Here is a 70803-nt window from a genome sequence, read left to right on the forward strand (position 1 = left end):
AGAGGGAATAACTGGGAACTCCAGTTCCTCTGTCAGTTTAGAATTGCTCTAAGAAATAGTCTAGGAATTTAAATATTTAACCCCCCCCCCACGTCCGCCCCCAACGTGCCCTGGAGTGATGTGCCTCAGTTCCCTGTGTTATTTGACACGGTTTACCTGGGTGGAAGGCTGAGAACCACTGCGTCCGGCTTGAACCGTGAGGCAGGGAGTCAGAACAACACCAGCACCCTGCGGGGAACAGAGTAGAGAAATAAAACACGATCCTATCTCTGAAGACACGGAAGGGTACAATGAACCAACCCCGAAACCGCCCCATCTCCAGATTTCTTGCTGAAAAAAAATACATCTCTTGTCGTTACTTTTCATTGGCCTTCGTTTGCAAGCACAGTTAGAGGCGTCCTGAATGGTGTCTGAGGATAACCGGTCCATTTCACACATATGTGAACTCGATGAGGAGAGATCCAGCTATTTGCCCGAGGTCACCCAGCCAGAAGGTGGCACGGCTGGGACTCAGCTGGCTTTCCTAACTCTTAGGGCTCCAGAGTCTTTCCACTGAATGCCCCTAGAGTGTGGGTACAGGTGTGCGTTGTTTGCAGCCAGCAGAATGTGGCAGAGTGCTAGGGAGACCCTCCTTGCTGGCTTGAGGACATACGTGGCCCCGTGGGAGAAGCAGGGAACGGCAGGGGGTCTCTGAGACCCCAATGTGGTCTCCAGCAGATAGCAGGCAAAAACCGAGGGGCTTCAGGCATAGAGATCAAGAAAACGAACTCTGCCAACAGCCCAATGAACTTGGAAACAGATCCCTCTCTGAGAATGCAGCCCAGTTACCATGCCGATGACAGCCTTGTGACCTTAGGACCTCAGGCAGGGGACCCACTTAGCTGGGCCTGACTCCCGACTCCTCTATCCTCAGAGAGACTCAGAGGATAGAGGGATGCTTTTGAAGCGATTAAGTTTGTAGTAATTTGTTAAATGGAAAACTAATACCCTAGGCCCCGGCATGAGCCAGGGTTTGATTCTCCACTATTATCTAAAGTGTGTTTTCTAAATCTTGACATTGCTACAAATGTGGACGTAAATTTCAGATGGGTAAACACCGATTCTGGAATGAAACAAGCTGCTAGCGAGAGTCCTTATCTTTTTGTTTTGATTTGCGGGAAAACACAACACAAGTGCGTGTGGTTGGAAACAGAGCGTAATTAAATTGTCTTTCTGGAGCCCGCGTGTCAATCTGATTAGCAAGCAAAGTACTTTGTCTCGGGCTCCCTGGGTTGTAAATATTCTCATGCTTCTGAGTCCTTTTTCCAGAAGGGATTTATGACATCAACTAACCGGGTGCTTTCGGGCCCGAATGATTTGCTTCCTAGTCTCTCTTTCAATGAAAAGCTTATCCCATTTTAAAAAGGCCCACACATCTGATTTTATATTTCTCTTTCGAAAACAGGGACTCAGGGACTCTGACCACATAGCTCTCATGTAAGTGATGTCTGTGACTGGCCCTCCACCAGACGAAGGAGGAAGTCCCTTTGTTTGTGAACATGTGTGAGCTGCAGGCTCGTAGGGAGAGTCATTTCCCAGCCTGGTCACCCCGCTTACAGGTTTGACTTACAAAGTGGGGTGCCGTGAGACTATGGGGCAGCAGGTGGTCAGAGCTCCGAGGCCAAGGCCAGGCCTTGGGAGGGAGCCCATCTCTCAGCAACCCTGGCCTTGGAGGTGGAGGAACCAACAAGTTAGGCCTTGACTTGCTCGTGGGCTGTCGTGTTAATCAGTTTCCCAGCCCTGGCCCAGACCCGGGCACAGAGTCGTCCTGGCTCCGTGTTTGCACACTGAGGGACGGACTGAAGCAATGCTTATTGTCCCGGTTTTGCAGGTCAGGTCACCGAAGCACAGGAGGATGAGAGGATGGGTGACGGGAACGTTTCAGACCAATGCCTGCTGAATCGCCCTGGTCTCTTGGCCTCCGGATGTTCTCATGTCTTACTGTCCGTGTAGGCTGGACAATGAGGCCCTGGATCAAACCCAAACCACAGCAGCCACAGAACACAACCTTATACACCAGCCCCTTCTCCTTCTTCTCCTCCTTCTTCCTCTTCCTCTTCTTCTCCTTTTCCCTTTCCCCTTCCCTTTCCCCTCTTCCTGCTCCTCCTCCTCCCCCTTCCTCTCTGTCCCCCCAGTCAGCTCCTGCTCATTTAATTCCCTCCCTGATTCTCATGGCGGTTTGGCTCTGCAGCCGGGTCTGCACATCGAGGTGTTGGGGGAGGAGTGGGTGTTTCTGGCCGGGCTGCGCAGGAAAGAGCCGACACCCGCCTGCTGGGCGATGATGGGCAGGCTTCCCCTGTGGGGCCTCCTGCCCGGGCAGGAAAGGGTCCTCCCCATCTCTCTCATGCACCCCCTCCCGGGTTTCCCCTTGCTGGGGTGTCTGCTCGTGTCCAGATAAGTGCCTGCTCTTGCCCTCCAGCAGGGCGGGCTGTGGGCAATGGGAGCTGGCAGGTGTGAGCTGTTAGGGACACGCATTAGAACAAATAGTTCCTGAGGGTAAATAGACAAAAACGCGACTGAGCACCATTCTAGCCCATAGGAAAACAAGCCCCAGGAGCTGGTGCCAGAGGAGGAGAGTGGAGAACATGATGTCACGGTTCAGGCAGGAGCCTCTCCCTCGCCCCTTCCTCGCCCCCCTCTTCTCCGTGTCTCTTCTCTCTGTCACCTGCTCTTGCCCTCCCCCCCCCCTCACTCCCTTAATCTCAAAGCAAGCTTCCCCCTCACTCCCTCTCTCCATCACTTGGGGACATCTTATATCCTATCCATCTTATATCCTTTCCCATCTTATATCCTATCCTTTTATGAGATAAGGCCCAGCAGGCTATCCCCCTCCCTAAGACACCAGTGAGGTGCCAGCGATGGATAGGCATGAAAGCTGCTGGTTTGCAAGGATTCTAGGTTGGCCTTTTGACAGGTGACAAGCATCTCCAAACGCTGTCCCCAAGGAGGAAGGGGTCTCTAATAGAGGAACTTCCTCCCCTACCCGTGGGTGCCTTTTGTGTTTGGGCCAACTTGGGAGTCCTTGAAACCACATCACAGACCCACAAGGCTAGCAGATTCTGAGTTGGGCTCAGTAGAAGCCCCGGGAGGGGGAAAGGGAAGGGACAAGGTTAGCTGGGTCCGGAGCCAGTCTGGCTGGTGCTGGGGGCCTGCTCACTGTCCCCTTCTGGCCGGGAGCAGGTGGCCAGCACAACCCAGACAGGCTGTTCCCCTGCCGGTTTCTTTGTCTGCACGCAGGAGCGTCAGGTCTCATTCTCCTCTCCTCCAGCCCCTGCAGCTGCCTCGGGCGGGCTGCGTGCTGCATGCTCCTCAACTCTCCCCTTCCCTTCTGCTGCCTGCGTCTCTCCCCCTCCCAGCGCCCCCACGACTCGATGCTCCTGGCACTTCCTGGTAATTCCATCACCAGCATTTGATCCAATTTGGGTCCACAGCTTCCTGGCAGTGGCAGATGGACCGTATGAGTCCCCAAGTGAAAAGTCAGCCTGGGACTTCGCCTGAGTCAGATGGGAGATGCTAGAAGCATGGACACAGCCATAAATCTCTGCCTGCCCTCGCCTGGCAGTGAGGCCCTTCCCGGCAGGAGTGGGTCGGTTTTGTTCATGCTGCCTCCCCAGCCCTCAGCACCTGGTGTTGTGCTGACCATGTTGGGTCACAACACGCTGGGCTGTGGCCATGGGGTCTTGCCCAAAGGACTGCTCTTGTGGGAGCTGGAGCCATCCGTCCAGGTGCGTGTGTGTGCCTGAACTCCTCCTTGTAAGTCATCCTTCAGCCTACAGTCTGTGTGTGCAGGACTTCCAGCGCCATCATCCATCTCCTCGATCGTCTGCATTGTGTGATGTAGACGGGGCAGGGTCCACACTCCCCAAGATGCAGGTGGTCAGACCCTGGCCCGGAGGTCTAACCCCTCCTCCCTCCCCACCCCCCGCCACTCCCCTCCCTGGTTAGGAGCAGCTAAGGTGGAGGTTTGTGGTTCCTTTAACTGTGGTCATTGTTTCCTCCACATTCCTCCCCTCCAACCACAGCAGAAGGGAACTGGGAGTCTTGTGGGGGGAGGGAGGAGGTTACAGGCAGGTCCAGGTTACAGTGGGTGCACAGTGGGACAAGTGGGTGCACAGTGGGGCGAGGTGCTCCTGGTAGAAACCTGGAGTGACCGCTCTGGGGCGCCTTCTCCTGGGACTGTTTGCTGAAAACTGGCCTCTCTCATTTGCCAAGCAGACACGAATATGACATCCTGAAACACTCCACTTTGGCATACAGATTAATTGGAGCTGAAGGCAATTGAGAATCAAATGATGCAGAAAGAAACCTGCTTGGGGTTTTCCTTATCTGACTAAAAGCAGAAAATTCTGGGAAATGAGGCTGCCATAAATTCCTTCTTCAGGGAAGACTCAGCCCAGAAGGGTGAATGTGAATAAAAGCTAACCTCATTCCCTTCTCCAGGGCCCAAAGGAGATGGAAAGTTGGCTCATACTTGCATTGACAAACATTGTCACAAGATTTATTTATTGATTGCTTGAAAAAAACCCACTTATTTTTGCTAAAGCTCATAAAAGCATTTTATTTTCCCTCCCTTCACCCTACTAAGTTAGGAATACAATCTAACTGCAATTATTGAATAAGCCAGTGACTTCTTTTGTTGGCTCCTGTGTGTCTACAAATAAACCTTTTCTCCCATTAATCTGTCATCTGTCAGTTTAATTCACAGGCCCAGGTACAGAACCTAAGAGAGGAGAGGAAAGCTTTTCCTCCTCAGCAGTTGCATGCCATCCTGTGGAGAGGGACAGCCATGGCCTGGGCTCTGGTACCAGCTGTTATATCTTTGGTACTGGGAGTCCTTTTCCAACCCCCCACCTTCCTTTAGAGACTTCCCCCAGCCCCCACCTGCCCCTCACATTTTCTGGACTACTGTGATGGTTTTAACAGAAGAGCACCCTCTTCCTCTGCCCATTATCTCAGCTCTCAAAGTGAATGTACTTCTCTTCCATCTTCAGTGGTTTACAGAGGTGGACTCATATATAATACAGAAAGTCTTTCTGCTTTATAATCTCCTCACACACCAATCCATGCTCACAATCATTATTTTCCCCCGCATCCCTGACCTGGAAGTACAGCTATTAAACTGGAGGCCTCTGACAGGTGTGGGTTTGTCATCAAATCCCACCCTGATTGTTTTTAACCCATCACTTGATCGGTTCTCATTAAATGTCTGTAGTGTTGCGACTCTTGTGAACACACAGATGAAAAGAAGCATCACACTTCTTGCAGAAGGTCAAGGGCTGGCCTCTGCCCCGTGGAGTGGGTGTGGCCCGGGGAGGGTGAGAGGCTGGGGCAGTGAGCAGTCTCTGGCTTCCCAGTCTCTCCTCTGTCACCATCATTCCTGCCTTTGGTTTAAGAAAGACCGTTCATGGTGCAGGAAGAGGAACTGTGTGGTGGGATTACTCCAGGACCTGGTCATGAATCCTCCCAGATGGACATCCCTTCAGGGGCCTGGATCCTGATCTCACCGCTTGCACTCATCCCTACGAGAGTCTTCCTCGGTCCTTTATCTGGTTGGTACCTGGTACGAAGCCAGCACTGGCAGCCTGGGCAATCTGGGGCAAGTCGGTCACATTTGGGCAGCAGCCAGGACTGGGCAGCGGCAGGTGAGACCCGTTTGAGAGAAGATAGGTCTGACTCAGCACTTCTGGGCATGATTCTCACCTGTGAGCCCAGCCCACCCAGGAATCGTCCCCTAGAACTAAAAGAGTCAATTCCTGAGCTTTCAGACCAAGAATATCGATGGCAGAGTTACCATCCCTGCTGGTTTGTACAAACAAAACGTCTCCCCCAGGCTGGGCTGCAGCAGGTGAGAAAATAAGTGATGGGAAGGAACGTAGGTGGCTGTCTGGGCCAGTGGCCCCTTTGGTCTTTTTTAAACCGAAGGCAGAAATGATGGCGACCGAGGAGAGACTGGGAAGCCAGAGATTGCCACATGAAAAGGGAAGGGAAAGCAAAAACCCACACAGAGCAACCGGGAGGTGTTACCTGGGAGAGTTCTCGCTGGGACCACGGCTCTGGGCATGGAGGCTGGACTCCAGCTGGTCTTTCCAAGGCTAAGTGGCCTGGGGGAGGCTGGAGCTGGCGGGGGAACAGCAGGTGGGCTGTGGGTAATGGGCCTCACAGCCAGGCCATGCTCATAAAACTTTAACGGTGGCTGCACAGAGCCTACGACTTAGTAGGCGTCCCCCCGCCCTACAAGTCAATAGACTTTCTTTGCAGAGGAGAGGACCCTGGAGTGACCTGTTGGGCCTGCACAGCAGACTCTGGCGAGAGCCCGAGAGAGGTCTGCGCCTGCTCAGAGGAGGGTGGGCAGGCCTTGCTAGGAGCCGTTGCTTCAGGGGACTAAGTTCTCCCCAGTTCTCCTTCCTCCCTCTAAGGCAGGGGTCCTCAAACTTTTTAAAGTGGGGGCCAGATCACGGTCCCTCACAGAGCTGGAGGGCCGGACTATATGAACTACTAATTCCTACTGTAACACCTCGGCTGCGCTCACTGCCCAAAAAACCTGGCGGGCAGGATCAGACTCCTCTGTGGGCCGCATGTGGCCCGCGGGCCGTAGTTTAAAGACCCCTGCCTAAGGCATGGGTGGGGAACCTTTTTTTTTTTTTTTTTTTGCCAAGGGCCATTTGGATATTTATGACATCATTCGAGGGTTATATAAAATGATCGACTTAAACATTAGCCTGCTATATTTGGTAAAGCATTTAATTAATTCACCCCTAATGTCTTGGTTTTGAGGGCCTTATATGCCTGTGGGCTGGATGAACCCCCTCTCCCCCACTCTTGCTCTAAAGGAAGGGAGTCTTGGAGTCATAGGAAGAGGAAGGAAAGAGTAAAATGGCTGTATTTATGGGATTTCCAAGCCCCGACCCCTCCCCCCTTGATGCCACAGGAAGGAGCTTTGAGTAGGGGGCTTCACCATAACTTCCCCGGAACTTCTGCTGCCCTGGAAGCTGCCCGTGGCCATTAGGTCCCTTTGGTCTTGACAGTGAACTTGCCCTTTCAGAGCCTGAGCTGAGGAGGGGACATGGGAGGTGTCACAGTGGCCAAGGTGATGTGGTGGGTGGAGAAGAAATTGGTTAAGGCTGGAAGTGCCGCACCATCAGGCCAGAGAAGAGACAAGAAATGCCGTCCCTGTTGTTCTTGCTACCACAAGGCTGGCTTAGCTCTCAGGCCTGGGAAATGTGGAGCTATAGTGCTTAGGAGAAACGATCAACTCAGGCTTCACTACCAAGCAAAGATCCAGGACAGGGCTTCCGATTAGTAACCAGGCCAGCCTCCCTAGGTTAGTAACTTCAGATTAGTAACCCCAGGCAAGCCAATGTGGGTGCCAGCAGGGGCCCTCCTAATTGCCCCACCGGTCACCTTGCAGAGGGAGGCAACCAGTGGTGGTGGTGGTGGTGGTGGTGGGGGGGGCAGGGCCAGCTGGCAAGTGGGGCTGGTAGGTGAGTGGGCTGACACAGCTTCCCTCCCCCCTCATTGCCCTGCCAGTCACCCCACAGATCAGCCCTCATCATCACCAGCCAGGCCTAGGGACCCTATCCATGCACAAATTTCATGCACCAGGCCTCTAGTCTCATATAAACTACTAAGACTTCTGTCCCTTTCTCTTGGGCCTTGCTCTCAATCTAGCTAAGCTGATGAGGGCTCTTGTGCTTGTGTTCAGGGTATTGTTTCTTCCAGGTCGCATGCAGTAATGGAATGAATGGCTGTGGTGTGAGAGACATTGGCACTCTGGGACAGACTGGAGTAGGACAGACTGGAGAGTGGGAGAGGGGATCTTCTCTGTGGAGCTCTGTTCATTCCATTTGGGAACACCTGCCACTGTCATGAGAGGTCTGCCGTGGCTGCATTTTTATCTGACCAGGTTCGGCTGGTTTTTTAAGGGGTGAAGTTTTATTTCCACAATCCTCCATAGATGTAGATCTTCACAATTATGAGTTATCTTTTTTTTTTAACCCCATTTTGCAAGCAGAAAGCTGAGCTCCCTGAGTGTGAGGAGGCTCGCCTCCCACTAAATCAGTGGCCATCCTTGGAAGCAGCTCCTTCCACATTCAGGTTCAGGCGAAATTTCCTCTGCATGCACAAGGCAGACTCATCTCATTGTCAAGCCTAATAAATAAATCACAGCTCGGAGCCACGGGACCCAAATGAAAATGCACCGCCTGGCAGCAGGGGAGATAAAATAAATTACCTGTAATCTGGTGAGCAGGTCATCTTGATCCTTTTCTCTGGGCTGGTGACTTCAGTGATTGATTTTGCTAAACTCAGATGAAGTAGAAGGATGTTCAGGTTCAGGCCTTCAAGTGAAATGAAAGTCGATGGGCCAACGTGAGATAACAAAACCGTTTGCAAAGGGAGGAACCTTGGTTCCTGGCTTCTCAAGGGCTTATGGGTAGTCCCCCATGAGACTCCATCGTGCTTCTTGCCTTCAGATCAAGAGACACTATTGTATCTGTTTAAGAAATACTTGCCAACACCGGTTTGGCTCAATGGATAGAGCGTCGGCTTGGGGACTGAGGGGTCCCGGGTTCGATTCCGGTCAAGGGCATGTACCTTGGTTGCAGGCATATCCCCAGTAGGGGTGTGCAAGAGGCAGCTGATCGATGACTCTCATCGATGTTTCTAGCTCTCTATCTCTCTCCCTTCCTCTCTGTACAAAATCAATAAGATATATATTTTTTTTAAAAAAAGAAATACTTCTTTTTGCTTGATTAGGGCAGTTTAAGTGGGTTTGCAAATAGTCTTTAAGACAAGAGGCCAATACTTTTATAATTCAATTTGATTTGGAAGAGACCAAAGACTGGATAGGGCTTGGAGTTCTCCCATTAGGGTTCCTCCTTTAGTGTGAGAAGATAAAGACCTTGCTGAAATGAAATATTGCTGTAAAAGGATTAAGGGCTTAATCGGCTCATGGCATTCTACCCTGTTTCCCCGAAAATAAGACAGTGTCTTATATTAATTTTTTCTCCCAAAGTTGCGCTAGGTCTTATTTCCAGGGGATGTCTTATCTTTCCATGCGCTAGGTCTTATTTTCGGAGGATGTCTTATTTTCGGGGAAACACGGGTATGATGTCAAATAGAAGTACGTGTGGGTCACCTATGTAATTTAAAACTTTTGTGTTAGCCAGCCACACTAAAAACATCAAAAGAGACCAGTGACGTTAGTTTTAACGTATTTTATTTAATACACGATATCAAGATGTTATTGTTTTAATATGTAATCGATATAAATAATTATGAGTAAGATATTTCATATCCTTTGGGGGATACTAAGTCTTTACAATCTGGTGTGTATTTGAGACTTACAGGACATCTCAATCCTGACTGGCTGCATTTCAAGTTCTCAGGGAGGGAGATGGACCAGGTGAAAAGGGCGTTGGAAATGGCTTTTGAATAGCTAACCACAGTGAATGCCTCATGTCCCAAGGTAAGGCATCCGAAGGAAGGGCAGTAGATTATGAGCCAGGAGCCACCATCATGGTATATGACCTTGACCTTGTCCCTGTCGCCGACCTCTCTGAACTTACAACCTTCTTTCTAGGATGAGGGGTTGGATGCATCTCTTTCTGCTCTAGCACCTCTGATCTTATTTAAACTCCCTGAGGGTGTTGGCTTAGCTGTCCAGAGTAATGTGATTAATTTAGCGTGATCCATTGGGTACAAACAGCTGTGGCTCCTCTCCTTCCAGGGGACATTTGTTGGCCGGATAAGCTCTCATGCTCACAGATTTTGATGGAAGTTTAATTACACCAATAACCTGATGTCCTTGGTCTTGGGGATGTCTGTCTCCAGTGAGAATGTCAGACACCGTGTATGTGCTTAGCTAAAGGGACTCCTCTTGGCATTGACTGACCTCTGCTCTGCTCAGGTCCAGTCAACCCCAGGCAGAAAGAACTTGGAGGAGATGAGGCAGGTCCCTTCACATCGTCCCCTCCCTCCTGGCATTCATTACTCTCCATGGTTGGGTACATCCAACTCTGGTCCGTGTGGCCTTATGAGAGCCCTTCACCTCAAGGAACAACTCAACTTCCTCCCTTTTCTCAAAGCGCTGCTCACGGGGGGCTGTAGTGATGAGCTCCCTTTGCCAAAGTGTTCATGAATGCTGGGGAATAAAGCTGCCCCACATCCAGGTCAGGTGTGGATGCTCAGCCCGGGCTCCTGCCGGCCAGGCAGCCAGAGGAAGGCAGCTGGGTAAGGCTCTTCTCAGAGTCCACTCAAGGGAGATGCACACAAAGGGGAGTTATATCAAGGTCATGGGATATCTATCTATCTATCATCTATCTATCTATCTATTGATTGAGAGATTTATTTTTATTTTCTTATTTTTTGTTAATCCTCACCCAAGTATATTTTTTCCATTGATTTTTTTTTTTTTTTTTTTTTGAGAGAGTGGAAGGGGGCGAGGGGGTGGAGAGAAGCATTGATGTGAGAGACACATCAATTGATTGCCTCCCACATGCACCCCAACTGGGGCTGGGGATCAAACCCACAACCCAGATACATGCCCTAGACCGGGAATCAAACCCATGACCCTGCCGTATGCGGGCCGATGTTTCAACCATTGAGCAGCACCGGCCAGGGTGAGAGAGATTTATTTAAAGAATTGACTCACACAATTATAGAGGCTGGCAAACTTGAAACCTATAGAATGGGAGGGAAGAGCTGATATTGCAGTTGAAGTCCGAAGGTCGTCAGCTGGCAGAATTCCTTCTTGCTCAGGGGAGGTCAGTCTTTTTTGTTCTATTCAGGACTTCAACTGATGGGATGAGCCCCCCCTCCCCCTCCCCATATTATGGAAAGCAATCTGCTTTCAATGTTCATCTCATCCAAAGGCAGTCTCACAGAAACATCCAGAATAACATTTGACTAAATATCCAGGCACCATGGCCCAATTGAGTTGGCACATAAAATTAACCTTTGCACCTTCTAATCATAACTGGTTGGAGCCCCTAAGTGAGGATCTGATCTCTTCCTTCCTTCTCACCTCCAGAGCCCCCAGAGAACCATCTTCCGAGGGTTGGGGCAAGGTATGGCTCAGCCTGAGGTTGACCCCTCAGGTCTCAGTCTTACCTCTTGGTTCGAGTGGCCATCCCTCAGGGGGCTGCACCGCCAGAGAGCTCCCTCGGCTACAGAACTCTGAAGCCCTCAGCTTGGCGTTCAGGACAGCTCGGAGGCAGGTGGGAATGAAGCTTCCTAAAGCAATCCATCATGCATGTGCCATTATTGCCCCCCATGGTAATAACCATGACAGAATGAGCGGGGAGCTAGCTTGCAAATCTGCTGACAAGCTTGGCTTCCACGAGCAACCATGATTCAATAAGGAAAGGCATTTCAGGTGTTAGATTGCCTAACACCTGCATCTGCATGCATGTTATTACTATTATGATATTATTTGTTAACCCTCACCCGAGGATATTTTTTCCATTGGTTTTCAGAGAAAGTAGAAGGGAGGGGGAGAGAGAAAACACACTCACACATTGATGTGAGAGAGACACAGCAATTTGTTGCCTCCTGCATGTGCCTCAATCAGGGCTCAAGCCTGTAACTGCGGTATGTGCCCTCCCTTGACGGGAATCAAAACGAGGATCCTTCAATCTGCAGGCCTAGACTCTAATCACTGAGCAAAACCGGTTAGGGCTTATTATCTTTTAATAATGCTGCATGCTCTTAAAGATATGTAGGTATATTCTACCAAACAAGGGAGCTGTGTTGCCTCAGCTTTGCTGTAATGTTCACATGAGACACCCTCTCACACAGCTTTAGCAGTACAGGAGACAGCTGTATCCAAAGTCAGTAGAGGTTAACTCAGCAGACCCTAGTTTCTCAAACCTTGTATATTCTAAAGCAGGGGCCCAAGAAACCATTTGGTCTGCTCCTGCCAAGGCATTAGGGGTGAGTTAATTAAAGGTTTGACCAAATGTAGCAGGCTAATTTTTAAATTGATAATGTTGTATGGCCCACAAATGGTGTTATAAATATCCAAATGGCCCTTGGCAGAAAAATGGTTCCCCACTCCTGCTCTAAAGGAAGGCAGATATTTACTTCTGCCTTTATTCGCTCCCGGACCATAAGCTCTGAGCCCTTGTAATATCGTGCCTGTAAGAGTGTGTTTGCAAGTCGGAGGCCCTGGGCCCTGCTGCATCAGTTTGATCTCTGAGGGACTGGAGACTGAGTAACTCACACCAGTCACAGAGCCCTACACGAACAATCTCCAACAAAAACTCGGGACACCTGAACCTCAGTGCTCAGGTGAGGTTCCCTGGTTGATAGTACTTAACACATGTTGTCACATATTGCTGCTGGGAGAATTGCGTATGTTCCTGTGCAATTCCTGTGCGAGGGGACACATTAAAATTTTTAAAATTGATTTAAGAGATGAAGGGAGAAAAAGAGAAAGATAGAAACATCAATGATGAGAGAGAATCATTGATCAGCTACCTCCTACACATCCCACAATGGGGATTGGGCCTGCAACCTGGGCATGTGCCCTGGCATGGCCAGGAATCTAACCATGACTTCCTGGTTCATAGGTTGAAGCTCATGCTGGCCGGGCATGAGGGGACACTTTTTAGTGCTGTTTGGTATTAGAGATTCTCAATTCCTTCTGCCTCAAATCCCATTTTCTACATTCTAGCAGCTCCAGGCCTCCAGGCTTCTCAAATACAAAATGTCAACCAGAACTCTGCCCTGGCTCAGGGCCACTCTCTTCATTTGCATTTGCCCAGCTGGGAGGTAGTTACTCTCCACTGACACTTTGGAGAGAGTCCCAATTGGCTTAACAGGATGCTCCTCTTGGCTCAGATGCATGTCAACAGTAGAAAATTCCTTTAATCAAAAGGTCTTTCAGGGAAATCAAAATAAACAGAAACCAATTATTAAAACCCTCTCTACTGTCTTCACTTATACTTGTGGAGTAAGAAACGAAGTTTGGGCTAGTGCTTTGACACAGGTATTACAAAAGGGTGAACTTCAGATGGGTGGAATCTCGGGCCTCTGTGAGGTGTGGCTCAGGCTGATATTTCTGGGTGGCTGGCTCCCCCAGATCTCAAGATGTTGGCACCTTTTCGTCACTGGAGGAAAGGGTGAGTCTTGGTCAAAAGGTCTGGAATTGGCTCCTAGATTTCGTTTAAAATCTACCCTATAAATACCAGGCCAAACCCAGGTGATTCTGGAATCGCTTTCCTGATTATCAATCTGTGTAGGTTCTTATCTCTCCTCCAACTGCAATCCCTCTAGACACCAGCCTTCACAGGTGCAGGGAGAAGCCAGCCAGGCTCGATGGATCACCCACAGCTAAAGACAAGATTAGATAACATACATGAATGAATAAGATAATATGCAGACGAACAAATGAATTCATGTTCCAATATAACTTTATTTGGCCCATCCTGATCAAGTTTAATAATGTTTAATAGATTTTTTTTAAAACTTGAATAGTAATAACAATTCCTCTGTAATAACAATTATATATGAACTTCTGGTCAGGGTCAGCAGCTTGTTCCTTTACCAAAAATGTAAAGCCGCCCTTTGAGGACAAATGGCACATGAGGAGCAGTGTACATTTCCTTATCTTTAAAATAAAAACACAAAAAACCGAATACTTCATATGTACATATTTTCCATTTAAAAATCGGTCAATGTGATTAATTCTGTCTTTAAATATAAGTTTCTAGTATGTTGAATGTTTCAATGTACAAATCCTACTTAGCAGATTAGATTTAAGGTGCTGTTAAGGTGAGGGTGAACACAGCCAAGACCAAGACGGGGGGACCTTCCGCTTAGAGTGTCCAGACTTCCTGTGGGTGTCTTTGGGCGTGTTGGGGGGGGGGGGGCGGGAGAAGGGTGGAGCTGGACACCAGTGATGGAAACGGCACGATACGTCTGCAGAGAGTCTGCTGTGCCCACACACCATCACCCCAGGCTCCGGGTGCGAGGGCACTCTGGGTTTGCAAGTTCCAAACTCATCCTGGCCTGAACTAGGTGGCGATACCTCTGCCTGACCCCCGAGGGTCCTCACGGTGGCACTCCCCTCCCCCTTTCTCACATTGTTACCTCCCTGGATTCCTTGACCCCAGGCCACTCGCTCTCCAATGCACTTCTTCAGGGCCTGCTCTTTGCAGGGGTTAAATATAGAACCAAGGGCAGTATGAACGGAGCCTGATAGGGATGCATTAATTTGAAATCTTCTCTCCTAACATTTGCTTTATGGTGAGCCCCTAATTGGGGGTGGGGGTGGGGGCCCTGGAGGGATTCATGGAATTGCTATCTTCACACTCACCCGTGTGACAGGCCTTGGGAATGAGGGCTGTGTCTGTGTTTGCACACCTGTCAGGGAAGCGCACGGGAAGTTCTGGGAGAAGTGCATGCCCAGGCCTGGGAGAATGGGTCCTGTTACCCACAGACCCACACTGATCTGATCTAAACAAGGATTTCAGGTCCTTCAGGAGTGAGGCAAACACAGGGGCCTGGCCAATGAGAAGCATGTATTTGAGGCACCGGAATAATATGCTTGATTCGGGGAAAGAAACTGGCTCAGTTCCCAATGTTGGAATACAAGACACATCGCTCGGAAGAAAAGAACATGGTGATGGGCAGGGAAGGCGCATCTTGCACTAATGTTTCTGGCTTAAAAGCCAGCGGGACCCCAGCGGAGGAAGACATTGTGTAGTGGACTGACAGACACTGGCCTGGGGCCGGGACACTGGGACCCCTGGATCCTGGCTGGACTCTGATTCTCTCGTTCTCACTGTCCTTCCGTGTCTGTCAGTTGGTTGGGCCGGTGGGTGTCTGCACCAGCCTGACAGGTTCTGAGGCCTCTCTCCACCCGGGTGGGGCCTGCAGGCTGCTTCCTAAGACTCACAAGGGCCTCCTCTTCGCTGGGAAAGTGATCAACCCCCAAACTAGGCTCCTGTTTAAACCCGCTCCCAGAGGTTAAAGGCTAGTTATTAAGGCAGTTTAAGAAACGGACCGGACATTCCTCGCGCTCTCCTCGGATCCTTCCTGTGTCCTGCTAACCCCCAGGGGGTGGAGGGGCCATGGGGAGAGGCCGCCTCCTCCCGCCAGGCCCGCCTGCCCTGGGTGGCCTCCCGCGAGGGGTGCAGGGGCATGGAGCGCCCCCCTGCGGCCTCACCACCGTTCTTTGGAGAAGGGGTCTGCCTGCACGAGGTCTGCAGGGCACTCGGGGATGCACGTGGTGCCGTTGAGGTCGCCCAGCTTGCTGTCCGGCAGGTCCTCGGGCTTGGTGCAGAGCTTCAGGGCGCGGGAGATGAACACGTCCAGGTCGAACTGGGGGCTGGCGCCGCCGCCGTCCACGGTGGCCGGGCGGCCGGGCGGGGAGGCGGGCGGGTGGCGCTCGGGCCCCTCGCGGGGCGGGCTGGCGGGCTCCTGGCCGGCCTGCGTGCTCTGCACCCACTGCGCGATCTCCAGGAAGAGGCTGGCCGGCTCGTCCTCCTCGCGGCGCGCCCCGGCGGCCCCGGCCCCGGCCCCCGCGGCCCCGGGAGCGGCCCCAGGGGCAGGGGGCGCGCCGGCCGTCTGCTTCCAGTGCGACAGGTCCAGGATGAGCTTGGGCTCCGAGTAGTGGTGCGGCTTGCTGTCGCGCCACAGCAGCTTGTCCAGGTAGGACGGCGAGCCCACCTTGTAGTCGCAGGAGCGCTCCAGGGACGAGTGCGACTGCTCCAGGAAGCGCTCCGAGCTGCCCTGCGAGTCCTTGCGCGGGTCCACCTGCACGTCCTCCGCCGGCGCCGAGCCCGCGCGCGGGTCCCGCTGCACCTCGCTCGCGTCCGGGCCCCGGTCGGGCCGCCACTCCAGGTCGGATGACAGGCTCACGGGGTACCTGCAAAGGGTGCAGACGGACCCGGGCATTGGGTCCCTGGCCCATCCCTCCAGCTCCGGTCCCCACCTCGCTGCAAGCTGGGAGGGGGATGGGACAAGGCAATGGCGAGGGGCCAGGGCTCTAAAAAATATATATTTTATTGATTTTTTACAGAGAGGAAGAGAGAGGGATAGAGAGTTAGAAACATCGATGAGAGAGAGAATCATCGATCAGCTGCCTCTCGCACACCCTCTACTGGGGATGTTCCCGCAACCAAGGTACATGCCCTTGACCGGAATCCAACCTGGGACCTTTCAGTCTGCAGGCCGATGCTCTATCCACTGAGTCAAACAGGTTTCGGCTCCCCTGGTGTTCTTGGTACCCATTCACTACCCTACACACAGTTCCTGAGCACCTCCTCTGTTCTAGGCCCTGTTCTAGGCATTGCCAGAACAGCAGTGAACAAAACAGCACAATCCCCGTCCTCACGAGCTAACTTTCCAGTAAGTTCCTAAATACTGTGGCCCTGAGGAGGCTGGGGGGCTGCAGGGACCACAGTCAAGGGCAGGCCATGCACAGGGGTCAGCAGAAGAGAGTTTGCCTTCATCTCCATTTGCTGGCAGCGCTCGATGCCAACCATCCACCTGGGCAACCCAGTAACCTGTCCAAACTAGCAATGGGGCATGGCCTTCCCTTGCTGCCTCCTTCATCTGAAACCCATCCACTGTCACATGCTTGAAGAGGAGGAATTGCTCCTCTGCCACGCATGTAACTGCTGTCACACTCCCACCACAGCGTGGCTCCCCCTCGGAGTCCTCGCTGCAAAGCCCTCAACTTTAGTCCGGGATTGAGCAGCGATCAGCGGTGGCTCCCAGGAATGCAGATGGCGAAGCCCACGCAGCGGTTAGCTGCGTGGTCTAAGACCACCAGACCAGGACGGGACCGAGGAGATCATAGATGCCTTACCTCCATGGAGACTGCTCAAAGTACCTGTTTTTGAAAGTATCTCCCTTACAAAGAAACTTCTATCCAACTCTGACTCGTTGGTAGTGATGTCAGGGCACACTGTGTGGAGAGGACTCTGATCCCCAGCCCAGTTTAGCAGGAAAGAGTCCTGTGATTGCTTAGCACAGTGGTCGGCAAACCTCGGCTTACGAGCCACATGCGGCTCTTTGGCCCCTTGAGTGTGGCTCTTCCACAAAATACCACGCACGGGCACACACGTACAGTGCCATTGAAGGAGTACCCTAATTAAGTTAATAACAATGAACCTACCTATATAGTTTAAATTTTATTTTTTTATTTTTTATTTTTTTCTCTTTTTTATTTTTTTAATTAAATTATTATCTGTGTACATATTTTAGCATTGTCCCCCCTTCCCATACATACCCTCCCTCCGAGAGTTTTGTGTCCATTGGTTGTACTTATATGCATGTATACAAGTCCTTCAGTTGATCTCTTATCTCCCCCATATAGTTTAAGTTTTAAAAATTTGGCTCTCAAAAGAAATTTCAATCGTTGTACTGTTGATATTTGGCTCTATTGACTAATGAGTTTGCCGACCACTGGCTTAGCAGTGTCTGACAGGGATGCAGATTGGGGAGAAACCCAGGTGGGCCAAATATCAGCTGTGTGACATGATGCCAGCCAATCTCTACCCTCTCTGCTCTGTAGCTTCCTCCTGTGCCAATGGGCGATGCCAGGAATGGTACCCTGCCTAATGGCACTCTGCAGGGGCGCAGAGGAGGTGAGCACAGGGGCGTGCTGTGTGGCGGTAAATCCACACTGCTCTCCTGCCTTGCGTGGCTGCAGTTTACATTTCCCGGGCAAATTCCCAGCCCGCCAGAAGGCAGCTCCTGCAGGGGGCCCTCATTCAACGCTGGCAGAACACTGTACTGAGCCTGGGAGGTGAGGGGGGAGGAAAGCTCGTGGTGCCAAGGGAAGGGCCCTGGGCCACATGTCAGACAGGCTGCTCCTGCACTGAGTGCCAGGGCATGGGAGAGGGCAAGGCGGGCAGGGAAGTTGGGGAAAGCACCCCAGGACTATACAATGTGGGAGACAGAGCGGGAGGTCACACGGAATCAGAGGCAAATAGCAATGGGAGGACTGGGACGGGGGCTCCAGACTCCAGGGCTGGACGCGCCTGGCACCACACCTGTCCCAGGTGGAGAGCTGGCTCTGGCTGGCAGCCATCAGCAGGATGTCGTCGATCTCATCCTCGATGCGGAAGGGGTGCTGGGAGATGGGCTCGTCCTCGGGGCACGAGTACGGGCTCATGTAGGGGTGCTGCAGCCCCATCTCGGCGGTGAGGCGATCCATGGGGTTAAAGGTCAGGATCTTCTCCAGAAAGTCGATGGCTGTGGAGCGAAGCCAGATAGGAAGGTCATCATTGGTTGCTACTGCCGCCCTGAGAAGGAGACCCCGCAGCGTGGCGACAGTCCTGTGTATTTTTCCGTTTGTGAAAAGGTTTTTAGTCATTTTCTTTCTCATGATCCTCACCACAATCCAGCGACAAATTTGGGGCTGATGCTGCTTTTGGACCCACAAATCTAAGTAAGAGAGGCCCAGAGGGGGAAAGGGGCATGCTCAAGGTCATGGCTGGTGACAGGAGGCCCAGGGCTAAACTCTGCCTAAGGTTGATTTCTCCAGAGACAAGAATTGAGGTGTAAGTCAGTACCTGGAGGTGAGCCCCAAAATGTACTGGGCGGGGCGGTGGCAAGAAGCCAGCAGAGGGTGTATCTATGAGCAGGTTCCCCTATGGGCACCTGGGGCTCATTTCCACTGGGTCCCCCAGGAGACAGCGTGGGACCTGCAAGGGGTTTCACTCAGGGACAAGGGTCAGCAGAAGAGAGTTTGCCTTAATCTCCATTTGCTGGCAATGCTTGATGCCAACCATCCATGTGGACAACTCAGTAGCCCGTCCAAACTAGCAGCGGGGCATGGATACCCCAGCATGGAGAGATACTGCTGGGGGATCTCTCCACCTGCTCCCAGTGTTGGGGTGAGTGCTGCTGGGGTAGCTGGGAGCCTGCTTCCCAGCAGTAAACAGCCCCCGAGAGGAAGGTGACGAAGGTGAGGCGGGTGGGACAGGGCCTGACAGGCCAGAGCTCCTAGTTGATGTCCAGCGGGCCTCCCACCATATGTTGCCCTGGGAGGTCTCACAAATAAAGACAGCCTGCATCTTCCTCTCTGAAATCAATAAAAACGAACCTGAGTTTTTAGAAGTGCTAACATGCACACAGGTGGCATTGCAGAGGCCCCGGAAAGGATGCTTGTTTGCAGAGTGAGGCTGCACCAGACCCAGGCGTGGCCTCCGTGGGCCTCAGCTGGGCACGTGCACGGGGGGGGCCCCCTCGGGTTTCTGGCTGTTCTGTCCGCCCGTGTGCCAGCAAACAGCAGTGAGAGCGCGATGGGAATTGATTTGGGGGATTTAAAATGAATATCAGCAGGCGGGCAAATTGGCAAACACGGACGGAACCATGAGTAATGCGATTGCCTGTACTCTGCTCCAGAAGGACTGTGAGGAGGCACTCGGTCCATGTCTGTGGAATTGAATTGAAACTCGAAGATGGGGGAGAAAATGGATGTGGGCTGACAAGGCGAGGGTGAGAAGCTGGCGCTGTGTACGAGCGATGGGAGGCGGCCTGGCCAGCGGGGAGGGTGCGGTCAGATGGGGGAGGGCTGTGACCATCAGGATATTTCATCACCCGGCTGAGGACCCCTCTAGTGGCTGGACCAAGGGGAGGTCCTGGCATCTGGAACCTGGGATGGGGAGGGAAGCCTTGAGCAGTCAGTAGTCATTTGCCATCCAGCACCTTCAGTCCAGGACAGATGTTCTGACCACTAAGCAACACTGGCCAGGGTGAGAAATAAACTTTTAAATTTCTTTTTTCTTAAGTAATGATCAAATCTTATTTGAGCCTTGAGAATTTTGGTCTCTCTCACAATCGGCTGTAGAAGCTTCCTCGGGAAGCCTCTGACAGGTCTGAGGCCCAATCATAATGTAACATCTAAGATGGCAGAGGAACCCCCTATGCCAGGGCCTTACAGGTCCTATTTACTTACCCATCATAATGACCCTACGTGCCCATTTTATAGTTAAGGAAACTGAGATGCAGAGAAGTTAAGAAACTTGTCCAAGGCCCAACAGCTCAACATTCACTGGTGGAACTAGGAATTGAGCCTGGCTTTGGCTCTCAAGCTGATAAAGCCCATGTTCTCAGCACCACACCATACCTTCCAAGGAGGAAAAAGTAAAGGGGGAGAAGGAGGAAGCAAGTGAGAAAGACAAGAAAGAAAAGGAGGCAAATCAGGGGTGGAATATGGAGGACCCCTAATGACTGCCTTGAAGTTGCCCGCTGGCCACATTCCAGGGGCTAATCATCTGGAAGTAGCCACACCAAATGCTGACTGCCAGGGGCCCTCACTTGTATGCTAAGGACTCTGCTTGGTCCTTCTGGAAGGACACTGCCTGGCCCGCCCCCAAGGGACGCAGAGTGCAGCCTGCAGATGCGGGCCTGGCTGTGGGCGCAGGTACCTTCACTGTTCACTTCGGGGAGCAGCTTGCGCAGGGGCCTCTTCACCTCCCAGGTGCTGCTGACGAAGGAGGGCATCACCTTGAGCAGCTCGTCCTTGTCCTCTTCCCGGATCACAGGGATGGTCTCCAGGATGAGCTGCATCTGCTCCAGCTCGTGAGCCCCTGGGGAGGCAAATGCCAGGTGGATCAGTGTGCTGCCCAAGGGACTGGGTGTGTGGAAGCCCCACAGCAGTAACAGGAGGCCTGGGAGGGGCCACACAGGGCAGGGGTCAGCCTTGGCTGGGATCCAGGGCCCTGGCTCTGGTCTTCCTCCTGCCACTAACTTGCTGTGTGACTAGAAGCAATGGCTTACTGTCTCTGGGTCTGGCTTTGTCAAATGCCTCTGCCTCTGGGATGAGCAGTCTTGTTAAGACTGGCAGCCAGCACCAAAGTGACGAGAACAGCCTGGCTCGAGGCTTTCCAAGGGCCCCTTCCCATTGGCCTCTCTGCATGTTCTTTACCGGGCTAGGCAAGCAAGTGATTTCAAGGCTGGGAATGAGCCTGACCCCTTGGTTTCCAATGAGGAGGATTCCAATGAGGAGAGGAATGTGTCCTGAGCACACTGCTTCTGTGCTCCTTTGGGCAGAGGGAGGAAGGCAGGCTACGCCCAATGCGTGGACCAGGATGGAGGCAGGGACTCATTCATTTGACAAGTAATTATTTATTGAGCACCGTCTCCCTGTCAGGCATCATGCTGGATGCTGGGAACGAATACCTCTCTCATCTGTAAAAGCGTCAGTCTTTATCACCTCAGAAACTCAGCGCACCTTCTATTCTACTCCCAGACAACACTGAGCCTGTGTTCGAGCTCTGGCACTGCTGGGATGCACAAGTCTGCCTCCTTACTACCCCGCTCTGACCTCCAGGCTCAGAGTTGTCTTTGGGTAGAAGGTGTGTTGAGTTTCTGTTTCACTCTTACCTTCATTCCTTCCGTTTTCTGCCTTTGTGTGAATAGCCTTTCCACTGCCTCTACCCGAGTGAATCCTCACCAAGCCTCGCTTTCCTCAAGGAGCCCCCTGACTCATCCAGCTGCTCAGAGGGCCTCTCCGGACCCCCCCTCGCCCCCCGTTCCCATGGATCCCAGTCTGCCAGCAGCTGGTGGCTCAGGATGGGCTCTTCGTGTGTCCCCATACGCCCCTTGTGGTACTAAGTACATGCGAATGCTGTGAAGGCCAGCCCAGAAAGGGCCTCCAGCATCAGGGTCTGCCCTCAAGGCATTCCCTTGGCCTCTCCCTCAGTGGGCTCATGGAGGGTCAGTTCAGGGACTCTGGGAGCTCCTGGTGGGGACCCCTCTCCAAATAGGCACTTCAGACCGACTGTTTAGAGTGGCAGGGAGAGAGAAGGAAGGGGCTGGAAATGTAGGGTGGGTGTTTTCAACGGTCAACCTCAAGGTATTGGAATACAAGTGGTTACTTGATCGTGAAAGTTCTATCCTAAAAGATTACTTTTAGTGTCTCTAGCATTTTGCCTGGACTGACAGACAGAAAGGTGCCTCCAAGCAATGCCATAAAAGCCACAGAGGTTACTTCAAAGAGAAAGGCTAGCATGTCTTGTGCACCCAGTTCCCTTTGTCTAGAATGACACCAGAGGAGAAAGAAGGTGAGTGGTTAGCTGCTTACCTGCAAAGAGCATTCTCCCCGTGAGCATCTCAGCCAGGATGCAGCCAGCAGCCCACATGTCGATGGCTTTGGTGTAGTTGTTAGGGGAGAGGAGCAGGCGTGGTGAGCGGTACCACTTCGTTACCAAGCCTTCTGACAGATAACCCTGGAAGACAGAATCCTGTTCCATCCATCTGTCATGCAGATTCCCTCCCTCCCACACCTCTTCTCATTTATCTTCACCTGGAGACAGGACCCCTTTCAGGATTCCTTCACCCTTGATCCTTTCCTGTGGATCTGGAAGAAGTATTACTGAACAGAAGTCTGACTGTAGGGATTCAGGCTTCTTTGTGGGTTTCAAAGGTTTTGGTGGGGGAGGGTCTCAGGAGGCCCTGGCATTCTCCTCTGTAGAAAGGAATTCAGGATATCAATATTTTAGGAGAAATGATATCCTGCCCTAGCTTGATGCAAGTATGCAAAACAAATCTGACCTCGTCTAGTAAGAAGATGGATAAGTAAGAGCCATACTCCAGTTCATTATCGCCATCAACAGAATAGTGATGAGACACTGGAATTTCATTTACCCAGCGTCTGAATCTCAGACACAGACATACATTTGGAAGCAAGCCAGTTGCTTTGGCGTTAGTGGTTAGAATCAATGCAGCTACGACGCCAGAGCCAAGACCCTGATGAAAACGAATAAGGCTATCTTCATAACGGATGCAGGCCAAGGGCATATGACAGCAGACCTAATGGCAAAGTGGACACAACTTTTGCTCCGAGGATTCTGGGAGTTCTACACAGTGCCTTCTGGAGGGATAGATGTGCTAGCTGATTTCAGCCATTGCTCAGTGACTTCCGATCTGGGCTGGAATCCCTCCCCACAAGATATAGTGATGGCCTAGGTCAGCAAGCCACATGCGGCCCTTTGGCCCCTTGAGTGTGGATTTTCCACAAAATACCAGGGCCTGGGTGAGTCTATTTTGAAGAAGTGGCATTAGAAGAAGTTTAAGTTTAAATAATTTGGCTCTCTAAAGAAATTTCAATCGTTGTACTGTTGATACTTGGCTCTGTTGACTAATGAGTTTGCCAACCACTGGCCTAGGTGTTTTAGCACAGAAAAGAAAACATAGCCAAGCAATTTGGAAGTTATTCTCTATATAATTCAGAAAGCTGGCCCAACAATGAAATCCAGGAAATGTCCATTTGGATCAACTGAGCAATCTCTCTACAGTGAGAAAATAGACAGTTTGGTATTCAAGGTGAGACAATTCCAATCGAGGGGCTCTAATGTGAGGTTCTAGGGATGATCTTGGTTGTTGCTGTAATCCTCCGTTTGGCATTTGAATTTGCCTTTTTACTGATGCAGAAAGTATATCAGAGATCCATGTTAAAACGTATACAATGTTCAGAAGCCCAAGTACCCAGGAGCTTTTGATCAGTTAATCTGAAATCTTTTCATTTGTTGAGCAAAGATTTATTGTTTAAAGCCTCTGAGAGCCCTGCATTAGGACAGCAGTTTCCTCTCCTCTGTGGCACAACTTTTTTCAGTGTAGGGCCTCAAACTGTTGGAACAAAGAGGAAAAGAGACATTCCCCCCCCTACCCCCCCCCCCCCCAACGGGAAATGACTACAGCAAAGCTATTCTCTGGCCTCAAAGCTCTCACCGACATGAACTCCGTACAGTTTTTGGATGTACCCCTCTTTCTCTCTCCTTTTGGCATCTACACGTGTGCATCCTACAGATGGAGGCCCTCACACCTGCTGTCTACCTGGCTGATGCCCACTCAGGCCAGCTTCCTCTCAGGAGCTTCCCAGTTCTCTGGGATGAGATTGGATGCCCCTCCGGGAGCTCCATGGGTCCTGTTTGCTACTGTTTCTTTACTTCTATGACGTTGCCCACTTTCCAGTCCCCTAGACTCTATGCCTCTCACAGGAAGCAGCTGGTATAGGTTCACAGTCATGTCCAAATTGCCTAGTCCCAAGTCTGCCTCTTAGGAAGCGTTCAAAAAATATGTTGAATGAGTGAGTGAATGAATAAATTAATGAATAAACAAGGATTGTCTCCTGTGGTCTAAACCCCAGGCATTTTGCAGGGACCACTGACCCTCTTCTTGGACATGCTTGACTTTCCAGAGAGTTCCAGGTGCCACATTCAAAGGTGGGTGGGAAATTCACAGCAGTTGACACCCATTGATACCTTGCCTTGTCCCAAAAAGGATTGGCAAATGGAAGTCACTTTTAAAAGGTCAGGTGTGTTGTGGTATAATTTACATACAATAAAATTTGCCCTTTTTAGGGTACAGTTTTGTCATCTCCAACAATTCCACAGCCCCTTCTCGTCACTCCAGTTTTGCCCTGTTTATAATGTCATGTAAATGAAATCACACCAGGAAGCTTTTTGAATCTAATTGCTTCCCTTAGCGTAATGCATTTAGACTCACCATGTTGTGTGTACAGTAGTGTGTCAGGGGCTGAAGTTTGATCCTAAAAATTACAGAGGCAAGCCAGGTGGCCTGTGGAAGGAAGGTCACTTCTGCATGGGCGGGCTGTAACTAAAGGCTGTCTCTGATTTTATTTTCCAGTCGGAGTTGGAGGCTGAGACTGTCAGAGGAAGACTAAAACCCAGATCACCCAGAGGGGAGGGGACTTAAGGAAAGTTTCCCTTGATATGTAAATAAACAGTCTTTTAAGGAATGGAATTCCCTATAATTAACATAATTAACACCTGCGGATCTGCAGCTTTGGGGCTGAGGAGTGGGGTGGGGGTGGGGGGTGGGGGTTGAGGGTGGGAAATCCTTTGAAAACACCTGCTCTGAAAGTGAAAGGAAGATGTACTTTGGGGCAAGGCTGCCCCTAGGTCAGAATTATGGCCGGACCTTGACAGTGGTTGAGAAAGTGAACTCCTGGCTCTTTCTTGCATTTGAATGAAAACCAAGGACCTGCTAGATATCTGTTAACTACCACAGCTACTTCCCTATGGTTGCTTGTCCCTCAAGCCCCTTGTGAGAACAAAGGGAGTTGCTGATGTGTTTCAGAAGCCAGGGGGCAGAGGGGAACCTGGGCAGGTACAGTGCCTTCTGCCTGGCTCTGAAGCAAGAGGACCCGGGGGGGGGGGGGGGGGGCAGGGGAATCAAAGAGTGGCTTTCTTCCTGGGTGGGGAGTCTGAGCAGGAAGGCGCTGGGGTCCACAACACGCTCCTGGCGACCTAAATTCAAGAGAGGAGTTTCAGTTGAGTAGATAGGGTGAAAGTCAGAATTTTCCAGAATTAAAAAAAAAAAAATCTTTAAAAAAATACCCAGGAATAGAGGCTCCATTTTAAGAAATATATATATTTTTATTGATTTCAAAGAGGAAGGGATAGGGAGAGAGAAATAGAAACATCAATGATGAGAGAGAATCATTGATCCACTGCCTCCTGCACACCCCTATTGGGATCAAGCGTGCAAACCACGGAGGCACAGAGGATAAGCAATCTACCCCCGTCAGGCATGTGCCCTGTGCTCAACCACTGACACCGTGCTGGCTGGGTGAGACTCAATTTTATCAGAAGGGCTCATAAATCAGTAAGGATATTGGCTCCCAGAAATCCCTAGTTGGCTTTCCTGCTGAGCCTGTGGGAGGATAGTTTCAGCTCCATTTCGACATGGAGGGCCCTATCTTCAGTGATCAGACCTGGTCTGCAGGGGGCTCTCCCAGGGCAGGCTGGGAGGCAGCTGGTCCACGCAGGACACACTGTCCTGTGAGCTCTAAGACCATGTGCTCTGAGAAGACACGAAGTCAACACTGCAATTCTCCACGGCCCCTCTCAGCAGACTACTGCAGTGTTTCCCAAAGTGTGGTACACGTACCCCCAGGAGTACGGGAAGAGTTTGGTGGGGGTATGCGTTGCACCGGAGTTTGGTGGGGATATGCACTGCACCGTGCTTAGCTGCGCCTAATTCTACGTTCTCATGAGTACGAGGGGTACTCAGCGTTACGAAACTTATAGAAGGGGTACACATATGTGAAAAGTTTGGGAAACACTGGACTAGAGGGAGACTGGAATTGCCCTGCCCCTTCCTTCTGCCCCCTGGTCCCTTGGTGCTCCTGGGGAGAAGCCGGTGCTCCTGGGGAGAAGCTGGTTCTTGAGGAGGCGCCGCTGGGAGGCAGTCAGACACAGCTTCGTGTCTAGACCCTGTCAGGAGCCTTCGGGATTTCTTCAGCTATTTCTCTAGTTAGCTCTTCTCTTAGGGTCCTGTACAGCCGACAGGAGGCTTTGACTTTGAAAGGTTCAAAGGTGTTTGAAATAATAGTCTAGAAGCAGCTGCCCTGAGTGAGGGTAATTAGGAACCCACAGCAGATTCAGAGGGGAGGTGTCAGTGAAGCTCTGAGCATTCCTTTTACAGAAGAAGCAGGGGTACTCCGTCCCAGGTGCCTGCAGGAAATTCAGGCCAACCTCGCTCAAACTCACCCTGGAAGGTGGGCACCCCTCTGCTGCCACAACCAGCCAGCCCTGGTGGGTCCACTTCTGTGGGGCTTGCCCTCTCAATGCCTCCACCGTCTGGAGCCTGACCTCATGGGTCTGGGATTGCAAGCCTCCGATGCCACCCACTAATGATAATGCATCTCCTGGCTGCTCACAGCCACGGGGAGAATTTAAATGGGGACAGGGGCTTAGCGTTAGTGGTCCCCAAAAACCCCCTGCATCAGAGTCAGGGAAACTGCTTGTGAGATGTGCAAACTTCCCAAAGCTACTGATGTACATCTTTTTCTTTCTATTAATCCTCACTCAAGGATATTTTTCCTTTGTTTTTTATAAAGCGTGGAAGGGAGAGAGAGAGAGAGAGAGAAACATCAATGTGAAAGAGTCTTATCAATTGATTGCCTCTCACATGAACCCTGACCAAGGCTGGGACTCAAGCCTGCAACCAGTGCCCTTGACGGAATCGAACCCAGGACCCCTCAGTCTGTGGGCTGACCATTCACTGAGCAAACTGTCTCTGGCACTGATGTACATCTTCAATAAGCCCCCTCCCAGTTTGAGAACCCTAGGAAGAACAAAGGGAGCATGAAGTGCCGGAAGCCAATTCCAGCATCTCAGCAGGGCTGAATCATCTAGAATGGCTAAAGGCATTTCCCCAAACCTGAAAAGGAAGCCTTAAATGATTGCTTGCTGACAGACAGCTCAGGGCATCTTAATCTAGAGGTTATTGCCTCCTCCTACCCAAACACCTGAACAGCCAGAGGTAACTCCACCAATCTGACAATGGATTTGTGTATGAATCCTCGGCCTTTGATGTGTATATCTCCACCTTGCCTTAGGACAAATTGTGTTAATAAAAAGCAAGGGGTCCTGAGACAAAGAGAACTTAGTTCCTTTAGCTAAGTCTTCACTGACTCTCCCTAATATGCCTTTCAAAAGTATGTTTCATTTCTGGACTCTTATTTAATTTATGCACAACCCTTCTCTAGATTCCAGAACCCTTCTAGATGCCCGATCAAGACCACTGGAGTTAATGAAGTTTGCAGAGGGAGGAAGGAGGGACATTGGGCGGGATGGGCATTTCCATGCAGGCTGTGGTAGGGCCCTTGCCCAGTCTTACAGTGGGAGGGGCTTTCATGCAGCCAAGTTGTTGCAGGCTCTGCACTCCCAGCCTAGAGAGGCTTGCCAGCGGGGCTGCTAGCAAAGATGATTCTCTCTGGAAAGCAGGGGATTAAGGGGCTCAGGGATGCTCCTGGCACCACGCTTCCTTGGATGGGAATAGGAATGCATATATGCACCCCTGTCTGATCTAGAAAAACTGGGTCAAGTGAAAAAGGAATCGGGCTGTGGAGAAGTCACCCTGCAGCCTTAGGGGTGAGTGGGGCTGCTGCATGGGTGCTGTGATTCTTGTAGAGCATGCCTGGTGCATGTGCCGTGGCAGCCAAAGACATGTCACACCAAGAGGTGAGGACTGGACACTTTCACCCCGGAGGGCATGGGTGGGGCCAGGAGAGCTGCTTTAGACATTTGCAAGGCTGTCGTGCAGACAAGGAGTTAAGCTTGTTCTTGAAGGATCTGGGGACAGGTGAGAGGTATGAGACATAGCTATGTAGTGTACATAATTCTAATAGCTAGCATTTATTGAACTCCTCAAACCGCTATAACTGCTTCATATAGATTAACTCATTGCATCCTTGCAACAACCCCCCGAGGTAGAGACTCTCATTATAGTCATTTTTTTTGTGAGAACATGGAGGCACAGAGAGGAAAAGAAACCTACCCCCAGTCACACAGGCTGTAAGGGGCAGAGCCGGGGTTCAGCCCCAGGCAGTGTGGATGTAGCACCTTTGTCTGAATATGGGGCTCTACTCCCCTTCACAGAAGAGCCCCCGACAGCCACCAGAGCTGCCAAAGGCAGGGGACTGGGTTCTAGTCAGGCAGAGAGGTCTAATCACGGAATGGACAGCCTCAGGGGGAGGCGTGCCAATACCCACTCGCCTGGTGGATGCCAGAGCACAGCTGCTCGGACTTGGGGGTGCATGCGAATACTCAAGGGCTTGGGTTAAATGCAGATTCCATTGCATCCGGCAAACAAGGCGATGATCTTCAATGCCCTGCCCCCCAGATTCACGATTGCCTTGCTCATGGCCAGGCAGCTTTCTGTAACCCCGCAGCAACCTGACCTATAGCAGGGGTTGATGTTTTGTGTTACACTCATCAAAATACCATATATAGGAGAAATCAGCATCCCAGAGGCCCAGTTTAGGCAGAAATCGCTGGCCTCCCTCTCCACCGTCTTCTCCCTCTGAAGGTATAATGTTTACTTGTGCTAATATCCATAGCAGGCACATGTCAGAAGCCTTTGAAAAAGGAAGAACGCAGCAGCCGCAGCCGAATAGCCTTTCTTCTTGCTGACTCCAGACTCACTCTTTGAAACTCGTTTCCATGAAAATAGGCAGCAGGGAGTCGCTCTCTGAGCTGAGGGAAGGAACACACCACCTCAACAGCCCTGCACAGTCACTTGTAAGTCATCTGGTACCTTCTGTTTATGCAGCTAAAATACACAGGGGCGAGGGAACAGCACCTTAAATCAGCTGCCTCGAGTTTTCATTAACTTCCAAGGTGCCCTAGACGCTGATGCTGATCCGCTGCCCCCCTTCTTCTCATTCCGGGCTCTGACACTCACCCGATCTTCCCAGGTTTCCATGGAAATCAACCAAAGGCTCAGCTAAGTTCCTGCAGCCCCCAGGTTTTCACGTTGCTTTTAAAAATTTATGAAAGAGTTGTTTTTTAAGAAGTAATTTATTTTTAAATGTGTTAAAATGCACCTAACATAATGTTTACCATCTTAACCGTTTTTTGTTTTGTTTTGTTTGTGTTAGTGTTGTTAATCCTCACCTGAGTATATATTTTCCATTGATTTTTTAGGGAGAGTGGAAGAAAGAGGGAAAGACAGAGAGAAACATCGATGTGAGAGAAACACATCTATTGGTTGCCTCCTGTACGAGCCCCACCAGGGCCTGGGCCAGGGAGGAGCCTGCAACCAAAGTATGTGCCCTTGACCAGAATCCAATCCAGGATCTTTAGTCCACAGGCCAATGCTCTATCCACTGAGCCAAACCAGCTAGGGCCATCTTAACCATTTTTAAGTGTGCGATTCAGTGGCATTGAGTACATTCACATTGTTGTGCAACCATCACCACCTCCACCTCCAGACTCCTTCCACCTCGGAAAACAGAAACAACTCCTTTCCTCCGGGCCCCCAGCGAGCACCCTACTACTCTCTGTCTCTAGGAACTTGATTCCTCCAGGTGCCTCTGTAAGTGGAATCCGACAGTACTTGGCCTTTGGCAACAGGCTTACATCCCTCAGCGCAAGGTACTTTCCCTTACTTTTAAACAGCAGAGAAGTGAGAGCAATGGAGTTGGGCTTCTTTTTATATTTTTAAAAACGTTTTTTATTGACTTCAGAGGGGAAGGGAGAGGGAGAGAGAGATAACAACATCAATGATGAGAGAGAATCATTGATGGGTTGCCTCCCGCACGCCCCCTACTGGGGATCAAGCCTGCAACCCAGGCACGTGCTTTGAAAATGGAACCATGACCTTCTGGTTCATAAGTTGATACTCAACTATTGAGCCAGGCCGGCCGGCCGGGCCAATTTGGCCCCATTTCAAAAGGCACTTTCTTGAAATGCGGTGGTCCTCTCATTCAACTAGAACTCAACGGTCGCAGAGACAACCTTTGGACCTTATCCTCCCGGGATCCAATCACGAACTCTCAATTCCATTACAGTTCAAACACATGACAACATGTTTTGTGTTCGGAGCTGTGCCAGGATCACCGTCCTCGCCAGGCCCAGCTGCTGGGCTGATTAGAGGTGGGTGGAGGGAAGGCTGAGTTCGGCTGCTCCAGCCTCAGTTTCCCCATCTGCTTGTGCTGCTGGTCTCCCAGCTTTCCTCTGTGGGGCACTCGAGCCCTAGGAAGCCGATCCCAGGCAACAGCCACCTTTAGTGGTGGGCCCTGCTGGGCTGCAGTGTTTAATGTTTAATGGGCCGGTCGGCCTGAGAGCAAATGGCTCCTTTTAGGAGGACGCATTAAGTGCCGCCAGCAGACATGTCTCGCTGACTTTTAGGGGGAAATCTCCTGGTGCCCTGGAGACCTGGCTCTCAGACCTGCTACACCTTGGAAGCACGTGGCGAACTTAAGACAGTTCTGATGCTCAGGCCACCTGCTGCCCTGCTCACATTAGAATCTCGGGAGGCACATCCAGGCATCAGTAATGTTTAAAATGCCCCAGGTGATCCCACGGGTGGCCGTGTTTAAGAACCAGTGTCCCAGAGATGTTTACGTCACCTGCTCTGGAAGGTAAGCTGTGCTTGCACGGTTCCTCGGTTAGTGGAGGCCTCTATTTCTAGCTCCACTTGAGATGAATCCCTGAGTAGCCTGAGGTCTTCCCCAGATGGCGGACCCACAGGAAGTAAACATTTACTGGAATAGAACCACTAATAGCTATAGCTGCCATTTAACGAGCACTTACAACACGCCAGGAATTGTGCCAAGCGCTGCTTTATTATTAGTGTATTTAATTATCAAAATGACCCTGTGAAAAAAGAGAGGCGAACAGCTTGACCAAGGCTAAATTGGGTAATAATTGGCAGGCGGAGGTTTGATCCTGGCAGTGAACAAAACCAAGTCCCTGTAGCCATGGAGCATCCATTTCAGTAGGACAGACAGCTGACCATGTGAATGTATCATATGTCTGGTAGAGGAAGTGCCGGGGATAAAAATGAGGTGGGGTAAGGAGACTGATAGGGTGGGTGGTCTGGAAGGTCTTTAAATAAGGGGGCATGTGAGCAGGGGAATCAAGGAGTGACCCATTCAGGGGGAGAACATCAGAGAAGTCGATCTCTGAGCGCCAAGCCTTCCTTTACTGCCCCCAACCCTGACCCGGTATGAGGGCAGCACTCTCATCTTCCTCCTCCCACCTGGCAAACCTTCGTCCCCATCCCCCCAATAACATCCAGGTATAAATAACCGGGAACGGCTTAGAGTGGGGAAGGAATCTAATAATTTGTTGAGCATTCTACACAAGAGACTTCGCCAGCATTTGCTCAGTGACCTCAGGGCAACCTGTAAGAGAGGTATTTACTTTTTCATTTTAAATCTGGGGAGATTACTGAAGATCCTCCCCCCCCTCTCCCCCGCCCTGCCTGGCCTAGCTGGCAAGTGCCTTTGTGTCCTTGGACCCCTTCACCTCCACCTCCACAGTCTGTAGTAGGGGAGGCCCGAGACAGGGACCCGCTACTCTATCTCTGCCTGAGGTGCCCAGGTAGGGGCTCACTTTAAACGTGGTGCCCAAATGGAATAACAGCCTCAAGCTAAGGCATGATTGATATGGTGGAATTTCAGGAATTGACCGCAAGTCAAGGGGAGATTATTTTGAAGTTTGTTGAAAATCACAGGACAACCCTGGCTGGTTTGGCTCAATGACGGGAGAGTCTGCCCAAGCACTGAAGGGTCACGGGTTCGATTCCCAGTCAAGGGCATATACCTGGGTTGCAGGTTGGATCCCCGTCTCTGGGTGGGGCACGTGCAAGGAGCAACCAATTGACGTGTTGCTTCTCTCTCCCCTCCTCCGCCTCCCTCCCTCCATTCCACTTTCTCTAAAAAAAAAATAATAATAATAATAAAGGAAAAAATCAATGGAAAAAATATCATGGGTGAGGATTAACAACAAAATCACAGCACGAAGGGAGTCTCCGTGTTCAAGTCCAGCTTATCCTCGGAAATCCAGGGCTCCCTCAGGCGGTGAGGCTATAGTTTTTATTTGACATCTTGATGCCACACAAGGTAGCTAGGCCCCTGGGGCAGCTAATCTTGCCAGGAGGGTCAGCTTGGAGGTCAGATTCCGAATTTTATTGCATCCATTCCACCTCCTCTCTCAAAAACAGAGAGACTATGAACTCCCAAGCCCTCCTGAGCGGTGTGTGTAAGAAGAACGTATGTTTGCCAGGTGCTGGCCATGTGCAGGTTCACTCAGTGTTCTTTCTTTGATTCTTTTTTTTTTTTTTTTAATATATTTTATTGATTTTTTACAGAGAGGAAGGGAGAGAGATAGAGAGCTAGAAATGTCGATGAGAGAGAAACATCGACCAGCTGCCTCCTGCACACCCCTCACCGGGAATGTGCCCTCAACCAATGTACATGCCCCTGACCGGAATCGAACCTGGGACCTTTCAGTTTGTAGACTGACGCTCTACCACTGAGCCAAACCGGTTTCGGCCTTTCTTTGATTCTTATGACACGCTCACAAGGTGGGTACTGCCACTGCCCCTGCTCTCGGGGTAGGGGATGGGAGGCTGAGACAGAAGGTCAACGACAGTACCAAGGTCACCAAGTCTCCCCAGCAGACAGTTCAGTCCCCAAAGTTCCTCTCCAGCCGCCCCATCTCTGCCCTCCCTTGTAGCAGCTCACACACCTGCCCTCCCCAGAGGGTAAACATGCTCCCTGCTCAGCTCGCAGAGCACTCTCAGAAGCCAGAGAGGCACTTCCTTGGAAGCCAGCACAGTAGCAGTGGTGGGCCAACAGTCAATATGTTTCTCAAACGTGTCCACAAGGACCTTGCTCAGTGTTTGCTCCGTGTTCCGAGCCTTCCTTCCCCTCTGAAGCCTCGGGGGCCTCCAGCACCACCTTTGCTGAAGGTAACTGAGATGGAATTAATCAACTAAGAAAAGTAATGGGAGACGTTGTCTTGGTGTTGCTTCCCTCCACGGAGCAGGGCCGGGGGACAGATTTCAGACCTTCAGGTGGCTTGTGTTTACAGATGGCTCGGGGGAGGGACTAGCCTTGGCCCCAAAGGAGCTTATCCAAGGGTGTTAGACATTCCTCTCCCCAGGGGCCTGTGAAGGGAAGAGGCTGGGTCGGTGCGGGGGTCCTGATGCAGGAAGACCCCTGGCCAGGCCCTGGCCTCGGTAGGAAGGGGGCAGCCACCTGTGGAATGTGGTGGAAGGAGCCAAAAACCCCTCTGCCCCTGGATTTGATGACCTGCTCGTCCTGGTGCTGGAAGGCCAGCTGTGTGCCAACCACCACTGCTTTAGTTAGATCAGAGTTTCCCCAAGGGGTTCACATCCAAAGGATTCAAATTAGGGGGGGAGGGGGGAGGGTTTGCTAAACGTGTGCGGCCAAATGCCCCCAGGACAGATGGCAGCATCCCATACCTTTACTAACAGTCTCTGGGTCTCCTCCCGGGCTCTGGACCCAACACCCTCCACACAACCCATTTTCCCAGGTGCCTCTAGGGGACCAGCCTTTCTCAGGACACTCAGGAAATACCTAGTCAGGTCTTAGTGAACACGTTTCCTTGGAAGAGAAGACATGTTACCTCTAGCTCACTGCCTCTACTACCCTGGCCAAGACCAATGTCCCCATAGCTCCTGCTGAGTGGGCTGCGAGTGGAGACCTGCATCTCCTCCCCCCCTTATCTCTGAGCCCCGTGGGCAGGGACTTGCTGTGCCTTCTGGGACGGAAGGCAGGGTGGCTGCATGCTACAAAAGCCATTGGAAGTGTGTGTGGCGGGTGGAGGCCTGCTGGGTGAGAAGCACTGAGCCCCCTTCCCCTGCAGGGAGGAAGCAGAGGCTGCAATGTGTGTGTGTGTGTGTTGGGGGGGGGGGGGTTTACAGGCCTACTGGGTGAGAAGGACTGGGCCCCCTCTGTGCCACGCCAGCACAGCCAAGGGTGAACCCGAGTGGGGGCGACGAAGGATTGAGAAAAGACAGACAAGAGAATGAAAGGGGGGGCGCTGCTTCCCTGATGGGGAGCCAGCAGCACCATGTGTCCGTTATGTATAGCAGATGCCACGAGGCAAAGTAAGGGCGTGGTCAAGATGTTTACAGCATTCTCATTTCAGTTCCACTCAATTACATGCACCTGAGCAAGCTTTGTTTACTTGCAGCCTATATCACTTAGACGCGTGGGGCCACGTGCTCGGACCATAGGTTGAAGCTCACGACTACAGCTGTTGGCTATCATTGTGCTGGGAGGCTCTGCCCTCCAAGCTGGGACTTGCACGTGGCCATAAGAGGACTGTGCCCTCTCATCAGTCCAGGGCTTGAACCTGTCCAAACTCTGTAGCCTTGCCCCACACCCCTCCCCCTGCAGGGAGGAAGCAGAGTTTGCAGTGTGTGTATGTGTGTGTGTGTGTGTGTGTGTGTGTGTGTGTGTGGGAAGCCTGATGGGTAAGAAGCACTGAACCCCTTCCCCCTGCAGGGAGGAAGCAGAGGCTGCAGTGTGTGTGAGCGGGTGTGGGGGGGAGGGAGCCTGATGCACCGGTGAGAAGCACTGAGCCCCCTCCCCCTGCAGGGAGGAGGAGGAGACTGCAGGGCACAGAGGAGGGCTGTGAAGAGGGTGGGAGGGAGAGACTCTCAGACCCACTCTAGCCCCCTCTCCAACGTGGCGTCTGTCAGGGTCCCAACTCAGCTGCCTGACCCTGACCTTCACAAGGGGCCTCTCTCCGTGGTGACCAGTCAGCCTACCCAGGTCAGATCATCAACAACATCTTCTCTCAGCGGAAACAGTTTTCTTCCTAGAAAAACTGCAGGTCCCGGGAGCAGGTCCCGCTTCTGAAGATGCCCACGTGCGAAAAGAATGACAGGTCCTCTGCTCCACGGAACGTGGTCCCACGTCAGAGGCTTTGCTGGCAGGGGTGCAGTAAGGGACTCCCGTGGGTCTGGCCCCGTGTACAGTGTGCGGAGCTGAGGGACTGCCCTCAGGGAGCTTACCACCTGGTCTGGGCAGAGAGCTTGCTGGTTTAACCTCAAAGTCAATCCTTAAATCAGGGGACAGTGAGCATTGGGGGAGGGAGGGAAGATGGAACAGTCACCACATGAAGACGAAGCAGAGGGAGGGCCAGGGTATATCCAGGTTTTTTTTTTTTTTGGGGGGGGGGGACTCTTAAAAAAGAATGAGGTATTAAAATCATGTTTATTTTTGAGTCAGAAAATTGCAGCATATTTTAAAAGCTGGAAAACACCACAAACATACCCAGATTTGTAAAGAGAACATTTTTTACTAATTGGCTTCTTGGCAAACTGCAGGTAGCAAACATGTGAACGCCTTGCATAATCTCTGATCATCTCTTCCGTGACAATTTTGTAAAATAATTTTCCGAGACAGCATTTAGAGCTCATTCAGGATTTGAAAGATAATTGAAAAGATAACTTAGTCTTTCCTGTAATATGGTTGATACTTTAGTGCAGCTGATATTCCAGACATCTCTCTCCCCTTCAAAACTAGTTATTGGTAATGTCATTTAAATGTGTAGGATTATTGTCAAGGGTGGAGAAACCCTAGTAAGTATTCTTTTGTATATGAGCTGTGAGGTTTGGGGCCACAGTCAATTTTCATTAACCAGGATGTTCATGATGTAGGCCTGTGGTTGTAGGGTGGGCCACAGAAGGATTTCTAGAAGACACTTCTACACCAAGACAACTGGTAACTCAATCTAGAAGTAACTGCAAACCATACAAAGATACCCCATCAAACCCGAACTAAATGTGTCCTTAGCTCTGCTTCTGCTTAGTCAGACCCTCCCAGAGCCAGGCTGTACCACCCGCCGCCGCCCCCCCCCCCCCCAACAGGAGGGGGACATGATGGAGAGCATGTCAGGATGGAAACAGACCACTTCCTGACAAATTGCTGCCAATATATCTTACTGTGCAAATATTACAATATGTGATACATGTTGTTAGAATCCCTTCCAGGGGCTTGGGGTGGAGGAGGTGGAGGGGGGGTGTTGGCTGGCAATGAGAAGAAATGAAAGTACTGGTTCCGGCCACCAGGTGGATGAGCCTTGAAAACACACTAAGTAAAAGAAGTCAGTCACAAAAGACCACACATTATAGGAGCCCGTCTGCCAGTATATGGAATTTCCAGAACAGGTAAACAGACAGACACATTACGTCGATCAGTGGTTGCCTAGGATTGGAGGGGACGGAGGCTTGGGGACCTGCTGACTCAGGGGGCGGGCTTTGCTCAAGGTGAAGACCTCTGAAGTGGTTTCCGGCGAGATGCACAGCTCCACAAACGCACTCGAAGCTCCAGGCTGTGCACTTTAAATAGGCAAAGTGTATGTATGGTATGTTGATTGCATCTCAATCAACTTGTTTTCGTTTTAAAGAGTTCTGAGGCAAATATAAGCTGTTATGCTACGGAAAGGAATGCCCTCACTGGTAGCCTTTTCCCAGTGGGCTGTGCATGGCCCAGGGAGCTCTCAGTCCCTCAGCAGGAACCTGTGTCCCTAAGGAGCAGGCCCTGGGCTCAGGGAGTCTCTAGGGGGGAGAATAGAGGGGAGAGCAGTGTGGGAGCGACAGAGAGGACAGCAGGAGGGACCTGGGAAGGTGGGAGCGCTGCAGGAGGTGGGAGATGGGGCCCAGAGAGACGGAAGGGCCCAGGACCCAGGGTGGCCAGGGAAGGTCACAGAACGCTCCGTTCCCCAGCATTCCTCATGACACTTTCTCTCCTCCTCACCGAAGGTCCCAGGGAGTCCTCCAGGCCTGGAGCCCAGCCCAGTTGCATCAGCTGCTCCGGGTCCCAGGAGGCAGCTCCGGTCCCGCTCTGCCCCTCTCCTTAGCAGCAGGGCCAGAGCCGAGCTCTTGAACCCCAGGGGCTCCCTCATCCTCAGCTACCCGGTGAGGACAATAATGAGCCCGCCCACCCTGCCTCCCTCCAAGGGGGGTGTGAGGATCAGCGTCAGCATACGTGGGAAGAACTCCCGGAGCATCATCCAGAGTCGAAGGGGAGATGTGATGGTGTGGATCCCCCAGCCGCAGGCTGCTCACTCTCCCATCAGCTTCTGACCCACACAGCATTTGCAAATTGCTGGGGGTCAGGGCTGAGGGCTGCTGGTGAGCACAGAACAGAAGTAAGACAAAGGCCTTCAGAGAACCGGACACAGAACTCAGTTCTCCTGCCCCCGGCTCCTCTCAGCTCAGCTTGGGAGCTGCTGACACCTCCCCGGCCACGGTGAGGCCTCAGGCCTGTGCCGCCAGGCCAGGCAGGCCATGCCCAGCTTAATCCCCAAACAAAAGGTGTAGGGATTAAAAAGGGATTAAAAATCTCGCCCCCCGGAAAAATGAGTCCTGCAGGTCGCAGTGCTTTCACTGGCTCGCCGTCGGTGGACACGTGGTTTCTGCAGGTGGCAGCAGCTCAATGTAAAAGGTACCGCAATGAAAGCTTCACGGCCACCCCTGAGAGTCCCCGCCCCCCAGACACCTGGCGTCCAGCTCACCTGGGGACTCGGGAGGGGCCAGCCGGCAGGGGTGGGGGGAATGAGGATGGCTCCTCTCTTCCTGCTGCCTCAGACAACAAGGGGTCCTGTCAGGTGTGTGATGGGCGGCTGAGGGCGACATGTCATGCAAAGGAGGAACCAGGATAAGCGAGTCGGCAGCTGTGGGACAAGGGCCTGCCTCTGCCCCAACGGCTGTGCCAGGCCAGGCCTCCTGGTGCTGCTCCTGTGCCTGGGCATGCGAGTTGCTGGTGGACGTCTAAAGGGGAGCCTCTGAGGAGACCCGGCCCTGCTCTCCAGGCTGAAGGGGGAGCAAGAGGAGTGATGGGTGCTCACAGCAGAGATCCATTCTGATTGGTCACCGCTGGTGTCTATTCTGTGTGGTTGGTCCCAAAACTCACCAATTGTTAGATACTTTGAACATCATCCCCTGTGTGTGACCTCAGTACCAGAACTAGTCTTGGGCCAAGGGGCAAAAGTGTCAACATTTAGGGTGCTCCCTATTGTGGTTTCCTTTGGGTTAGACACACTCCCTCAAGCCCAGTGCTTCCTGATGAATTCATTTTGACAAGTTCATTCAACTAAAGGTTTTCTCACTTGTTCCTGCTCTTCTTCATGCCTTCAGTTTGTATCTCATTTGTTTGTTTGTTTGTTTATCTTTTCCAAGAGAGAACGGGAAAAGATAAACGGAAAAAGGAGGGAGAGGGAGAGGGAGAGGGAGAGGGAGAGGGAGAGGGAGAGGGAGAGGGAGAGGGAGAGGGAGAGGGAGAGGGAGAGGGAGAGGGAGAGGGAGTGGGAGTGGGAGAGGGAGAGGGAGAGGGAGAGGGAGAGGGAGAGGGAGAGGGAGAGGGAGAGATGATGAGAGAAAATCATTGGTCGGCTGCCTCCTGCACTCCTCACACTGGGGAACAAGCCCGCAACCTGGGCATATGCCCTGATTGGGAATCGAACTATGACCACCTGGTCCATAGGTTAACGCTCACCACTGAGCCATGCCAGCTGGGCTCAGTTTGTATCTTAGAAGAGAAACTACAGCATGGTCAACTGCATCAACAAAATTTTTTGTTAGAGGTGGGATTTCAAGGTCCTGAGAACAGAGGCACCCCCCCCCCCCCTTGTCCCAGTAGTAGTTAAGAATCACAGTTAAAAAAAAAAGAACTAATATTTATCTAGAGCCGTGGTCGGTAAACTGCAGCTCTCGAGCCACATGCGGCTCTTTGGCGCCTTGAGTGTGGATCTTCCACAAAATACCACGGCCTGGGCGAGTCTATTTTGAAGAAGTGGCATTAGAAGAAGTTTAAGTTTAAAAAATTTGACTCTCAGAAGAAGTTTCAATCGTTGTACTGTTGATATTTGGCTCTGTTGACTAATGAGTTTGCCGACTACTGACCTAGTGCTTCCCAGAGTCCTGACACAGTGCTAAGCGTTTCACACACATGGCATCCACTCCTCACACGGCCCTGTGAAGTAGAGCTGTTATTATGAGAGGAGGAGCCAGCCAACAGCAGGTGAAGTAACTTCCTGGGTCACATGACACCAGTCAGCACCTGTGCACCTCGGCCTGTCCCAAGGCAGCAGCCGAGGCAGGACTGCACGCTGGGTGGGAGGTAAGACTTACTTGTGGCACATCTCCTGGCCCAGGTGCTGGTGTGCTTGACCCTTCTCTCTCAGGAGCTGAAGAACTCAAACTTACTACATTTTTTTTTGTAATAAACATGTTTGTGGTAAACTTTTTCTTACAGCAACTCTCCTGCCCTCCAACCTGAAAAGCTCACTGTGATAAAACTGTGCATGTCATGTTGCACATTTTGGGGAATTATGGAAAAATAAAAGGGCAGAGGGGAAGCCATGCATTGTCCAATCATTGTTAACATTTTGGAGATTTTCTTTCTAATCTATTTTATGTGTGTCCTTTTTTTATATATTGTATATATATATTTTATTGATTTTTTTACAGAGAGGAAGGGAGAGAGATAGAGAGTTAGAAACATCGACCAGCTGCCTCTTGCACACCCCCACTCCTGGGGATGTGCCCACAACCAAGGTACATAGCCTTGACCGGAATCAAACCTGGGACCCTTGAGTCTACAGGCCAACGCTCTATCCACTAAGCCAAACTGGTTAGCACTGAGTGTCAATATTTTTATTGACTTCAGAGAGGGAGAGAGAGATAGAAATATCAATAATGAGAATCATTGATTGGCTGCCTCCTGCATGATCTGTGTTCAGCAGCCATGAGTCCGGCTCAGGACTTCTGGCTAAGCGGCACACCCCCTGTGGGAGTGTACTGACTACCAGGGGGAAGCTCTTGCGGTAAGTGTCTGCACCCCTGGTGGTCAGTGCACATCATAGCAACCAGTTGTTCTGCTGTTTGGTTAATTTGCATATTAGCCTTTTATTATATAGGATAGTGTGACATGGTTACCAAAACACCACCTGCAGCATGAACAGCAAGTCACTTACAGAGTAAAGGTGCCACACTCCCAACCAACCCTGCTGGCTAACCCACAGAGCATCGATTCTGGGAGATACCTTTTAAAAAGGGTCTGACAAACAGGAGGAGCTGAATAAAAAGGCAGTCAGGATAGTGTGAGCTCTGGAAACACTGTCATCTGCAGAGCCAACAGGGCAGGGCAGCATAGTGGCTAAAAGCATGGCTCCAAAAGGAACTGCTGGGCTTTGAAACAAGTTACTCTCTGTGCCTCAGTGTCTTCATCTGTAAAATGGGACAACACAGCACTCATTATTACATTATTATGAGGATTTGGTAGGTGAGTAACTGTTGAGCACTTAGAGCAGTGCTTGGACATCATTGAGTGAAGACAAAGGGGTTCTGGGCTTCAGAGATTGGAAGGGGCATGATAGATGGCTTCATATATTTGAGAGCTTTATCTTGAGAAGTTCTTAAGGAGCGCACTCTACTCAGTGTAAAGGCAGAGGTTTGGCTTTTCAGTCAATAAGCATTTTAAAAAAATATATTTTATTGATTTTGTACAGAGAGGGAGGGAGAGAGATAGTTAGAAACATCGATAAGAGAGAGTCATCGATCAGCTGCCTCTTGCACACCTACTGGGGATATGCCCACAATCAAGGTACATGCCCTTGACCAGAATCGAACCCAGGACCTTTCAGTCCCCAAGCTGATGCTTTATCCATTGAGCCAAACCGGTTTCGGCTTCAGTCAATAAGCATTTAATGAGCATGCATTATGGGCCAGATGCTGTGCTAGGTGCCAGGAAAACAGATGAATGAGACCCATACTCTTTCCTAAGGGCTCCACTGTCTATTGGGGAAGAGGCATGTGAACAGATAATCACTATAGAGTAAAGATAACGGCTTTGGGCAACCAGAGGAAGATGCAATTAACTCTCCCCTGGAGAGCTGGGTGAAGCTGTGCAGAGGTGGATCTTTGGAGCAGAATCTGCAGGGAGAGTAGGACTTTAGGTGGGAGCAGTGAGAACAGTGTGTGGGACCGGAGCTGTCACCGCGTATGATGTTTTCTAGGGAACGGTGACAAGTCAGGGACTTTATGGCACAAGGTGAGAAGAGTGGCAGCAAAGGAAGCTGGAGCTAAGAGCTGGTCTCTCCCAGCTCAGAGAAGTGTGCTGCTGATGTGGAAGGTAACCAGCCAAATCAGGACAAGCATAGCAATGTGATACTGTCTCCTGAGTCTTTTTTTAAAAACATTTCTCTTCCTCTCTGATTTTTTACAGAGAGGAAGAGAAAGGGATAGAGAGTTAGAAACATCGACGAGAGAGAATCATCGATGAGCTGCCTCTTGTACACCCCCTACTGGGGATGTGCCCGCAACCAAGGCACATGCCCTTGACCGGAATCCAACCTGGGACCTTTCAGTCTGCAGGCCGATGCTCTATCCACTGAGCCAAACCGGTTTCAGCATGTCCCCTGATTCTTGTATTCCTATACTACCGTCTTTCCAGCAGGCAACCCTAGCAAAGGCTGAATAAAGGAACTTTTTCAGGAGAAAATTGTAAAGGATTTGATGCCATTTTCTAATCATCCTTTATCAGGATAAACATAGGAATATCTGCCTAGATATCTGAACAGCGTCATGCACCTGGGGCATTTACAACCTGGGGATGCCCAAGGGAAGAGACTGTGGAGCAAAGCCTGGAGACTGGAGCTCTCTTCTCACCAAGACAGGAGATATCATCTACAAGGGAGTTCCCTTACCAGCTTCTGTTCCAATCCCCTGGATCAAGTTTTCTCTTTTAGAAAGGGATAGTTCATAGCCTTTCAAATAAATCTTTTCAGCACCATTGATTTGGAATAACGTGCTTAGTGGCCTAAGAACTTCTAGCTGAGCCCTCAGCAAGTTGTCCTTCACCAAGTTTGTTTTCTCACGGGCTCTGAGTATGGCTGGGCCTCTCCCAGTGGATTCCGGCCCTATTCTGGGATCCTGGGAAGCTCTTACTCCTTACACCTTAAGGATTTCCACTTGCAATGCGGAGACCTTCCAAAATAGAAGCACATAGAACATCCCATGGACACCCCCTTGATCACTAGCAAAGACACTATTCCAGCCAAAGAAAAAAAGCAGTCCTCCCCCAGATTCAGTTTCAAAGGAATCCGTGCTTTAGGGAAGGTTTCTGTGTGTCTCCCCAGGTGACAGGGGAGGTTCTCATTGTGTAGACAGATCCCAAGGCATCCAAGGAAGGCAGAGCAACCAGGAGAGGGAGGAAGGAGGTGAGGTTGAGCAACGTCATGAAAACAGCATAAATGCTGCCGACAAAAACTCCACGCCAAGCCTGTGGAAGCTGGCTGCATGTGTTCAACATCACGTATCCCTCTGCCAGCCTCCTTTGGGGCCTTGAACCACAGGCCTTAACCGACTACAGTATCATCTTGTTGAGCTGTCAATCAAATACTCAATCTCACTGAACTGTGAAAACCAGAGCCTCTGTTTTTACAGAATATCCAGCAAAGTAGTTTACACCAGAATTACTAGTATACGTTTTCTAAAGTCATTGTTTATATCACCTAACTATTGTTAAGATCAAATGTCCTCACAGAACCAACATTCCCTTTGGGTTAGGTCCCTGATGTGTGCAGCTTTCTGCCAAACTCGAGTGATGGTTGACCGACCAGGCACTGTGCAATGTGCTTGTGGGTCTGAAACTCAACCTTCCTAAAACAGTCTTCCCAGCTGCTTGTTGTAGTGCTTGATAGCCCACCATTAACGGACCCTTTTAGTTAAGGCACCTGCTTCCAGCACACCCGTGATATCAGGGAGGCGTTCTTAGCCTTCTTCTTTGCCCTGGAGTTTGAAAACCACAGCTTTAAGCGCCAGCAGACACACCAGGAGCACCAGCTTTCCATCCACACACAAGCTGCTACATGTCTTCAGATCAATAGTTCTGAACAGTTAAGCATGTGAATCACCTGGAGGCGTGTTAGAACCCAGCTTGCTGGGCCCCAGCCCGAGTTATCGATTCAGTCGGTCTGAGATGAAATCTAAGAACTTGCATCTCAAATGAGTTTCAAGGTGAAGCTGATGCCGCTGGCCCAGCACCCACTTGGAGAACCCCTGCATGGGTTGGCTTCTAGGGAGTCTCCATGAGACACAGAGGCAAAGTGGGAGAGCGTTCTGGTCGTGAAGGATGTAAGAAAACAGAGGCTCTGGAGTAGAGAGGGCTCAGGACCCACAGGCAGGCCAGACTTTCTCAAATGATGCCCACCAAAACACAAGAGCCTTTGGTTGCCCAACTTCTGACAGGCCTCCCATCTTGCTTTCTTCCCTGGGTCTTCTGCTCCAGGAAAGGCTGGCAGTCTCCTGGCCACCCCAATGAGGATGACAGGCCGCTCCCTCCCCGGGCCAATGGCGGCCCCTCCAGGAGTGCAGTATTCACACAGTGAGTCAGGCTGTCCACCCGCTACTCAGCCCTCTGCACAGTCTCGCGGGGCCTCCTGACATGTCTTAGAATTTACACGGGGCTCAGTGAAGTGTTAAACAACATTTTTTTTCTTCTCTTTTGAGACCATCTTCTTCCTAATAGAATAAATTCAAAGGAAAACATGCTCTTCTCCTTCACCTGCCTCTTCTCAACATAAACACTCATTCATGACTCACCCTAGTGTATTAGGTAAGGAACTAACAAGAACACCTGCCAAGGAGGTGGGCGGCAGGGGTTCCTTTGAGGACCACAGGCCGGGAAGCCTCAGGACTCTGGTCCTCAGGTGGGGAGTTGGTTCCATATTTCAGTGTGTGTGGGGAGACTGGCATCTGGGTGTGTATACCTGTTCCCCATCCTGTAACACGGCCCTTATTGGGCAGATAGTTCTGTTAGTGATCTAGCCTACATCTGAAAGCACTTTGACTCCCACACTTTCAACTGGACTCTAACAAGAATCCTGTGAAATAATCAGAATGGGAGCGATGCCCCACTTGGCAGAGAGGACAATTGAGAAGAGAGGCTCAGGAAAATCCATGGGCATGGAGCTGAAGCACGGGCGTTGAGCTACTGGCTCAGCCACTCATTGTGCGACCTCGAGCAGGTCTCCTTTCCTGTCCAGGCCTCAGTTTTATCGTCTGTGAAGAGAAGGGAGTGAATGAGATGATTGTGAGGTCTTCTTACAGATTTCTTAATACGCTGCACAAGGAAAAGGCCTTGCCCGAGGTCATGCAATTAGTGAGGTGAGTAATAATGATACAGAGAGACCGCGCTCCCCAAGCTGCCTCTGTTGAGAGACAGCCATCAGAGTACCCCACTGCCGTATTCCTGCAGTGTGGGTTCCTGGGTCCTCTAGTTCCTTCTGGACATCACAAGGAGCAAAACCGCCAGGGGTGGGGTGGTAGGGGACACGTGCTCAGAATGTGCTCTGACTGTGACCGGAGCCCCAGTGCTCCCAGCTGCTCATGAAAGAGAGGACATTTCCTCTAGCACCTCCTTCACCAGACAAACGCAGTGGGCACCTAACCGTGCCAGACTTCATGCTAGAGGAGGGGATGTGGAGGTTCATGAGACTTACTGTCCACCGTGAGAAAGTCATGATGAAGACAGTGAGGTTCCAGCTGCTGCTTAGTGCTAGGTGGGTCGTGCTTGGCCAAGGGACCAGGTTCAGCCCCCAGTTGGATCACGAAGCCTATCACAGGTACTGAGCTGAACCAGCCTGCAAAAGAGGGGGCACCCGCCAAAACCGGTTTGGCTCAGTGGATAGAGCATCGGCGGCCTGTGGACTGAAGTGGTCCTGGGTTCGATTCCGGTCAGGGGCATGTACCTTGGTTGTGGGCAATGTTTCTATTGATAATTCTCTGTCTGTCCCTCTCTCTTCCTCTCTGTAAAAAATCAATAATATATATATATATATATATATATATATATATATATATATATATATATATATATATATAGACACCTTTTTTGTAACTCACACCAAGGCACTAGCTGCAGCCCAGGTGAGCATGATCTCTTCAAGGTGAGTACAGGATCCATAAAATTGAGTGAGGGGTACATTTAGAGCAGTTCACATGTAAACATCATCCTCCATGCACACCAGGGAGAGTAGATGCACACATCTCACCCCAACCAATCCATTGGCTGGGAGAATTATGGGCTCTCTTTCTTTTCCCCTCTCTGATAATATATATGATTGTTATTATATATTAGAGGACCAGTGCATGGATTCGTGTACCAGTGGGGTCCCTCAGTGTAGACTGCAGGGATCGGGCTGAAACCAGCAGTCCAATGCCACCTACCACTCCTGCCTGCCTCTCCTGCTCATCCCAGCCCTGTTGTGTCTGCCACCACTCGGTAGGCTCTCTGCCATCCACTTTGGTCTTCAGGCTGCAGCGGCCAGCTGTGAGCCCTGCGTCTGGTGCCCAACAATCAGCTGAGTGGTGCTCCCACTATGGTGTTCACACTGACCACCAAGGGGCAGGTCCTGCATTGAGCATCTGCCCCCTGATAGTCAGTGAGTGTCATAGCGATTGGTCAACCAGTTGCTTAGGCTTTTATATATATAGACACACACACACACACACACACACACACACACACACACGTATTAGCTTTCATTATACATGCTTAAATTGCACACTAATTTTTCATCTATTTAACATTTGAAGGCATATATTTTAATGCCTCTCCCTTATATGTGCTTTCTTTCTGAGAGTCAAACCTTCTAACCACATGAAATCAATGAACTCAACTAGCTTCCTAACAGTAATGTGCTGGTAAATGACTAGTCTTCCATCTGTTCAAGGCAGCCAACGAAGTCAGCTGGCATGTCTCAGGCACAGTGATCAGACTCCCTGGAGGAAACCAAGATGAACATGAGACGGCCCACAAGGAAGCAAGGGCTCTCAGCCTAGAAGAGCATAGAAGACACAGACACAAATAGATACCCCTAAGACAAAGCAGAGAATGGTCGCCGGTGCTAGAAGATCCAGAGTCTGGGATGGGGAGAAAGCGATATGGAAATTCAAAGGAAGGAAAGATCAATTCCAACTGGGAATCCAGAAAGCCTTCATGAAGGAGGTGGCTCACAGAAAAGACCACCCATCAAGACACAAGAAAATCCCACTGTTGGCCAAGGAAGCTTGAGAAAGCCAGGTCTCTTTTTAAAATGGGCCCTTTTTCCTAAGTGCTTCCCAGCATTCTGAGGATTAGATGAGAACGGACTTAAATGCACTTCGGCTAAATAAAAGCACCAAATGTCAAGCCTCCATCATCACTCAGGGAAGAGAAGGGGGGAAGCTAAAAGCAGAAGGTAATGAGGGAGGAGGTGGGTAAGGGTAGGTGGCTCCTGCCAAACACAGGACTGACGTAAACACCTACTGGCTTGCAAGTGGCTCCAGTGATTTTTTAAAAAACTCCAAGAGCTGCTTTGATTGAAGAGAGCCCACGGAGAGTAAGACAGAGCATCTACATTCCCCTGCATCAGAGAAATGAAAGTCCCATTCAGAGAAGTGGCTCCCTGTCCTGCGTAATTCAGCAACAGCCACTCACAGTCAGTGGTCAGTGACCCTCCCAGCTCCCAGCGCTGGGCCTGGGCCCCGGCCCCGTGTGCACTCAGAAAACACTCAAGAAATGAATGGATGGGGTTCTCACTACTCTCCAAGGGGCTTTATGTGTATTCTCTTTTATTCATAACCACAAGCCAGTGAACAGACAGGGCGTGTATTATCAATCCTGTCAAGAAGGGGAAACTGAGGCTCCCAGTGGGGAGCATCCACATCCCAACTTAACACCATCAGAAATGAACCCAGGCGTCTACCTCCTCACATAGCCTTCCTTCCTCACCCAGTGCCCCTCCTAGGAATTGTTCCTACAGCCAATCTTAGCCCCAAATCACCTCCCCTGACTGCCCTGAGGGACTGTCCTGAGCACTTTCCCTGCAATACTTCACTTACTCAGACTCTGTAATCAAGGAAGGTCCTATTATTATTCCCAGTGTACTGGTTTCTTCCAATTCAGAAGGTGATTTTGTATCACAAAGTAGTGGACTCTCTTGTTACCAAGTAAAAACTAATTTGGGTTAAACATCTTTGGTTTAATACTTTGGAGTCAGTGCTCCTTAGAGGACAGAGAAGGTAGAAACAGCGCCGGGCTTCAGGAGGACAGGAAGACTTGTTTGTTTGTTTGTTTGTTTGTTTACCATGGGCATTCCTGCCTTCAGAGTCAGCTGTCAGTTCTGGCAGATGGCCTGGCTGTAGGAGGGGAGCACAGGACCATCTCCTGGCAAAGGCGGCACCGAGGAGCTAGAGCCATCGGAGCTGATTTGGGCTTTGAAATCTTGGCTGGAGCCCAAGGTCCAGCCTGTGAGGGTGGGACAGGGAACCCTGCCTCCTCCTCCCCCAGACACCCTCCTGCTGCAGCTGCACCAGGCAGGTCAGTGCCTTTCTATGCATCTGTGAGCTTCTGGCTGCAGGCAAATCAGGTGCCGAAGCATGTTCAAGGTCAGAGCTACCCTCCTCTTTCATGACCCACCTTAAACCCTTGGCTTATGGTGCACCCACTTCCTAGGGGGTGTTTTCATTCTAATAAAAATTTGTGGCACAAAAGTTTTGGCTGAAGGCTGGAAATGACACTTAGCCCCCAGCTCTGGTGAGGGGTACCTGGTGACATGAGTTCAGGCGGAGCTGCACAGAGGCTCCCCAAATGGCAGGAACCAGGGGGTGAGGGGAATAGAATTTCAGGGAATTCCAGAGAATTTCTTACCTAAAAGAAGCAATGCATTAGGTAAGAAGAGGTCTAGAGCAGCGTCAGTACCTCTACCAGATGGCAGGGTCAGCTCTGATCTCTGCATTTAGCCACCCACCACCGGGGGTCTCAACAGTACCATCCAGACACGCATAGCTTCATCACACTCTTGTGGGACCTGGGAGAGCTGAGCCATTTGCTGGATAATGGACACTGAGGATAAGTTGATCAGATGAACTTGTCCACTGGCAGAGAGAATGGGATGCAGAGTGGGTCAGCTTTGTTGGGAGGAGGGGGAGAAGGGGAGGAGGCGGCAAAATGAACCAGCGCAAAAGGCTGGTGTGGTGGAAGCCTCATTATGGGATGCTAGAGAAAAATTCACCAGCTGCACAATTTTAAAGTCACAGAGTTTGCAACGGGAAGAAACCTTAGAGATAATCTAGTCCAACGCCCTCTTGCACAGCCTGGAGTTATTGGTCATGGCCACATGGCAGAGCCAAAATCAAGAACCCAAACCACCCCCTCAACCACCTCTCAGGCCAGTGGTCTTCCTAGCACCCTCCAGCCTCCCCCAGACACAGACCCCAGGCCACTGAATTTCCCCCGGAACCAGGAATACCCCCTGGAACACTGCCCGAACCCTGAGGATCCATGGACCACCCCTACCCGCCGCTCCGGCCAGGCATACCTTGTGGGAATAATGCTGATCGACGATCCTCGCCAAGCCGAAGTCCCCGATCTTGAGCACGAGGTCCTCGGTGCTGATGAAGATGTTGGCGGGCTTCAGGTCCCTGTGCAGCACGTTGGCCGAGTGGATGTACTTGAGCCCGCGGAGCAGCTGGTACATGAACAGCTTGGCGTGCTCCTCCGCCAGCGTGCCCTGCTCCAGCAGGCGGGCCAGGTCGGTCTCCATGTGCTCCTGCACGATGTAGGCCACGCTGAACTTGAACAGCTCGCCCTGCAGGCTGGCGCCCTTGGGCCCCAGCACCTCGTACACCTTCACGATGTTGTCATGGTCCAGGCGCCGGATGATCTTGATCTCCCGCAGGGCGTACTTCATGCTGCGGGCGTCGCTCAGGGTGACCTTCTTCACGGCCACCTTCCGGCAGGTCCTGCTGTCCGTGGCCGACAGCACCAGCCCGTTGACGCCGAAGCCCAGGGGTCGGAAGTCCACAAAGCGCCCGCCGAGGTCATAGCCGTAGACGCTGGCAAAGCAGTCTCCCTTCTCGGCCATCGTCGGCTCAGGGATGGCCAGGGGAGGCCCGTGGGACGGAGGGGCGGTCGGGAGAGGCCAGGTCCCCGCTGGTGGCCTCCCCAGCACACCTCATTCTGTCAAGTCCCGAGGCTGAGGGATGCTTTTTCTCCTGGTGATGTCACTGCCACCAGCTCCCCGGAGACAGGAGTGGCACATGTCCATGCTTGCAGAGCTGCAGGAGTTGGAGGCTCATGCTGTTTTCTTAACGAGCCCTGGGAGGGCTGCTCACCCACGCCTGCGTGTCCCCAGCCCTTCTCCGCACGGAGAACGGCTCATGCTTCTTCCACATGGAGCATCTTGGACAGAGAAACCGGTCTCATCATCCACGTGGACGTCAAGTTTTCTCTGCGGAGGAGCCACAAAGTAAAGATGCAGAGACCCTCCCCTTTATGTCCTGTGTTGAAAGAAGTTCCTTGGGGCTGAAATGCTCTCGCTGCTCTGCGTTCCTTCACTGACGGACGGTCCAAAGGCTCAGTTGTATCACAGCCTCTGGCAGCTTCACAGCTGCTCTCTGTGTCCCGGGGAGAACGAAGGGACCCCCACCATGGCTTCTGGAGGCCCCTCGGGGCTTCTTTCTGCCTCTGCCCACTCCCCTTTCTATCTGCTCACCTTAGATCCTGCAGCCCAAACCGGCCGGTGGGCATCGGTGAAGGAAGCTGGAGAAACCCCAGCACCTCCCATGAGCTGCACACCAAGTTACACCCCGAAGTCCCAGGTCCGAGGGGGGCTCAGCTGCCAGGCCAGGCACCTCTGGAGGCTTCAGGGGGCAGCATCCTCTGTCACCCCCTCATCCATGCCTCTCTGAACGAGACTGCGCTATGCTGGACTCCGAGAGGCTGCAGGAACCCGGCATCTCCCAGTCGGAGTCTCCTTCCCTGTCAAAGAAATAACGTTGGTAAATTTCCACCCTCGGCTCCCAACACCTTCCCACCAGCGCGTGTAGTTAGCCGGCCCCGGTGTTATTTGATCTGTCCAGCCACTGAAACCCTGCTTGCTCAGGGGATTCCAGGCGCGGGCGCCCAGCCCCCTCCCGCTGGGTGCAGCTCCCCTGGAAGAGAGAAGATGGATTGATTTGATAAGATCATCAAGCGGTGTGCCTTTTATGTAAATGCCTGCTCCCCGAAGGTTTAACACTCACAGGTTGTAGGAGGGAACGGTCAGCTCTGACCTTTGAGAAATTCATTCCTTAAGCTCTCCGAACACACACATCAGCACCCGCCGGGGGGGGGGGGGGGGGGGGGGGGGGGGTGAGCGCAGGCAGGAACCAGTAGCAGGGAGAAAGCAAAGGATCAATCACCCTGTCCTTCCACTCAGACCCCTTTTCTTCCCTCTTCTGCAGATGCCTTTGCATATTTTAATAACTTAATATTCAAATGAGCAACGTAAGGACAATGGCATCGCTTGCTTTCCACACAGATGACATAAGCACACATACCAAATGGCAAGGAAATGGTGTCGCTGCCCCAGTGAAAGGACTCTCTGCCCAGCTGAGGGGCTCAGCGGGACACTGGCGTGGTGGACACTGTATTCTCTTGGAGGATGGGGACCTCGCTCTTCAAAGCAATTGGTCAAGTCCAATCCTGCTGGCTCCCTGGTGACTGCGGACTCCAATTACAGGCATAGGACCCAAGGAGGGAGGAAAAAAACTGCGGAACTAGCGATATAAACTCAGTCTGCGGAAGTCACAGGTTTTGTAAGTTTATTAAGTCCACAGGCTCACAAAGAACAAACACCGAGTCCAGAACAAAGGCGGGAACCTGGCCAGGGCTGCTGCTGCGTTCCCCTCCCAGGGCTGGGTCCTCCCTGGGATACTTTCAGGTCTGAGCCCTGCACAACTCTGCAAACGACAAACTAAGCAAAACAAGGGCCACTGCTCTGAATGAAGCAGGCAAATTAGGGGACACCGATGATACGAAATAGTAACTCATCAGGCCCCCTCTAGAAACTCCTATGAGAGACATTTGCCAGGAGTCTGGGACACAGTCCTTGCTCCATAGATGCTACCTATTGCTGCTGTTGTTGAAAATTCCCCTTACACACAAATACTGACTATTCTGGTGTCTCATCAAATCCTCAGCAAACCTGCCCTGAATGTTTTTATTGGATCCTGCAGCAAAAATAAACATTGACTTGCAGAATTTCAGACTGGGAGGCAATACAGCAAACAGGTCCCGGGTCCATAGTGGGAGTGGTCCTGCCCACCTGGGCTCGTTTGCGGAGGAACCACTATTGGCAGTTAGCGAGCAGGGCCCGATTCACTCACTATCCTGCAGAGCGTCCCCATCAGTGAGGAGCCTGAACCCACCCCCAGGCCAGCCCCTCCACCGAGAGGCAAGCTCTCCTCTGCCCATGAGGGCACCGAGGCTCGGAGAACACCAGCTCAGTGTGTCTACAGCAGGGGTCTTCAAACTACGGCCCGCGGGCCACATGCGGCCCGCAAAGGAGTCTGATCCGGCCCGCCAGGTTTTTTGGGCAGTGAGCGCAGCCAAGGTGTTACAGTAGGAATTAGTAGTTCATATAGTCCGGCCCTCCAGCTCTCTGAGGGACCGTGATCTGGCCCCCACTTTAAAAAGTTTGAGGACCCCTGGTCTACAGAGAGAGGGTCCATAAACATGGGATGACATGATAAATGAATACCATTCCCTCCGAGGACACCCAGCCAATTAGAGTCAGCACTGGGACCACCCTCTAAGCTACAGCCTAACATCTGTGCTAGGGAAGTCCACCTGGGTGTCTGATTCAGGGGAACATGACAGGTGCTCAGTGCCGACGCCATGCCTCCTCGGCCCTTGTTGCCCAAGACAGGTTACAACCTAACCTGGAGCTTCTTTCACTTTCTCCCCATGTGGCTGGTGTGGCTCCCAAGGGCACAGCACACAGAAGCATTTATATAGCCATATTTTGCTTTCTGAGGGGAGGCTTAAGCCTTTTTCCCAGTCCAGCCCTCACAGGGTTGTAAACAGAGACGGGAATGAGCACCTAAGCAGAGATGACATCACCAGCAAGCAGGAAGCAGAATTTGGATCAGCTGTGTGAGATCAACTGCAATGCAGTTAATCCGTGAATAATTAAGAGGTGCTCTATTTATGTTTCAAAACTCTTTCCTTTTCCTCTCCAGGGCAGGGAGGGACTGTCTCCCGTGTGTGTGTGTGTGTGTGTGTGTGTGTGTGTGTGTGTGTGTGTGTGTGGTGTGTGTGCCAGTGGGTTCTCAGCACACTGTTAGCTTCAGCTGGCAGGTACGGCATCATCTCGCACAGTCTCTCCCCCTTCCTCGTGGGCCTCTAAGTCTACTCTTTCGGCTCCTGCCTTGCCTCTCTGCTTGCACCTTCCTGGTTCCTGCAATGTTCTCCTGCTTCTTCCCCACGTGTTGAAACCCTGCCCATCATTCAGAATCCAGGCGAAGCCTCACTTCCTCTGCGATGGGAGGTGGACGTGAGTCTATTTTGAAATTGACTCACGCAGAAACCACCCCGTCCTCAGCGACACTTCTCCCCTCTCCAAACTCCTGTGGTGTTCGTTTGTGTACTGTATTTTACATTTTCCATACCCTCATTTGGGCTGTGATTTAACTTTTCGAACACGTGCACCTCCCAACCAGACTGTAAGTTTAAGTCCAGGGCTCCAAGCAGCACTCAGAAAATACCGAGGACTGGAAGTACCCAGGGACATTGGTTATGCCTCCACTATTGTGATGCCCACCTTCCTTAGGCCTACCCTTGCTGTGCTTGCTGCTCCAATGCAATGTGCTCAACAGGACCCTTCTCACAATAAGCCCCAGCCACTCGGACAAACCAGCATTTCTGAACTTCAACTCCCTTAGCATCATCTTTGGCTTTGAAGCTGCCTCTCTCAGAGGCAGCCTTCATCTGACCTTTTCTCTGTTCCCATTTGAGTTTGCTACTGTTCATTTCTTCTCAAACCTCTTCATTTTCTAAGCTTCTTTCTATCATCTATACATATAAAAGGCTAAGTGACCGACCGGCCAGTACATAGGACGTGCATTGGCAATTTTAAAATAAATGTTGACTTGCACATGTGTGATACATATAAAGCTCTCTCTGGTGCCAATTGCACACGTGTGTTTTGATCTGTCATTGTCAACCGTGAATTTGGTTGTTTTTGTTGACATTCTGAAGCTGAAAGAAAGTGGAGCCGTGGACAAAATATGCAAAGTGATATATAAAATATTTCTTCTAATTAATTTTCTTCATTGTGCATGAATCCATGCACTGGGCCACTGGTTCTTCTATCATTTCTACTGTCAACCCTTTGATTTCTCCACATATGGACTGATTGCAGAACACCTATTACCGAAAAAGTCTTGGGTTAGTGTTCATTGCTTGAGTGATATACCAAGAGGTGTGGGTGTATCCATCCTGGCGAGGGATAGACCTGGCATCTGGGTGTGCCCGCCTGGGCAGAGGATTGAGTATGGCAGCCCTTGGTGTGATGAGCTTCAGGGAGAAGCAGCTTCAGTCTCTACTTGGAGCTGGTGGCTCAGAGCTACTCTGAATCACAGTGTGACTTCCAACCAGGGACTTGGCATTCACCTTGACAGAAGGAAAGGTCATCGGTTCAGCTGTGCTCAAATAACACCCAGAAAGGAGAAGGCAGCCCAAGCTCCCTGGATTTCACGGGAAACAAACACAGGATTAGAAATATCTACCCCAGCACCTCTCCACTAACTTCTCACTGGCTCTCCAGAAATATCTGAGGCCAATTAATTATCCTCTCAGGCATCCAATCTTCTAACATGTGGAGGCAAACCAGAGATGAAGTGGTGTGTGCCAACTGTCCTTTCTGGGATTCCCGAGGCTCTGGTTTACAAAGCAGCTTTGGAAAGTCTAAATTTAGACTCACCTCCTCGCCTGCTCAGAGCCTCCCAGGCCTCATGCCGTTGACTTTCAGCAGGAACTACGGCCCCCAGTGAGGTGCTGACATTTCACAGATGCTGCTTTCTTCCCTCTCCTGAGCCCCCAAAATGTGTAGGAAATCCTTCTCAGACAGAGATCATGTTCATTTACAGGTGAACTGGCAGGACCACTGCACAATTGTATGTGGCACTGTTCCCATCACAGCCAGGTCTGTGTGACTCGAAGGTTTATGATCCCAGCCACTGGGTCTATATCAGTGGTTGGCAAACTCATTAGTCAACAAAGCCAAATATCCACAGTACAACTATTGAATTTTCTTTGGAGAGCCAAATTTTTTAAACTTAAACTTCTTCTAACGCCACTTCTTCAAAATAGACTTGCCCAGGCCGTGGTATTTTGTGGAAGAGCCACACTCCAGGGGCCAAAGAGACATATGTGGCTCACAAGCCACAGTTTGCTGACCACGGATCTATGTGAATGAAGTCCTGAACCAGCAAATTCTTCTATGAAGGACCAGAGGATAAATATCTTAGCCTCTGGAGGACATACAGTCTCTTCTTCTACCACTCAACCCTGCCTTTGCAGACAGAAGCAGCCACAGATAATACCCAAATGAAGGGAATGGCTGCATTTTAATAAAAATTTATTTATAAAGATAATAGAAAGCTGGATTTTGCCAATCCCTGCTCCAGATAGTGTAGGAACTCCCTCTAGCTTGGGCACCGAAGTGTGTTGCAACCCAGGCTCCTTTCCAGCTCTTCTTGCACTGCCTCCTCCCTCTTGGACTCAGTCCGCCTTCTTGCTGTCCTTCATGGTGGCACTATTCCAGGACTGCCCCCTTCCAGATAGGTACCCTGAGCTTGGGACCCCAGGTTTAGTTAAATTCACCTATAGGTTGCATGGGCTCAGGGCCCAGTGCTCTGCTCTCCACAGGCTGCCTTCTAATTCTGCAATTCTATGTCCTGTTGATGCACCTCACGCCTAAGCTGCACATGGATTTTAACAGAGGCTTTTAGATCAGTGTTCTCATAGAGGTGGTGAAGATGACATGCTGAAGACGTAAGTACACTATTCAGGGCTTACTGTGGGCCAAGGGCTTTGCCTGATTACTTCAGTTGAGTTTCCCAAGAACCCTATGAGGTTGTTATCATTCTCCCGTGAAGTCTTCAATGAGAAGTGACTTGCCCAAAGTCACACATCTAGCTGGGATGTAAATGCAGGTCTGTCTGACGCCAAAGCCCACACTTCTCATCATCAGAATACGTGATCTGGTTCTCACCATGAACTCTCTAGGCCCGGTGTGACTTCCCAGGCCTAGCAAAGAACACATTTGAGGTAAGCACACCTTGTGGTACTTCTCAAATTAAAAAAGAGAAGCACCCCCCTTTTTGCCTGTATTCAGTCCAGTGTGGAAGCCAGGGTTAATAAGCTCATTTTATGGGAAGAAAGTGAGAAATGGACATTGAAATGAGAATAAGAGTTGAAGGGAAAAAAAACCAACACACACAAAACTAACACCAAGTTTAAACAACTATAACTCTGCCTTCTAACCATTTCTTGATTTCTTCTTCAACTGTAAACCTCAAATCCACAGGTGTCTGTGGCTACAGTGACTGGCCATTCTAGAGGGGGGCTGAGCTGAGCATTTGCCCAGCTCGCTGACTGGCAGAGGCCCTCTAGCTCAGTGTTTCCCAACCTTCTCTCATGATGAGAATCACCTGGTGGAGTTGTTAAACCACAGATTCCTGAATCCCAACTAAGAAGTGCTAAACTAGAATTTTTGGGAACATATAGGTAAAATTGTATACTTAACTAGTGCTCTAAGACAGATGTTATATACAGAGCACTAAGTTAGGTATGCAATTTTACCTATATGTCCTCAAAAATTCTAGTTTAGCACTTCTTAATTGGGATTCAGGAATCTGTGTTTTAACAACTCCACCAGGTGATTCTCATCATGAGAGAAGGTTGGGAAACACTGCTCTAGCTGATACTAACTACCAACCCAGAAACCATCCCCACTTCCTCTGAACAAACAAAAACCAGGTCTGGGACAGCCATTGGAGCAGCTGCACCCAACTCAGGGATGACTCATGATGGGGCTAAACCGGGGTTTCAACCTCAGCACGACTGACATTTTGAGCAAGATCATTCTTAGCTGGAGAATGTTTGGCAGTCTCCCTGGCCTCTGCCTACAAATGCCAGTAGCAACCCTAGGGTGACAACCAAAAATATCTAATCTTTAGAAACTACCACCAGTGGAGGAGGACAAAACCATCCTTGGTTGAGAACACTGATCTAAATCGGCGGCTTCCAGCAGAGACAGTATTGACAGCTGAGCAGAAAAGCCATTGATTTGGGGGATCTGAAGTGCCCTGGGGAAAGTTAAGCAGTCCTGGTCCCAACCCACTAAATGCCAACAGCATTTCCTGGGTGCTGTGCCAGCCTCGCACAATTCCAAAATCCTAGAGGCCAGTGGTATCTCCTACACCCATCTCTGATGAGGGCCATGCATCTAAGCCAATCATGGCAATTCAATTCCCCTTTGGCAGTGGTTGGGTTAGGGGTGGTCACATGATCCAGTTCTGGACACTAAGCCTCAAAGGAACATGCCCTGGGAGCTCAGGGGGAAAGTTTTCCTCCTCCACTCCCCGGCTTTGAATGCTGTTTTGGGAGGAAGTTGTGTGGGTGCTGCAGCCGCCACCTTGAGGGGATACACCTGGAGACAAAGGCCAGCACACTGGAGCTGGCAGATGAACCGGGCCTTTGTTGACATCGTCGAGTAGCTGAGCCAAGCCTGGAAATGCCTACCTCCAGCTTTCCTGCCAAGTGAGATCCTCAAGCCCAGTTGTTAAGACATTTTTACTGTCTCTTTTTCTTTTTTTTAAACTTGAGGCTGACAAAATAGGTCCAGAGACATGGAAGCATGGAACAGACTGACAGATCTCAGAGGGACGAGGGGAGACACGATTAACCAGAGGCTGAATTATCTAATGATAGTACCAGCAAGGGTAAATCGTTGGTCTAATAGAGAGATGTAGAACACATGGCTCCTAACCGCCAGGAGCTCATATCCCCACAGGGAGAGAAGACCACAGCAATCACAACCACAGGAGCAAGAATCTTCAGGAGCCACAATATGATCCCCTTGCGCGTGGAGCAGGAGTTCGGGCAGGCGAGGCAGAGGAGACGAGGAAGGCAGCGTCTAAGGTGCCACCAATGATCGCTCCTCCTGGCTTTGGCCGTGTGTAAGCTCCTCCCCTTAAGAATATGCTGGACTTATTGACTCACTTCTAAGGGACAGAGCATGGTGGGGTGCTCACTCCTTGGGAAGCTGGTGGCCATGGCATGAAGCAGCCCTTTGAGTGGACCCACGCGAGGGAGCTTGGAGGCACATCTTCCCTGAGGGAGCCTTGAGAGGACTACGGCCCGGGCCACAGCCCTGCTGAAGTCTCACAGAGACCTTCCATCACATCAACCTGACTAAGCTGTGCCCGGATGCCTGACCCACAGAAACTACCTCAGCACAACAGGAAGCCCTCCTGATGTGACCATAAATGCCGGTGAGGCTGCTAAGGGGGGGTGTTTGTTACACAGCAGTAGATAGCTCCTGGGGAGGAGGGGCTTGGAGACCTGCTGTTCTTGCTTGTTCCAGGATGACGAAGGGGCAGGCTTGGACCTAGGGAAGTCGTTGGACCAGGGTCCTGGGTCTTACCTGGCTTGGATCTCATCAGAGCCAGACAGAACCTGGGGGAGGGGAGGTGCTGTCCTGCTCTTTTCCACTGTTGCAGCCCCAAGTCCAGCCCAGTGTCTGGAATAGGAGGGCCTCAATAAATAAATCCCAGTGGACACAGAGTGGCTGCATGTTTGCAGTAAGAGTTTGATTGTGACAAATATGACCCTAATGGAAAGAGAAATTAAAATGTGTCCCTGCGGTCCTGAAATGAAGGCTTTGGGCTCTCCCAGGGTGGTAGGGACTCCAGCAAGGTTGTCACACAGGCCCCAAAAGAGCAGAGGGAGTGGAAGGCATCTTCTCACCAGGGAAGGAACTGCTGGCCCTGAGGCCATTATCATTGTGTTACGACATATTTTTAAAAATATACATATATATATTTTTATTTCAGAGAGGAAGAGAGAGAAACATCAATTACGTGAGAGAATCATTGGTCAGCTGCCTCCTGCACACCCCCCACTGGGGATCGAGCCCCCAATCTGGGCACGTGGCAGGTGCTTCAACAGGAAATCAAGCCGTGACCTCCTGGTTCATAGGTCAATGCTCAACCCCTGAGCCTTGCCAGCCGGGCTTATGTCTGATTTTTAACGGTGACTCAGCTGAGTTTACCAGGTGATGGTGGTGCTCCCATGAATTAGGAGAACAACTCTTCCTGGTCTTGCAGCTTTTAAAAGAAGTACCATCCCCTCCACCCAGGAGGGGAGTGGGCTGGAGTTCATATGAAGTCACCTGCCCGGGTCCGGAAGGCCTTTCTGTTTGGGAAAACCCAGGTGCACGGGCAGATGGCTGCCCCTCAGGTGCTCAGGTGGCCTCCCATGCCCAGGACCTCTGCCAGCTGAGGTCTAACCCTCCACACACCAGCCTCAGGACAGCCGGTGCCCCGCGCCCAAAGCCCTGCTTAGTCTAAAACAAATGCCTCCCTGCAGGCCCTGCGCCCCAGGCCCCGTGAGCACCCTCCCCGCCGCCCACATGGGCTTGTTTTCCTCCGGAACATGCTGGTGGGGACGCTGCCAAGGAAGAGACAGGAGGGAGCCCTGCTGCTTTGATCTCGCTGGGAGGGGGTGAGAGGAGGTGTACCGAAGGTGGGAAGAAAAAGTGAGCAAAAGCAGTATCAGGCCCGGAGAGGGGGTGTAACTCTGGGAGCGTTCTGTTCAGCCTTGGCTCTGCCTTTTTCCTTGAAAATTACATAACCAGCCAGGAGAACAGAGACTGCCCAGGCCTCCCAACAGCACTGAAATAGAGAGACATTCCGGCAGAGTTGGTTGGTCTAATAGAGAGATGTAGAACACATTGGAGCTCCAAGCTCACATCTTCGAGCAAAGCTGGGGAGACAGCAGGCCGAGTCCCGCAGGTGAAGTGTAGATGCTGGTCACCGTGGAAACGGCACAGCTGAAGAGGCGACACCTGCCCAGGCTTGAGCCTGGGCGTTGACCCGCATGCAGGTCACAGGTGTGCGAAGGAGTGTGTGTGTGTGCCAGCGTTTTGGTCCAGCTAGGTTCAGACAACTCCTACGTTTGATCTCTGTAGGTTCAAGGGGAAACTTCTCATTTTCTCTCTTAAGGAAATAAACCTGGGGTCGCAGAGGATGCTGGCCTCTTTCGAAATCTGAATCAGGACAGTATGGCTTCAGTGGCTAACTAAGGGGAGGACCCGTTTGGGGCTTGCTTGGCTTGGACTGTGATCTAAGGGCAGAGATCCCAGCCAGGGGCTAAGCTTCTGAAAAGCAGAGCCTGCATCTTTAATTCTCCCCCCCCCCCCCCCCACAGTGAACGGTGCCCCTGGACCCTGCCCTGAATTCGGAGATTCCTCTCTCTGAGCCCAGATTTAATCAGCCATCGTGGGAGAGCACAGCCGCTGATCCTGTAGGAGCTCAGTGTTCAGACCTGACCTCTCCTGCCGAACTTGGGGACCCTTACATGGGACCGCTTACTCCCAGCGCCATCTCCTGTGGGCTTCTGGTTGCAGACGCCACTCCCAGCCGGGCACTCACACACTTGAGGGTCTGCTTTTGCTTTCTTAGTTCTCCCAGTCCTTGGAGGGGGATTTACTTTGCTCCCTTAAGTCATCTTGGGAATTGGCATCCCTTCTAAACTTCTCCAGCCTCTGATCTCATGGTTCCTGCAATTCTACTCACCAGCCATGCAAACCATCTTTCCTTTATTCAACATGTCCTGTTCCCCCGCCTCTGGGCCTCCACGCCTGCTGTTCCCGCTCATCCTGTCCTGGCTAATTCTTACTTATCCTAAGTTTAAAGGCCCCTTCGCCCAGGAAGCCCTCCTGATGCTCCGTTCCCTCTCCAGACCAGCTCATCTTTGTCTCCCTGTCTCCCCATCTCATGTCCCTTTTTGTTCCAGCTTTAATTGCTTGAGTTCAGTGTTTGACTTGGAAGGGACAGGGCTACCCTCATCGCCTGCATCACTGTTGGGTCCTGCACCTAAGGCCCAATTCCTAACCCACTCAATAATAACATTGGGGCAGAACAAACACATTCTGAGAAGTACCCCATTCCAGACGTTGTGCACAAGCTCAGATTTGTTAACAGACTGTTACTGTTTCTTTCCTCCCTTTGAGAGATGCCAACCAGATGTGAGAATTTTCACAGATCTTGTCTGATTCGAATCCTGCGTTCTGTCTCTTTAAATTTCAGAGTCCTTGACTTCCTTTCACCAGCCCTGCTGCTCACCCGGTCTCCTGGCCCATTATCCCGGGAGCGTGTGCACAGCGACCTCCTCCTCTTCCCACGGAGGCTAATCATTTACAGGGGCTGTGCTCCGAGGTATAAAGAACTCATTTGTAGGGCAGAAAACATGTCCCTCAGCAATTCCGTCTCCCTGCTCATAAATGTCAGAAGTGGTGTTTCCCCAGCACAGATGATAGCAACATTCCCCGGGCCCCGTGGGGCTGACACAGCCAAGGAGGAAAGCCATGGGACGGGAACCAGGAGGCCTGGGTTCCAGTCCTGTGAGCCCTCGGGCAAGAAGTTTCAAATCTGGGAAGTGGGCATCACCACTGTCCCAATGACCTACAGGGATACGGGACACTTTCTAAAGTATAAAACTCAGATTGGAGGCAAGTCATGACCACAACTCAATTATACCAAAATTAACAATTTTAAAATTAACGTAGTGACTTCAGCTGGGTCCGAGGGGGTGGGATTGTTACCTTCTCATCTCTCAGGCTCATCCCTTCACGTTCCTCCACAATGTGGAGTCCACATGGAAGGTGAGTATGGCCCACCGGTCATTGAGCACGTTTTTTGAGTCTTTTGTTGTTGTTGTTCATTTGTTTTTTTTTGGGGGGGATGTTGGGAGGGGGCTTTAGGCTAAGTTATCTCTATCTAAAAGGTAATGAGGATGGAGCCTTGACAGCTCTCACCTTCTTTCTGCCGTGTGAGGACACAATGAGAAGTCAGCCATCTGAAGCACAAAAGAGGGCTTTCCCCAGAACCTGACCATGCTGGCACCCTGATCTTGAACTTTCCAGCCTCCAGAACCATAACAAATACATTTCTGTCCCTTATGCCATCCAGTCTACTCTTTGACAACAGTCCAAACTAAGACACTAACCAAGTCCCTTGCAGCGAGGCCATTGCTCTTCACCTGACTGACCTCCGCCACTGTATGTCCAAAGCCCTTTCTCTCTTGCTCTCCTGTGAGTGGCTCCTTCACCGAAAGGCCATTAGACTCCGAAAGTCAGAACCGCGAGCGGTGGAGATCACATCGTAGTAACGTGACCGGTCAGAGCAGCCAAGCATGCTGTCGGGTGCTTGCTATTTCGCTGGCCTTCCTGCTCCGATAGGAGAGGTGCAGGGAGTGTCTCTGGGTCCCAGGCAAGCCTGGGAGGGGCTCCACACACAAATAAGTCTCTTCTATCTTGATGAGAGGCTACCACACCCCACTGGACACTGAAGAGCTACCCGGAGAAGACAGACGGATCCACTGCCCGGGAGGGACATGCAGGAAGGATGGGAAAGAAAATAAGCAATAGAAGGGGAATCAGGGAGGAACCGATGAACCTACCCCTCCGCCACCTTGGGGCTCTTAAAGGAGAACCAGATCCAGGATGGGACCGACACTGGGTTTCCCACCAGCTGGCATGTGCATTCTGAGCTGGTTTTGATTCCACTTGGAGAAAGATGATCATCCTGGCCTTCGGGTGTCCGATCAGTCCCAAGTCAGTTCATACCAACTGAAATAGGGACCCTCCCTCCCCTGCCAGATGAGAAAACTAAGAAAGGACCAGAAAATGGACCATGGTCACTCAGAGAGGCAGGGACCAGGCTTTGTAGAGTGCCCAGGCGACCATTTTTTCTTTCATGGACAGGCCCTTCCAGGTGCTTCTCAGGCCCCAAGATGGCCTTGCAGCTCACCCAGCCTCTCTCCATCAATCGAGCAAGAGGATCCTGACCCAGCTGGCCAAGAGCTGGGCAAGGCAGCGACTGGCTGGCTGCAAAGGAGCAGCTCTTCCTCCTCAAATTATTAAGTAACTGTTCTGTGTCAGGAATAAAGAGTCCTATATGGACCAGGTAGCATCTGCCAGCCTTCCCCACTGGAACCCTGTCCCTTCGCTGAGAGCAGAGCTAGGACAAAGGGAGGAAAGGGGATTGTGATCAGCCCTCGTCCCCGTGAGGAGGTGTGGAGCTGGGGGCCAAGCCAGTGTTTGCTGCATAAGGAAAGCTCCAATTTCATTTAGTCCCAGAATAACTAGGCCCCTATAAGGCCAGGAGCGAGGCACCTCTGGGCATTCAGGCGTAACAAAGACAGTAAATGAATCACAGCAACTTGGACAGTCCTATGCATGTGCTTCGGTGGGGAACCCAACATTCAGAATCCCAATGATACAAGGCAAGGTCTGGGCCCCAGCTGGGGGAGCAGAGTTGAACAAGAGGAACTAGGAGGGGAGAGAGAGGGGTAGGGAAGGAGGGAGGGAGGGAAAGAGAGAAAAGCAGAATGGAGAAATGAGGAGAGAGAATGGAGAGTCTTGGAAAGAAAGAGGGACTTCACCTTCCTCCCAGAGGTGACTGCCTGCCTCCTATTTGAGTTGCTCGGCTATTGTTAGCACTTGGCACACACAGACCATCCTCGCTGCCCAGGAGCCTTCGCCACACACATCGATAAAGTGCTCACTGCAGAAAATGCTGGAACCTTGACAACAGCAACCACATGACCAACACTACATAGTGCATTAGCTTGACAAATGTGATCGTGCCGGCAGCCAAGAACTCCACAGTTCCCCCAGGTATGGGGCGTCCTGGGCCAGGAACTGGATTTTACCTGCAGAGTAGTGAGCTGGAAACCCGGGCCAGGGCTGGCGCCCCAGCCAACCCAGTGTGAGTGCCCAGGCTGGACAGGGCACAGTAGAGCACTCCAGATAAAAGACCCTCCGGGTTTAATGAGTTCTGAAAAGCCAGCCCAAACCAGGGCGTCTCCTGGTTGTGACATGGAGTGCTCGTGTGCCTGGAACTAGCAGGACGTCAATGGGTCTGGGCAGAGGGCACTGGGGAAAGTCTCCGCCTCCCCCAGGCTTGTCTGTAGACGCAGTCTCCAAGTCACTCTTTGGGATGAAGGCTACTAGATAGATAGTACCATCAATATCTATCAATGCCACAGGGCCAGGGCAAATTGGGGCTCAAAGGAGTGGGTAAGACAGTGGAGTGACTATGCATCCTGGACAGAGCTGCCTCTAGAACAGGGGTCTTCAAACTACGGCCCGCGGGCCACATGCAGCCCCCAGGGGAGTCTGATCCTGCCCGCCAGGTTTTTTGGGCAGTGAGCGCAGCCAAGGTGTTACAGTAGGGATTAGTAGTTCATATAGTCCGGCCCTCCAGCTCTCTGAGGGACCGTGATCTGGCCCCCACTTTAAAAAGTTTGAGGACCCCTGCTCTAGAACATGCGGGAAGAGGTGAGGCGGATTGTAAGAGGGGGTGGTCGGAAAGAGCTCCTCCTCCTGCACTAGTCACCTCCCACTTGGGGTGAGCTGAGATTACAGCTCACCGAGGGTGATGGGAGGGGACAGAACCCCTGCTTACAGGGAGAACCGTGTTGGTGCGAAAAAGGTTGCTTTTAGAATAAAGCTTTATATTGCCAATAACCAAATAATTTTCTTTTTTCAAGTTGCAATGTAAATTGTTTTTAGCTCTGAATCTGTTTCAACCATCTCACTTGCAAATGAGGATCCCAAGTATGGGCTGATACAGGGTCTTGGACAACTCAGGAGGCATGGCCTCGGAAAGCCTGAAGAGAAATACAAGGTGGGCCTCAAAGTTCTGATCAACCAGAACTGAGGTAGAGGGCCTGGGATCCACAGCCTATCCTCATCCCTTAGTTTAGTTTTATAAGGCAAACATTTCTTTGAGATAAAACAAAAGAACGAACCAAAGCACTGGCTTTGGTAGGGATTCTTTAGACTCTGTGGAGCAATTTGCTCTCTTTCTTGGACACACAGCAGGTGCCCAGTAAAAGGTTGATGAGCAAATGAAGACACAGGGTGGGAAGGAGGCTCGTGGGAAATGTTTGGAAGAGGAGCTTGGGGAAAGTGATCCATGAGGGTGCTTGCCTCCTGCTAGTGGAAGTGCGGTCAGCTCCCTAGGACAGTGGTTGGCAAACTCATTAGTCACCAGAGACAAATATCAACAGTACGATTGAAATTTCTTTTGAGAGCCACATTTTTTAAACTTAAACTATATAGGTAGGTACATTGTTATTAAATTAATTAGGGTACTCCTAAGCTGGCTTTTGCTAAAAACTCAAGGGGCCAAAGAGCCGCATGTGGTTTGCCGATCACTGCCCTAGGACAAGAGCAGATGTTCAGGTGGGGTGACACAAGGAAGCAGTGGAACGGATGGGCCCTGTGGGCCAGGCCGGGCTTCCAGAGAGCAGAGCAACCACGCTGAGGAGTTGAGGCAAAGGTGTGGGTGATGGTGAGGTCAGGTGGGGGTTGAGCGGAGGTATGGAAACACTCCTTAGTAGGAGTATTGGAAAGTCCAGCAGAACTGAAAGAAATGGGGGCCAGAGAAGGGATTTTTCTGGAAGAACCCTGGTAACTGCACACTCTCTTGAGCACACACTGAAGGCAGGTGTCATCAACACGGTAGCAACAGACTAGCTTAAGCAAAAATGAACCCAGAGAGCGACTCCTGCCATCCCCTTGGGTGCTCACTCCTTTTTTTTTTTTTTTTTTTTTTTTTTTTTTTTTTTGCCTCCTGGCTTTCAGATCATCACACTGACACTCTGAGGATGCTAAATGCAGGCTGTTTATCAAGACTGCGTACAAGCGGCCTCCTCGGGCTCACTCGTCTACTCCCCTCCTTCGGGAGCAGCCACACTGCAAGTCCCGCGCAGCTGAGCTTCTCACTGCCCGTGTCTGAAGCCTCAGCTGCTGTAGGCAGTCCTTTCATTATTTGGGAGTCCCATGGATAGCAATAAAATTAAAATGAAAACACATTTGCACAGCAACTTTCCACTGGCCAAAGCACTTGCATTCAGTGTTATTTAATATTTAATACTTTCATGTAATATTTACTGAGCATCGTTATGTACCAGGAAGTGGGACCCAGGGTCAAATAAAGCCGACACAGTTCCTGCACCATGCAACTTAACCAATCGGCGGTGGTGGTGGTGGTGGGGGGGGGGGCAGATGGAACACAAACAGTGGAACAAATAGCACCTATATATGATAACTGTGAGAAGTGTATGATGGGAAAGTACAGGATGCTCTAGTAGAGATGACAAAGAGACAATTACTTTGGGGGTGGGGGGGAGATGGCAGATTCCCTGAAGAAGTGACATTGAAGTTGAGGCATGAAGAATGAGTAGAGGCTGCCCAGGAGGTGGGCTGGGGAGATGGAGAACCCTCTTGGCATCAGAACCACGAGAGCCTTGAGAAGCCTGATGTTGGAGGAACAGAGACAGTTGGGATGGATCTGCTGGGCTATAGGTGGCAGGGAGGAGAGTGAGGCTGGAGAGGAAGGTGAGGCTGGAGAGGTAGGTAAGGCTGGACTGGGAACACCTTTCATTCCCTCTCCTAGAGCTGGAGCAGGAGGTAGCATTCTTCTCTGTCTTGTGAGGACCAAGAGGCTCCAGGGTAGCCCTAACTCATTTGGCTCAGTGGCTAGAGCATCTGCATGTGGACTCAAGTGTCCTAGGTTCAATTCTGGTCAAGGGCATGTACCTTGGTTGCGAGCACATCCCCAGTAGGGGGTGTGAAGGAAGCAGCTGATTGATGTTTCTCTCTCATTTATATTATTAACTCTCTCTCCCTCTCCTTCCTCTCTGTAAAAAATCAATACAATAAAATAAAATAAAAAAAGAGGCTCCAGGTAGCCTTCTCCCATGTGCTGCCTACCCTGAGGGTCCTGGACTGCCTGGGAGGAGTGGCTGTTGATGTCCTCCAATGGTCCTTGAACAAACCCACAGGCCGCAGTTCTGCCCTGTCTTTGCTTGAGTGGCCTGAGCCCTGTCTTTGCTTGAGTGGCCTGAGGCAAAGGTGTGGGTGATGGTGAGGTCAGGTGGGGGTTGAGCGGAGGTATGGAAACACTCCTTAGTAGGAGTATTGGAAAGTCCAGCAGAACTGAAAGAAATGGGGGCCAGAGAAGGGATTTTTCTGGAAGAACCCTGGTAACTGCACACTCTCTTGAGCACACACTGAAGGCAGGTGTCATCAACACGGTAGCAACAGACTAGCTTAAGCAAAAATGAACCCAGAGAGCGACTCCTGCCATCCCCTTGGGTGCTCACTCCTTTTTTTTTTTTTTTTTTTTTTTTTTTTTTTTTTTTTTTGCCTCCTGGCTTTCAGGAGCCCACCTGCTCCATTCCATGCTCCTCTGGAGATCTCTCACTCTGACCAGCCAGGCGTGCTCCTTCCAGGTGTAGAGAATCAGGTGCAGCGCAGAACAGAGTCACCCCAACCACTGGGACATGGCCAAGGGCAAATGGCCCTGTCATGCTCCCACTAACTTTTTATGAAGAGCTTCATCTAATCTGATGGGAACCACCAGGAGGAGGCAGTCCACTCCCACAGAGGGAGACTTCAGGGACTCCTGAGCTTTGGCTGGGGCTATGGAAACTCAGGGAGAAGGAGGCTGTGAGGTGCAGTGTGGTGGAGAACCTTTGGTTTATGAAAACACACTGGGTTCAAGTCTGACCTCTGCCACTGATAGGTTACGTGAACTTGAGCCTGTTTCCACATCTGTTCACCAAAATAGTAATGCCTTCCACATTTACCTGACAGGGTTTTGTGCCTGTTCAAAGCAATAGGCAGGAAGGCAGGGTAAAAAGTAAGAATATCACACAAAGGACTGCTGAAATAACCATCACGTAGATGCTATCCACCTGCCCACCCTAAAGAGTAACAGCAGGTCCCAATGTACTGTATCTCATCTAACTTCACTGTGATATGCCTAGGAACGTGTCAGCGTGACGTCCACTTACAAATGGGAAATCGAGGCATAGATTGGCGAAGAGACTTGCCCAAGCTACCCAGCTGGGAAGTGCCAGGGCTGGGCTTGGAACCCCAGCCACCTGCCAGCGAACCCCTTCCCCCTTCCATGAGGCTGCTGAGTGAATGAAATGCCCCAGCATGCTTCCTGCTAAGAGCTGTCCCTGTAATGAGACCATGAACCTGGTGTGCTAAGTGCCACCACTCACTTGTCATTAGCTTGGCATGTGCCCCTTGACAAGGGACTGCCTTCCCTTCTCTGTGTGACCAAGATGCCAGGTTTCCTCTCTCTTGGGAGTCTGTATTTAAGCCTATTTCCAGCCGTGGAATGAAAACCTGTGAACTTGTTGGAAAAGGTTAGGCATGGAACATAATGAGCATCATAAACTGATGAACAGAAATAGATACGGAAGCAAAGAAGCATGGAACAGACTGTCAAACTGCAGCGGGAAGGCAGGGGAGGGTTGGGGTAGGTGGGTAAGAGGTCAACTGAAGAACTTGTGTGCTTTCATATAAGGATAACCAGTGGACACAGACACTGGGGGTGGGGGGGAGGGAGTGAGAGCATGTGCCTGGGGGTAGGGGATGCCGGGGGAGGTCAAATGGGGGAAAAGAAGACATATGTACTACTATTTATAATACTGTAAATAATTAAAAATAAAATTAAACCAAAACAAAAAGGAAAAGATTAGGCATCACCTTGGTTATTTGAGGAAACTGACATCATGGAGGTCATTTCCTGGGATTCTGAGAGAAGGGGAAGAGAGGGTCAAGGAGCTCCTCTAAGCAGGAGGGATAATGTAACTAAAGCAATGCTCCCTTCCCCCCCACCCCCCCCCCCCAAAAAAAAAGAATGCTGTCTGTTCTCTCTCAACCTCTGAGTCTTGCTTGCATGACTGAACAGGCTCAGGACCCTGCGAAAACTACTGACAGGTGTGACTTTGTTCCCAACCACCTCGATGGTCTAGCGACTGAGTGATTCCAATCCGGTGATTACCTTGCCTTCTCCCATCAACCCCCTGCCAGTAGCTCTCTGCTCCTTCAACCTCCCCAGGTGTTATTTACAGAGGGAGGCTGTTACCAAGACAACCGAATGTGGACATTATTTCACACTATCGTATTCTATTCTCCTATTCTCCCCTCCCCCTCTCCTCCCCCCGCCCCCCCCCCCTTCGTGAACCGTTAACTAAGCAAGGTCTCCTCTCCAAAGCAGAAATCCCTAAGTCTTCTTGCATTCAAATCCTACTGGGAGTCAGCTGTAGCAGAGAAGGGGAGACAACTCGGATGCTATACTAAGGTGTGGGCCAAGCATTAACATGAGAGCAGAGGAGGGGGTAGGGGGGATCTTTCAATCAACCTAGAACCACACAATGAAGAGAATGGGGAAACCAGCAGAAGACAAAGGATTTCAACACATTTCTGAAAGGTTGAGAATGTGGACGTCTCTGCCCAGAATGCACGGTGGGAGTGGGGGTGGGGGAAGGAGCAGGGGGCAGGTAGAGGTCAACAAGCCCTTGGGAGGGAAGTCCTTGAGGGTTTGCAGGTGAAACCACTGGCCGCCCTTCCCAACCTCTGCAGGTATAAAAGCAGGCAGTCTCCCTCCCTCCCTTCCCATCCTCTTCTTGCACCCGCCTGGTTCTTAACCCTTCAAGCTCTTCTTCAACCCCCAAGCCTCTTCTTCAACTTCTAAATCTCTCCTTAAACCCCAAGTTCTGAAGGGACGTTGTTGAGGGTTGCCATGGAGAATAAGGGATGGGACAAGAGTTAGTGAGCAGGGGGAAGTTTTTTAGTGTGTGTGGTGTGTGTTTTTCTTATTTCATTTCTGACAAATTCATAAAGTAAATGATATTTAGTAGTGTTCAACTTTTAGAATCAATCTAAGCAAGATGTAAACGTCATCTACGTTGGCATGTAAAAGAAAAGATTCTGTAGGAGAAACGGCTGGAGAGGTGGAAGGGAGAGGAGGGAACGAAAAGAAGCAATATTCTCTCATATCGAGTTGAGAGCCACTGCTGAAGTTGACGGAATGAGAAAGAAAGTTAATGAATATAAGCACTTGAGGCTAAAGGATAATAAATATGAGCTCTTTAAAGTGATAAATACTCTTAAAGTAAATACAGATACTGACCAGGATGCTTGCATCCCAGCGAGGGAAGCATTAAGAAGGCACAAGAAAATAAACACAGGACAAAATGATTGTTTAATGAGCAGGCAGGCAGGTTTGCCCTTTCTATTAAGTGACTCTTGTTGCTTTTTTTGTTTAAAAAACACAACAACAAAAAGCACTAATAAGCAGCTAATGAATATTAGAGATACGGAACTAACCAACAAAACAACTAAAAAATACTTGAGCCGAAACCGGTTTGGCTCAGTGGTAGAGCGTCAGTCTGCAGACTGAAAGGTCCCAGGTTCGATTCCGGTCAGGGGCATGTACGTTAGCTGCAGGCACATCCCCGGTAGGGGGTGTGCAAGAGGCAGCTGGTCGATGTTTCTCTCTCATCAACGTTTCTAGCTCTCTATCTCTCTCCCTTCCTCTCTGTAAAAAAATCAATAAAATATATTTTTAAAAAGAAATACTTGAAAGTTAGGGGTCAGGGATGGGACAGGAATGGTAGCTTTTAATTATAAGCCTTTTTTGAATCCTTTTTTTTTTTTTTTTTTCTAAGCCATGGCTTGCATTGATTAAAATTAGGAAGGTTCTGGCCAGTGTGGCTCTGTTGGTTGGAGCTTTGTTATCATCCACCAAAGGGTTGCCAGTCACCGGTTTGATTCCCAGTCAGGGCACATGCCCAGGTTGTGGGTTCAGGGGCTCCTATGGGAACCAACTGATAATGTTTCTCTCTCCTCCTCCCCCTTTCCTTCTCTCTCAAAATCAGTAAAAATATATCCTCGGGTGAGGGTTTAAAACAATTAGAAAGACCTACAAGTTATTCACTTACTGTCAACCCACAGGGCCACCAGTGAAGGTGGGAAGGCTGCTCCAGGGATGGGAAGCTGACTCTGTCCCAGGGGACAAGATGTTGGGAAGGACCTAGCTCAAATCTTGGTGCTGGGGAGGAGAGAAGCCCCTCAGTGACAGCGGCCTGGGGCCCAGCTTTGCAGAGCCTGGGCCTCACGTCAATGACTAGGCATTTCCCTCACGGCCTCACCCATCCTCATCCTTCAGGTGTCCTTGATATTATAGCCCTTTGATTCGAAAACTAGGTGGCTATTAGAACCACTTGGGAAGTTTTAAAATCCCGATGCCTGAAGAGAATAAGATAAGCCTAATGTACCACATGAATAGGAGATGTTGGTAATAGGGGAGGCTGGGGATATGTGGGAAGTCTCTGTACCTTCCTCCCAATTTTGCTGTGAACCTAAAACTGCTCTAAAAAAAAAAAATCTTAATGGAAAAATAATCCCAGTGCCCAGGCTGCACCCTGATCATTAAATCAGAATTTCCAGGGAGTGGGGATCCCAGGTAATTCCAATGGGCAGCTGAGTTTGAAGACCACAGCTTGCAAAATGGTTACCCTCCCACACAGCACGG

At 50.9% G+C, this 70803-nt stretch overlaps 1 protein-coding gene across 2 annotated transcripts; it reads right to left on the reverse strand.

Moving 5' to 3' along the window:
• Positions 1 to 13433: 13433 nt before the first annotated feature.
• On the reverse strand, positions 13434 to 49854 carry MAPK4 (mitogen-activated protein kinase 4). Of its 2 annotated transcripts, XM_084888933.1 has the most exons (5): positions 48663 to 49854; positions 22085 to 22229; positions 20427 to 20588; positions 18045 to 18246; positions 13434 to 15910 (listed from the first exon to the last, which is right to left on the reverse strand). In XM_084888933.1, exons 1-5 carry the CDS (start codon positions 49206 to 49208, stop codon positions 15205 to 15207), a joined length of 1761 nt encoding a protein of 586 aa, XP_084745059.1. In that variant the 5' UTR covers positions 49209 to 49854; the 3' UTR covers positions 13434 to 15204. The 2 variants fall into 2 exon arrangements, with proteins under 2 accessions (XP_084745059.1, XP_084745060.1); XM_084888934.1 differs by lacking the exon at positions 20427 to 20588.
• Positions 49855 to 70803: the final 20949 nt, after the last annotated feature.

Source organism: Pipistrellus hanaki, assembly GCF_964339955.1.
Source record: "Pipistrellus hanaki genome assembly, chromosome: 6".
Classification (NCBI taxonomy): Eukaryota; Metazoa; Chordata; class Mammalia; order Chiroptera; family Vespertilionidae; genus Pipistrellus; species Pipistrellus hanaki.

What these genes read in the sequence shown, in the direction of transcription:
- MAPK4 (XM_084888933.1), bottom strand. Translation starts at nt 49,208, where the DNA reads ATGGCCGAGAAGGGAGACTGCTTTGCCAGCGTCTACGGCTATGACCTC. An exon ending in ATCAGCATTATTCCCACAAG is followed by an intron (nt 22,230 to 48,662) that starts GTATGCCTGGCC and finishes TCTGTCTTCCAG; the next exon opens with GGTTATCTGTCAGAAGGCTT. An exon ending in GGGGAGAATGCTCTTTGCAG is followed by an intron (nt 20,589 to 22,084) that starts GTAAGCAGCTAA and finishes TTGCCTCCCCAG; the next exon opens with GGGCTCACGAGCTGGAGCAG.